Genomic DNA, 72089 nt, shown 5'->3' on the forward strand with positions numbered 1-72089 from the left:
AAACAAAAACCCAGATGAGGGTGATCTCTTCCTTTTTGTGAGTTAACACCCAGACAGACTTCCCAGGTAAACTAGGTGTCGCCAGACTGGAGACAGTTAAGAGACAGAAGTGCCACTTGAGACAAGATTCAGTTCTCCAGTGGGAGACAGGGGCTGCCAGCCCTCTTAAAACGGTGTGGGAAAGAAGGCTGAGAACCCGCTCTGTAGAGAGTGGAGAACAAAAGCTCAAATACCATCTTTTAACTTCTTATTATGAAAAAATCCAACTATACAAAAGTAGACAGAATGGTATGACAAACCCAAATACCATCTTAAGAACTGTGAAACTGTAAACCAGGAAACAGTCTGCAAGGAAAAAATCTAAGTTTCCAGTTTGTTGAGGACCCCTGAGATGTAAGTTACCAGAACCCTGGGTCTGCCCATTCCAGCCCTTTATAGTATAGTCCTTTAACACAGTCTTTCAACGTAATGCTCTTTTAATGAAAAGTCCTTAGAAGAGTGGGAGAGGCTAGCCCCTGAGCTCTGGTCTTCAAAGGGCAAGCTGGAAAAGGGAGCAGGGGTGGCTGCATGAACTCCCGGTCAGACTCAGAAAAAGAGGTCACCCATGAGGAGACACAGATAGTCCAGACTGTCGGGGAGAGAGGCAAACACACCCGTCGTGCCAGTGCCCCAAAAGCAGAGCCCTCAACTTCCTCAGCCACTGTCCCTGACCATAGCCTGAAAAAAGTTCAGTCCTGAAGACTGAGTAACCAATTTCAGCACCAAAAGGATTTGAAAGGTTGCTTAGTCTCCTGCTGGGCAGAGGCTCTTTACCTGGATGGACTACCAGAGATATCTGAACACCCAGAAAATTATATACTGATTGAATGTCCCTTATCCAAAGGGCTTGGAATCAGAAATGCTTGGATTTCAGATCTTATCAGACTTTGGAATATTTGCATTATACAGCATCCCTAATCCAAAAATCAGAAATCTGAAATGCTCCAAGGAACATTCCCTTTGATTGTTATATAGGTGCTCAAAAAGTTCCAGGTTTTGGAGAATTTCTGATTTTTTATTTTTGGGTTAGGGATATTCAACCTGTACATGGACGTTTTCCTACAGCTTTTCTATTGCCAAAGAACTTTGGGGCCACTCCTTGTCCCCTCACCTCTGCCAGAAAAAAAAAAAAAAAAGTCTAAAAAAACCACTGTAATGATACAGATAATGCTTAACCAGTCTTTCTTCTCTTATGGTCTTTTTTTTTTTTCTTTGAGAGAGAGGGTCTCACTGCTTGGCCCAGGCTGGAACACAGTGGTGCGATCTCTGCTCACTGCAACCTCTGCCTCCTAGGCTCAAGCAATCCTCCCATCTCAGCCTCCTGCATAGCTGGAACTACAGGTGTGCATCACCACACCTGGCTAATTTTTGTGATTTTGGTAGAGACAGGGTTTCACCATGTTGCCCAGGCTGGTTTTGAACTCCTGAGCTCAAGCGATCCACCCACTTAAGCATCCCAAAGTACTGGGATTACAGGTGTGAACCACTGCACCAGACCTGTATTTGAGATTTATATCTATATGACATGACTATAGAAGTTTTAGTAAAAATAAACTGTTCTTAGGTACTTTATGCTGGAAATACTTTCATGTATTAACTTCACAGCTCTGAGAAGAAACCAACAAGTAACTACAATTATTTTAAGCATTTTTAATAACAATGGTACCCAATTCATTAACAAATGAATTTAGGCAATGTGCTTTGCTCTACAATCCATCAGATACATTTTCACTGCAGATAGTTCAGAAATCATTTTGGAAATAGACACACACGTACATATTCATTTGCTGAAAATGCCACTTACAGTTTTAATATCAAATATAGTTATCATAGTTCACAGAAAAAGTATAAAGTGCAAAAGCTCCACTTCAAAAGGCCTTAAATCACTCCCAAAGCAATGGGGATTAAATTTTACCACAGCCAGTGGGCATGCCACCCTTATACAGCACATCTACATAAGGTATATAACAAGGTATATATGTGAAAATATGAGATTGCTCTGATTACATATTGTGGTTATAAAATAGTTTTAAATCTGGTTTAACATATAGAGAAAGATACAATTCAAACAATTAGTCCTATAAAGTAGGGGTCATTTTTTTTTTAAGTTTGTTAAGGGAATTATGTCTATAAAATCCATTGAGAATCCCAATCTGGCCCAAGACTTCTCTTTGGCCAGCTGGAATAACAGCACCTAGGCAAAGCCTTGGCTATGAAAGCGTTCATATTAATTTCAGTGTAAAAGGAGCTAGGAGAGGGGCCCTGACCGGGTGAGCTTCAGCATCCACCTGTCCCTCAGAGATGGTTCCATGTCTGCCCCAAGGGATAAAGAGCCAGGAAGACTCAAATCCCAGTCCTGGGGACTCGACATGGCACTGGCTCATGGAAGCACGATGAACTGGCGAGAGAAGTTTTACACACCTGAGAGATCCAGTAAGTGGAAGAGGTGGTTGTATTTTTACAAAGCCTTGTGTTTGATGACCATCAAGCTTTGTCCCTCAACAGAACATCTTTGATCTACAATTAATGTTTTAGGCACTCTTCACTGGACAAGCATAGAGTTCCCCAAAAATGCAGCCCGTCCCCAAATGGATTCAGACATCTCATCTCCACGCACCTTAAATGTGTTCACAGAAGGACTTGATTTATAATGATGTAATAAAGGGAAGAAAAGATTACTTTTTCTAATCAACAACTAAACACTGTAAAACATGAATCACTGACGGAAATGATCACTCAGAAACATGAATGGTTTTTTATAACCTAACTCCAGTTTCTGCTGGGTCTTGATCTTGGGCAAATTCTGACCAGAACAAAATCTGATTAGCCATGCCAAGTAACCACCACCACGACCTAACTCCTAAGTGTCAGCCCTACTGGAGGGAGGGAGGTTCTTGACTGCCCATCAATTAATGAAATAAGCTGTTCATTTTTTACAATCTGAACATATCAAAATCTGTACAGTCACATATTTAACAGCTATTTATGATGACTCACCAAGCCAAGTGCAGAGGCACATCAAAAAGTAGAATTCCATTCATTACTTTTTAGGGCCCATTCATGTCAGGCTTGATTAAAAAGGTAGACTCAGTAGTCAGTCTCAGAAGTCAATGATCAGCATTCAAGCATATAGCTAACTCTAGTGTATTCCAAACCCACACTTCATGAAAAAATACACAACTGGCATGTATATGCCATTCAAGCTACAGGATAAAAGTCAAATCTGAAAGACATCATTTATTTACAACTATACTGGGGGGAAAAAGAGGAGACTATACCAAAATATTAACAAGGATTATACCTGGGCAATAGAAATATGGGTTACCTTTTTTTTTCTTTGACTTTTCTGTAGTTTCCCAATTTTCTTTAAAGAGTTTGTAGTGCTGGCCGGGCGCGGTGGCTCAAGCCTGTAATCCCAGCACTTTGGGAGGCCGAGACGGGTGGATCACGAGGTCAGGAGATCGAGACCATCCTGGCTAACAGGGTGAAACCCCATCTCTACTAAAAAATACAAAAAACTAGCCGGGCGAGGTGGCGGGCGCCTGTAGTCCCAGCTACTCGGGAGGCTGAGGCAGGAGAATGGCGTGAACCCGGGAGGCGGAGCTTGCAGTGAGCCGAGATCCGGCCACTGCACTCCATCCTGGGCCACAGAGCGAGACTCCGTCTCAAATAAAAAAATAAAAAAATAAAAAAATAAAAAAATAAAACAAAAAGAGTTTGTAGTGCTTTTACATAAATGAGTGATGCCATAAATCCAACTTAAAATAAGATGGGTATATTTCTACTCTTTTGGTTTATATCCCATGCTGGCAAGCTAGAGTGATTTCTGTTCAAAAGTGAAGTAATGTTTTGTCCTCCTCAAATATACTCCATTCGACATTTCTTTCCCAGCTCATCTCTTTAAAACCGTTTCTAGAAACACATTCTGCTTCTCACATTAAAAAAAAAAAAAAAAAAAAGCTGGGCTTAAAATATACAACAAACCCCCTACCTTGGAGCATTTATACCATAAAGTAGATGAGACCAGAATCCATGCCTGATAAAGTCAATCTAAAATAAGAATGGTCTGATATTTGCCTTTAAAAAATTCTAGACTTGGCCGGGCGCGGTGGCTCAAGCCTATAATCCCTGCACTTTGGGAGGCTGAGACGGGCGGATCACGAGGTCAGGAGATCGAGACCATCCTGGCTAACATGGTGAAACCCCGTCTCTACTAAAACATACAAAAAACTAACCGGGCGCAGTGGCGGGTGCCTGTAGTCCCAGCTACTCGGGAGGCTGAGGCAGGAAAATGGCATAAACCCGGGAGGCGGAGCTTGCAGTGAGCTGAGATCTGGCCACTGCACTCCAGCCTGGGCAAAAGAGCGAGACTCCGTCTCAAAAAAAAAAAGAAAAAAAAAAATTATAGACTTGAAACCCAAAGGACTTAACAGCAGTTCTGTTCCATCAACCACATAGGTCTCAAAGAGGTACATTAGAAGTTCCACGAATATTTAATTCAAATATCGTTTTAAAAATATTTTTTAGGCCAGGCGTGATGGCTCATGCCTATTCCCAGCACTTTGGGAGGCTGAGGCGGGCAGATCTCTTGAGCCCAGGAGTTCAAGACCAGCCTAGGCAAAATGGTGAAACCCCATCTCTATGAAAAAATACAAAAATTAGCTGGGAGTGGTGGCATGCACCAGTAGTCCCAGCTCCTGGGGAGGCTGAGGTGGGAGGATCACTTGAGCCTGGGAGACAGAGGCCACAGTGAGTCATGATTGCACCACTGTACTCCAGCCTGGGTGATACAGCAAGATCCTGACTCAAAAACAAAACACACTCTCTCTATATATATAAGTATAATAAAGCAACATATACACTCATTCAACACCTAATTCTTCTACCTTGGAAATTACCAATTTGTTAATTTGCATTTTTACCACCTCATATATTATTAAGTAAATGCTAGAAATTTGACCTTAAATTTAAGTTAATAAAATACAATTTATTTCACACACTGGGGTTCCACAAAGATTTCTTACTACAAACAGGGTTCTGCTCTTGAACAAGCTACATAATTTGATAACCACAGATGTAGCATAAAGTCATTCATTTTTAAACTCTAAATTCAGTTGCTTATTGGGGTTTTCACCTTGGATCTTGTACAAATTCTAACTAGAGTAAGAGTTCCTGGATGTGCCAAAAATCATCACCTTCCCAACTCTTACATATGTAGGACAGTGACATGACTCCTGCCCACACAAGAATGCACCTGTCCTGCCCTCTCCCAACAACGGAATGTTACAAAGCAGGACATGCCTGAGTTAAAATGAGTATCCCTGAGGTTGATAATTCCCACCATGCACCTTGAAGACAGTTCTTGAATCTTGCATTCAGCCCGACGAAGAGAAGATTCATTGTAGCCAATGTCACATTAGGTGAGAAAAATTCAGAAGGCAACAGATTTGCACTGCTGCATCAGCGGCCCAAACTAGCCCGTGAGTGCATAGTTACTGCCAGCACTTGAGAAAAGTGAGCCGTTGGATACTCTGGGAAACCCAGAAAGCACCTTCTACCGCAAGAGTGAATAACATGATGCCCACAGAAAACACAACAGAAACAAGAAGTGAGATTCTTGAAGGTAATTTCCAGAATAGTACAGCATACTGGAGACTTTAAATGAGAGAAAGTTTCCAAAAACTTCATGCGTGCTCCAAATTTTGAACCAGAACCCCCACCACAATTGTGAGGAGCCCTTTGGTAAACTTATGGAGGTCAAGTCTTAAAGATGGTGGGTCTGTGGGAATGTTCATGCCATAATTCTTCTTCTCTGTGGATTTGAGGCTGCTGAGCTGGGGTGGGAGGGGGAAGCGGAAATGATGTCAGTATTTAAAAACTGTGCTCATCTTCAAGAATGGCCTACAGTGGAGTGTAGGTTTTGGCAGAGAGGGTTTTACGCGTTAGCTTCACCTTTATCTGAAGTCTCTCCATCTCTCCACAGAGGTAGTAGTAAAAGGATTCACAGATGCATGTTAGTTGAGAAATGCAAGTGAAAAACTAGCCTTTTTTAGCCACAAGTCCTGTGTGTGTTTCATCTGTTTGGTTTTGTTTAAGGACAATTACCCCAAAGGAAAATCTCTGGCATCTTCCATCAGAGAGTCAGAGGGTCTTGTCTGTCAGAGGGTCTGTCTGTCATCAGTAGAGTCCACTCCAAGGGTGCCTGGGAATGGTGGGGTCTGGAGCAGGCCAGCTTTCTCCAGGACGAGATGCATTGTACAGGGCTGGATCCCCCAAGGGACTGCTCTGCCATGGCCATTAAGGACGCAGCCCAACAAGTCACTGCATCTGGAAGCGATGCTGAGACAGATGCATCTAGTGTCCCTAAGCCCTCCATTTTCCGTCTTTGGGAAAGGAATAGACACTTTTCCCTTTGCACAGGGGAATCCTGGTGGTCCACAGACATATTAGTGAGAGCCTCAGCAAACAGATTTTTGAAAAGATAGCCCACATCCCAACTCTTCGAAATCCCTTGGCTGTCTTCCTAGCAAAGGAAGCCCACTGCATGAGGGGCGATAAGCAGAGAAGCCAGCCACCACCTTGCCATCACGTGATCTTGACTGATGATTTCTTGTTGGCACACAGAAGGGACACGTAGGGGACACCAATGAAGGCCCATTTCTCGCTGGGCCAGAACTTGATGACAGGGCCTTGCTCAGGAATCTCTGAGGCAGCATCAAAGTAGGCAAAGCATACACAGCCCAGGTAGGCAGCAAGGCAGATGAGGATGTGCCTGCAGAGGGAGACAAGAGGTGAGAACCTGATGAGCATGAAGACTCCGCTGGCCTGAGTTCAGCATGCTCCTTCTTCCAGTGTAACCACCCACCTTGCTGACTGTACTTGCAGCCCAGGGGCCTCTTCTAATTAGGAAAGGATGAAGATTACCAACAATCCCTGGAACAGCAGGATGATAAATCTTCAGCAATTTGGGACCCATTTTAGAATGTTCTAAAATATTGCTACTGGATAATAGGAACAAATGTGCAAATAAATGCCTTTGGGCCTCAAACAAGAAAACTGAGGCCCAAGGATTTACAACAGAGGTGCTAAGACGGAAGTAACTGAGCACATCTGATTAGATCCCACCTTCTCACTTTAACAACTGGTTACAGATATTTTATGTCCTTCATCAGGAATAATTTTATGTTGATTAAACCACTTTTGCAGTTTAGTGGAAATTTTAAAAAATTTATCCTCACTGGGGCCGGGCGCAGTGGCTCACGCCTCTAATCCCACTACTTTTGGAGGCCAAGGCAGGTGGATCACGAGGTCAGGAGATCGAGACCATCCTGGCTAACAAGGTGAAACCCCGTCTCTACTAAAAATAATAATTAAAAAAAATTAGCCGGGCATGGTGGTGGGCGCCTGTAGTCCCAGTTAATCGGGAGGCTGAGGCAGGAGAATGGCGTGAACCTGGAGGCAGAGCTTGCAGTGAGCTGAGATCACACCATTGCAGTCTAGCCTGGGCGACAGAGCAAGACTCTGTCTCAAAAACAAACAAACAAAAAAATTTATCCTCACTGTACCTGTAAAAAGTTTTAATTTAATATTAATCTTTATCAAACAATAGACCATTTAAAAGCATATAATCCTTTCTTTTTTTTTTTTTTAGATGTCACCCAGGCTGAAGTGCAGTAGTGCAATCTTGGCTCACTGCAACCTCTGCCTCCCAGGTTCAAGCAGTTCTCCTGCCTCAGCCTCCCAAGTAGCTGGGATTACAGGTGCCTGTCACCAGGCCCAGCTAGCTAATTTTTGTATTTTTAGTAGAGACGGGGTTTCACCACACTGGCCAGGGTGGTCTCGAACTCCTGACCTCAGGTGATCCACGTGCCTTGGCCTCCCAAAGTGCTGGGATTACAGGTGTGAGCCACTGCGCTCAGCCCAAAGACAGTATTTTTATAAATTTTGATGGTGGTAGGGAGGGGGTCTTTTTAAAAATTACACAAAATCCAGAAACTCTAAAGAAAAGATTAACAGATGTGACAACATGAAAGTTTGAAACCATTATGGTACAAAAATATTAACATACTGAAAGACAAACAGGAAACTGCGGTGGGGGGCAGGGAATATTTGCAGCACATGACAAAGTTTAAACCCTTACATACAAAGAACACTAAAGAAATTAATCAGGGTCAGGGTGGGAAGCAGGTGAGAATGGTATGAACAAGAATGGCCTCATGTTGATATTTATGGAATCTGGGTGTTGCCTATGTGGGGGCTCAATGTATTATTCTCTGCACTTGTGAAAATGTTGCAAATATGCATAAATGGCACATAGTAATGACTGTCTACTATGTGCCAAGCCTAGATGCTGGATCTAAACTTTTTTTTTTTTTTGAGACGGAGTCTCACTCTGTTGCCCAGGCTAGAGTGCAGCGGTGCAATCTTGGTTCACTGCAATCTCTGCCTCCCGGGTTCAAGCGATTCTCCTGCCTCAGCCTCCCAAGTAGCTGGGACTACAAGGAAATGCCACCACACCCAGCTAATTTTTTGTATTTTTAGTAGAGACGTGTTAGCCAGGATGGTCTCGATCTCCTGACCTTGTGATCCACCCACTTCGGCCTCCCACAGTGCTGGGATTACAGACATGAGCCACCGCATCCAGCCGATATAAACTTTTAAAAATAGAAACATTCAATAGACCAAAGAAAATTAAAAGGGGAAATACACGTCACAAATTTACATCTGAAAAGATGCCCAACAAAAATACTAATTTTGTTAAAAGACATAGTAATAAAAACAAAATATAATTTTTCTCAATCAGGTTAATGGGGATTTAAGTTTCCAGTATATGTGAAAGTGTGGGTAAAAGATGCTCTCTTACAGACTTCAGTAAACAGTGTTAATGGTACAGTTTCTCTGGATTTGGCAATATATATTATTAATTTAATATGAAAATATTCAGAAACTCAAATCAATCTAGGTGTTCATTATAAAAATGTTTGCAAAAGTGGAAAATTAGAAATAACCTCAATGTCCATTATCAGAGAGAGGCTGGTTAAATAAATTATAAAGCATCCATATTATGAAGTATTAATTAGACAAAATAATGAAGATTTTATATGTATGTATTGGTATGCAATGATGTCTGTATAGCATTAGATCTATGTAGTATAGATTTAAGTATTTGGTTGGTAAAAAAAAAAAAAGTTGGGGCCGGGCTCAATGGCTCATGCCTGTAATCCTAGCACTTTGGGAGCCCAAGGCAGGTGGACTGCTTGAGCCCAGGAGTTTCTGACAAGGCTGGGCAACATGGCAAAAACCCATCTCTACAGAAAAATTCAAAATAAATTAGCCTAGTGCAGTGGCATACACCTTTAGTTCCAGCTCCCTGCAGGGGTGAAGTGGGAGAATCACTTTCAGTCCGGGAGGCAGAGATTGCAGTGAGCCGAGATCGCCCCACTGCACTCCAGCCTGGGCAACGGAGCAAGACTTTGTCTCCAAAAAAAAAAAAAAAAAAAGGTTTGCACCATGTATAGAACTATTCTATTTTTTTTAAGTAGATATATATATATGTGTGTGTGTGTACATATAAAATCTCAATGGATATATGTCAGACTGTTAACAATTATGTTTCTTTGGGGCATAGAATTATAAGAGCCATTCTTTCTATACTTCTTTGTTGTTTAAATTTGTTATAAAAAACATATATGTCATTTTACAACTGGAAAGAAAAGATGGTTCAACTTTGAAAAAGCAGAAATAACACCAAATTCAGAAACAAATTAAGTTTGAGTCAACATTATTACATAGTTTAAATTTTGAATTTGACTTAAATCACTAGTGTGACAAGGGGACTTAGATAGATAAAAATGACCATCTTGAATGAGGTAATTTACCTAGTGTACACGTTTCTCAAAATTCACAATATACACATAAAATCTGGGTGTTTTGTTATCTGGAAATTACAATTCAACAAATATATAAAGTATATAAATTCGCTAGTATTAGTTGAGGTTGAAATCTAAAAAATGTTGAACAATGGATCCTAAGACTGTAAACTCCAACTTGTGCTGTTTGAGTTTTGTCTTTTGCAAATGCTCCTTGAAGTCCCCAAGTCTTAAATTTAGAGTAGGGTGGGTCTCATGGTAAACATATAGAAGTTCGCATGAGCAAGGGAACGTAAGTGAATTCTATCAAATTGTGTATCTTTAGCCCATCTCTGGATAGAAGTCAACCTTTTCCTGAATCTAGATCTAACAAAGTTTTTCCATTTCTTCACCACTAGAATTCCTTCCTGGGTTCCCTCTATCTATAGGGGATAATCTACAGCAGATTTCTCCTCCTCGTGATCTTTTGCAATCAGAAGTCCTGGAGGAGAGAAAGGAAAGATCACTCTGGGTTTGAGGCTGAAGCAGTTCTAGGAAGAAAGCCACTCCGATTTCCCCCAGCTTTCTCAGAATCGGATTCTGCCTGTATTTTGTAACCCACTTTTTTTTTTTTAACTTAGTGTATCCTGAGCATTCCAAAGTATAGATGCTCCAACTTGCTATTATTGAACTCCAAGGCTGTTTTCTACAGAAACAGGTGGGTGATATTAAACAATTCACTTTAGCTCTCTGGTCTTCTGTATCCACTTAGAGAAATAATGGAAGAGAATGTCCCTAAATGGCCTGTGCGGCCCCTCCTTTCACTTGGTCACTCAGGCCCTAAAGGTGGGGTTCCTACTGAGGACACTCCCAGCCCTCACATCACCTCTTTCCCCAGCTTTCCCCTACCTCTCCCCTCCCCTAACACCTAGCTAGAGCTCAGGTTACAGGTTCAGTTCTCAAGCTCCTTTAGGCTTTAATGATGGAGTTAGAGGTAAGAAACTGCAGACCTAAGCATGACAATCAGGCCTTTTGTTCCAGCTAAGCCTGCTCCCTGGAGTCAATTCAGCTTTTTACAAAGTGAACTTTCAGTGGCTTCTGAACCATCTGACAGTCCACCTGAGGAGAGAAGGAAGCCAGCAACCCCCAGGACACCTGTGCACCACCTGCAGGGTGAACAGAGCCCAACAGCAAGCGCAAACACACCTGTCCCCAGCCACCTCCCCATTAGCAGGGGCTTACCACACGCAGTGCAGGTAGGGGAAGTTGAAGGACGACAGCAGCTCGCAGAAAGCTCGGTCACTGATCCAGCAGAACAGGGCCAGGGTCCACCAGAGGCCCGAGAAGAGGCCCAGCTTAAACACACGCACGTTGTCACATCTGCATGGGGGTCCAGAAGGTCACTCACCGTCAGAACTGGTCTCTACCTCCTCGCCGGCCACCTTTCCTCTGTCTCCTTCGCTGGTTCCTCTCATGCCCACAACCCCTTGGCACTGAAGTTCTTACCCAACACACAGTCACTCCACAGTCTCATGGATGTAAATACCATATGTACACAGATGGCTTACAGACACCCTTCCCACCCAGGCTTCTCGCCTGACTCCAGACTCATACACCCAACTACGTTTTTGACATGAGCACCCTAATATGGATCTAAATTTAACAAGTCCATAACCTATTGCTCTCCCAGTCCTTCTCCTCCTCAGACAGCCCACATCCAGTCCATCAGCTCTCCCTTCAAAATATCTCAAACCTGACCTTTTTCCAACACCTCCTTCTAGATCCACGCTACCGCCATCTCATCAGTCTCCTTCCACCCTTGCCCTTACAGCCAATTTAACAGCCTCCAGCATCTTCCGGTTTAACCAGAGGGAAAGCCAAAGTATTCACAGTGGCCACAAGGCCTTGGATGCATGATCTTCCCTCTTCCCCTTCACCTCCTCTCTTAGGTACTCTTCCCTCTCACTGCCTGTACTGAAGCCACTGCGGGATTTGTGCTGTTCCGCAAATATCCCAAACATGTTCCTGCAAGACCATAGCACACACTGTGCCCTCTTGCCTGGAATGCTCTTCCCCTAGATACAAATCTTTGCTCAAATGTCACTCAGTAAGCCTTTTCCTGATGCTATTTTTAACAATTGCAACACCTGTCTCCACCTCCCAAGTGACTCTCCCTAAGGCCTCCTTCCCTCCTTTAATTTTTTCGGTAGTGATTATAACCTCCCTGACACCCGCTGTGTTTCACTTATATGTTTCCAGTGTATGTTTATCCACTGACATGGAAGCTGTTTACTGCCGTATCCCAGCACCTGGAAACATGCCAGACACAGAAGGCACACAACATGTGTTGAATGAAAGAATAAGTTATTATACACACTGGGACAAAATGGTTTTCTGAAACAAATCCTAACAGCTCAACGAAAATTTCAATTGCTGTCTTCTTTCCTTGTTAAAGTCTTGCTCATAAAGTGGATGACTTCTATCCCTGGGGAGGAATGCCTGGAGGCAGCTGGTGGCTGAGGGTCCTTCTTCCCTGAGGGGACCACTCCTGCATCAGTCAAGATCTCCTACAGGACTCAGAATACAACACAACATCTGCAATTGAGAAGCAGCTTAATTCCTATTTGTTGAACCCACAGACAGGTGTTAAAAGCCTCACTGGCTAGTGCCCTTCCCAGCTGCCTTTCAGAAACATCAGCGAAAGCATCAATAAAAGTGGGACAGGTTCAGAAAGACCTGCTCAAAAACAAACCAAAATACTCTTGTAGGAAGGCTAAAGGCATCCCTTGAAGTTTTTAGAAAGAATAGAGGCCCATGACACAGGAAGACTTACATTCCCAGTTACTAAAACAAAGAGGTAACAATTTCCATTTCTCACTTCTGCTCACCTCTCTACCTTGAAAGCCTCGCCTTTGGGCTGGTTCCCTCTCAAAAAGAGCTCATCTCCTCACCTTGACCCACCCTCTCCTTCTCTCCAGGGCTCAGTCTCCAGGCTTCTTCTGACACTCCATGCCAGCTACTCCATGCCAGACTATAGGTCTCCCCATGGTGCAAGCTTGTCCAAAGCCGTGGCCCACAGGCTGCATGCTGACCAGGACGGCTTCGAATGAGGCCCAACACAAATTCATAAACTTTCTTAAAACATTATGAGATTTTTTTCTGTGACTTTTTTTTTTTTTTTTAGCTCATCAGCTATCATTAGTATATTTTATGTGTGGCCTAAGACAATTTTTCTTCCAATATGGCACAGGGAAACCAAAAGAGCCGACACCCCTGCCTTAGTGCACTCTCAGGGCACCCCGCCATGTTCCTTCATAACTCTCATCACAAGCTGAAACTATGGATTATCTGTGTAACATCTGGTATTAAACTAGCCTAGAGGCCGGGAGCAGTGGCTCACCCCTGTAATCCCAGCACTTTGGGAGGCCAAGATGGGTGGATCACTTGAGGTCAGGAGTTGGAGACCAGCCTGGCCAACGTGGTGATATCCCATCTCTACTAAAAATACAAAAATTAGCCAGGGGTGGTGGCACGCGCCTGTAATCTCAGCTACTTGGGAGGCTGAGGCAGAAGAATTGCTTGAACCCAGGTTGCAGAGGTTGCAGAGAGCTCAGATCGCGCCACTGCTCCAGCCTGAGCTTCAAGAGTGAGACTCCATCTCAATAAATAAACAAACAAACAAACAAACCAGCCTAGAAGCCCAATGACAAGAGGAACTACCCCTGTTTTATTCACTAATGCATACTCCATGCCTGGCAACTCTGCCAGGCACTGTTAAATGCTCCCTGAATTAATGGATAAAATTATGAATAACTGGACTCTAATTTGGTAATTTGTAATTTGGGCAGAACATTATTTTTAGATTATTTAAGATTATCGGCCAGGCGCAGTGGCTCACACCTGTAATCCCAGCACTTTGGGAGGCCAAGGCCAGGGGATCACGAGGTCAGGAGATCGAGACCATCCTGGCTAACATGGTGAAACTCCGTATCTACTAAAAATACAGAAAAAAATTAGCTGGGCGTGGTGGCAGACACCTGTAGTCCTACCTACTCTGGAGGCTGAGGCAGGAGAATAGCGTGAATCCGGGAGGCAGAGCTTGCAGTGAGCCAAGATCGCGCCACTGCACTCCAGCCTGGGCGACTGAGCAAGATTCTGTCTCAAAAAAATAAATAAATAAAATAAAAAATTAAAATTAAATTAAATTTTAAAAAACACAATAAATTAGCCGGGCATGATGGCATGCATCTGTAGTCCCAGCTACTCGGGAGGCTGAGGCAAGAGAATCGCTTGAACCCAGGAGACGGAGGTTGCAGTGAGCTGAGACAGTGCCACTGCACTCCAGCCTGGGCGACAGAGCGAGACCCCATCTTGGAGAAAAAAAACAAAAGTATTGATTTGGCATCAAATTCTATGCTAGGCACTATAAAATACAAAATAAATAAGCATCTTGCCTTGAATTTAAAAAATAAAATGAAGATAGTCAAGAACAAATATCAACAAATATATAGACAATTAGTCTGGGACATGAGGATCCATGAACATCCAATGCAATTAAACCTAGAAAGTTTGGCTTAAGGAACACACCAGAACAGAGAGCAAGGTGCTGGAGATGTCCTGCATGGAGGGTATCAACTGAGAGACAGCATGTCCGGCCATTAGTCACTGCAAGCGCCAGGACAGGGCAGGCTTAGCATGTATGAGGCAGGAGCCGGGCTCTGTAGAGCCTGGTCTCAGGACAGTCTGTTACTCTTCCTTTCTCTGCTTCTAGAGGAAGCAGGTCCTGCTAAAAGCTGCTGACCAGCCTTATTTGCACTCGGGGTTTGTCCAAACCTAACCGGGGGTGGTCCGTTCAGTTTCGCTCCCATTTTTCAGGGCTTTTATCAAAATATCAATGTGAAGTGAAAAGTAGGGGACAAAAATCATATGTACAGCAAGACCTTATTCTACAATAGAAAAATCTTGAGAGGAATGTCTACCATTTCTTTTCTTCTTGACCCTTGATTGTATTCTCAAATTTTTCTTAACAATAAAATCACTCCTATAATCAGAAAAAGTATTTTTTACAATATTATAAATGTATCTGAGTTACTCAGCAATGTACTTAACACCACCAATTTCAGTGTCAGGTCATGACCCAAAATCAGCATAAACTTCTGTTTTCTCATGGTGTAAGGGAGAGGTCAGAAAAGACAATGGAAATACTTCTCAGGAAACTGATTACAAGAAATGACTAGAAACAAGCCTTAGGAAGAAAGGCTAAAGAGAAAGAGAAAGTGAGAAAACCATTCCTCCTCTATTTCCTCTGAGCAAACGAGCATGCAGTGAGAAACATTCAGCTCAGACATAACATCATCGCGGGTGATAACCAGGGAAGATTCAGGAAAGAGGTGCAAGAGCGATAAGGGCATCCTTTTGTCTGGGTATTTTATCAAAGTAGGGAAACAACCATCTTTTCTTTCTTTTCTTTTCCTGGCTGGGAACTGGTGTGGTAACTGGGACACAGCAGTGAACAAAGAGACCCCATCCCTGCCCACGTGGAGTCGATGTCCAGCAGAGGGGACAGACACCAAACAAAACAATACAAATAATCTAATTACAATCAGGATGGGTGCAATAAAGAAGTTCAGGGTCCTGGAACAGCATATAAATAGTTCAGCCCAAACTGAAGGATGAGTAGAAGTTAGCCAAGCAAGAGGGCCAAAAAAAGGGACTGCATAAATAAGGAAGGGCCTAGGGCTGACAGGTGCAGGGTCCACGGAAGACACAGAAGGTCAGAATGGCTGAGGATGGAAGGCAGAGGAGCTTCTTGTGGGAGCGATCAGCTCACAGGGGAAGGCTGGTGCATGTCAAGGATTTGGAACTTCATCTTCACTGCAACATCGACTGGTAGAAAAATGACTGTGCTCGGGGCTGGGCGCGTGGCTCATGCATGCCTGTGATCCCAGCACTTTGGGAGGCCGAGGAAGGCAGATCATGAGGTCAGGAGATCGAGACCTTCCTGGCTAACATGGTGAAGCCCCATCTCTACTAAAAATATAAAAAATTAGCCGGGCATGGTGGCGTGTGCCTGTGGTCTCAGCTACTTGAGAGGCTAAGGCAGGAGAATCGCTTGAACTCAGGAGGCAAAGATAGTAGTGAGCTGAGATCATGCCATTGCACTCCAGCCTGGGTAACAGAGTAGGAGTCTGTCCCAAAAAAAAAGAAAAATGTGCTCAAATGGCATGTGTGGGGAAGGAAGAGGATGTCAGGCTTGAGTAACTGGGTAAATGGTGCTCCCCTTTTCTGCAACTAGAAATATGATGAAGAGAACCAGAGCTAGAAAAGGCAGATCAGGAATCTGTGTTTGGACAAGTTGAATTTGAGATGCCCAAGATACATGGAATTAGGTTAGGTAGGCAGCTAGACACATAATAGTAGAGTTAAGAGGAAGGACTGGGTTGGAGACATAAGTTTAGGAGTCATCTGCATATGTAAGAGAATTAAAGCCACAGAAGTAGAAGAGATCTTTCAGGGGGACATATAAAGGGAGAAAAACAGTGTCTTAATCCATGCAGGCTGTTGTAACAAAACATTGTATACTGGGTGGCTGATGAAAACAGACATTTGTTTCTCATAGTTCTGGAGGCTGGGAAGTCTGAGATAAGGTGCCAGCAGAATCAGTGTCCGGTGAGGGCCATTCCTTATAGATCACACCTTCTAGCGCTGTATCCTCACATGGTAGAAGGGCCCAGGCAGCTCTCTGGGGCCTCTTTTATAAGAGCACTAATCCCATGTATGAGGGCTCTACCCCCACTGACTTAATCACCTTCCAAAAGGTCCACCTCCTAATATCGTCACCTTATTAATTAGTATTTCAACATATGAATTCAGGGGAGACACAAACATTCAGACCATAGCAAGCAGGGAGTTGAGGGTGCACCTTAAGGGAGTCCTACATGCAAAGCTGTGTAGAAAAGTAGCAGTCTACGCAAGAAACTGAAAAGGAGCTGCCGAGAGGTAATGGGAAATCCAGGAGGATGTGCTATCACAGGAGCCATGGCGAAGAACATTTCAACCATGGGGAGGAGAACTAATTGGGCAAGCAGCTGAGAGAATAACACATAAGATACAGGGGGGCTGAAAACTGATCACTGGGTGTATAGCCTACAGAGAGGGATTTGGGTATCGAAGTAGGGGCAGAAGCCAGATTGGCAAGAGTTGAAGAGCAAATGAGTAAATGAGAGGTGAGGAATAGAGGGAGCTTTTTTTTTTGAGATGGAGTCTTGCTGTGTTGCCCAGGCTGGAGTGCAATGGCGTGATCTCCACGCACCGCAACCTCCGCCTCCTGGATTCAAGTGATTCTCCTGCCTCAGCCTCCTGAGTAGCTGGGATTACAGGCATCTGCCACCACACCCAGCTAATTTTTTGTGTTTTTAGCAGAGATGGGGTTTCACCATGTTGGCCAGGCATGATTTCACCACGCAGAATCACCTGGGCAGGTTCTGAGGGTTTTTGTTTTGTTTATAGCTTTGTTTATAACTTTATTGGGGTACACTTCACATATCATAAAATTCCCCTATTTCAAGTGTACAGTTCAAGTCAGGTGCGGTGGCTCACGCCTGTAATCCTAGCACTTTGGGAGGCCAAGGCAGGCAGACTGCCTGAGCTCAGGAGTTCAAGACCACCCTGAGCAACATGGTGAAACCCTGTCTCTACTAAAATGCAAAAAATTGGCCAGGCATGTTAGTAGGCGCCTGTAGTCCCAGCTACTCAGGAGGCTGAGGCAGGAAAATTGCTTGAACCCAGGAGGCGGCGGTTGCAGTGAGCATTGTGCCACTGCACTCTAGCTTGGGCGACAGAGTGAGACTCCATCTTAAAAAAAAAAAAAAAAAGTACAGGTCAGTGTGTTTTGGTATCTTCAACCCATTACCACAATCTTATTTTATAATTTTTCCAACACTCAAATACGAAGCCCTTACTTATTAGTAGTCATTCCCTTTTCTGTCTCCCCTACCACCTCCCTACATCCCCGCTCTAACTCTACCCTCACCCCAACCTCAAGACCAGACTGGCCAACATGGCAAAACCCCATCTCTACTGAAAATACAAAAACGAGCTAGGTGTGGTGGCAGGCACCTGTAATCCCAGATACTTGGGAGGGTGAGGCAGGAGAATTGCTTGAACCCAGGAGGCAGAGGTTGCAGTGAGCCGAGAATGTGACACTGCACTCTAGCCTGGATGACACAGCGAGGCTCCATCTCAAAAAAAAAAAAAAAAAAAAAAAAAAGCATTTTTTAAATGGCTGGAAATAAAAAGAAGTGTTTTCAAAGAGCATTAAAATAAGGGCAGTGATTAGATGTACTTCAGTTGGGTCTAGAAGAGGACAATGATGTACCAAGAAGCGCTAAACGAAAATGTTTCTGGATATCAACCTGAACTCTGAGTACACAAGTTCCCAAAGGAAAATGCTAGTGCAAAGAGCAAAACCTTTGCCTAATAGATTGTAAATGAGACACTAAGCCTCAAAGAAAATATCATAGTCAACTGCAGTCCACCTGACGTGCATATTTTCTTATAGATACAAACTCATTTTCCCTGCCCCCTTTCTCTTTTTCCTTCTGTGTGTGAATGCAATAACCTCTCTAGGACTTTTCTTTTCTACAGAATTAAGTCTAGACAGCCTGGTCTAGGCGCTGAGATGGTCCTGGTAAGCTAGCTTGTGATCAGTAGGATGCACTGCATCTGCAAAACAGCTGCTCCCCTCTTACTAAAAATGAGATTATTAGCATTTTGAACCAAACCATCAAACCTGCTTCCATCCAACAGCCAGCAACTAACTCTTCATGAGGAATAAAACTCTTCTTCGGCTGCAGGACAGCAAAGAAGCCCTGAGCTGGTGTTTTCCTAGCACAGGGAGAGCTCAAGGGTAGGCAGGAATGACGGCACCTACCTCTTTAGCTCTGCGATGAGCAGTGCAGTGCAAGGAACTCCCAGGGTCATCAGAGAGATGTTGTTGATGGCAGGCTTGACAAATGCCAGGCACGTCGTAACTGCAGACAGGACACAGACCACCACCTTGAACCTGCCCCTGAATCCATGAAAACAAAACCAAATCCATTAGAAAAGGAATTATTGTTTGCTTGTTTAATGTTAGCAAGGTACAGGCATTGCCAGAAATGCAGGCTGAAACGAAATTCTGTGCTAAGTACCAAGGTTCAAAAAGCCACTCACACTCATTGGCTTAGGAATTCCACTTCAAGGAACTTATCCTTAGGAAATAATCAGAGATTTTCAAAATATTTAGCCATGAGAATGGTAAAATTACAGTCAACCTACATCATTGAGGGTGAGATATGGATAACTGTTTTCTTCATGCGATTTTTCTGTATTTTTTTAGATGTTCGATTTCTCTGTATTTTTTCAGATGTTCTACAGCAGGGTTTAGCAATTTTTTTCTATAAAGGATTTTTGGGTTTGGGCTAGGTATGGTGGCTCACATCTGTAATCCTAGTGCTTTGGGAGGCCAAAGTGGGAGGGTGGCCTGAGCCCAGGAGTTTGAGGTTACAGTAAGCTATAACCTAAAAATAAAATAAATTATATATATATATATTTTAAATTAAATACATGTTTTTATATATAAGTGTAGATAAAGAATATATAGTATATAGTTATATTATACATAACTATATTATACATATCTAAATACAGTGTAACTATATGGTTATATATAAGTATAAATATATAATTAAATATATGCATTAATAAATATGTGTAATCATATTAAACATCAATTATATTTAATAAATCATATATACATACACACATACACACACACACACACACACATATATATATAGGTTTTGCAGGTTCTAAGGTCTCTGCCACAGCTACTCAACTCTGTCATTACAGAGAATAAGTAAATGAATGGGCACAGCTGGGAGCCAATAAAACCTGATGTGCAAAACAGAACCCTTTTGGCCCACAGGATGTAGTTTGTCACCCTCTGTTCTACAAAGTGAACATGTATAACTTTCATAAGTAAAACACAGACCATTCACAAATCATACAGCATCCTAGTTTAAAAGAAAAATTATCCTATGTGTCTAGCACACCCAAAAAAAAGTTTTAAGAAAAAATTTCAATAGACTAAGAAAAAATAATCTATATTTACTGACAACCTACAAGTCTAGTATGCACTAGAATCTACATGGACAAGTTTTTGAAACGACAAGTCTTAGACAAATAATTGATACTATCTTCACACCCCTCAGTGGAGGTCATTTCAGTAGAAAGAGCCAGAAGTGGCGACGTGATCCTAGACATGCTTTTTTTACTCCCCGGGACCCATTTCCTTATCTGTAAAACGAAAAGGCTGGACGAGACGATTTCCAAGGCCTCATTCATGACTTAAATTTAGGAGTACATGATTTTCCTGAAGTTTCTGTTATTCCTCATTAGCACAATTTACTTTGGCCAAGAGCCCCTGGAACAGGTCACAGTTAGGAAGCCAATTTGAATGAAATTCCATTATAAAGAAATTAAAGGGCATTGAACCCTCAAAATACAAATTTATCTTTTAAATAGGAAAGCCATTCATCATCAAGGCACAGGAAATCATTGATCAAGCTGCCAACTTTCAGACTGGAATGAACAGGAATTATAGCTCTGAACTTCTACCAGAGGAAAAAATATATGTGGGAAAGGCTCCAGGCAGCTAATCCTCAGGAGAGGCATGTTTTTCTCCTGGCCTCGGCTGGTGTCCTTCATCTACTGGAGGAAAGGCCGCCCGCTCCAGCCTCAGGGTGACGGCCCACAGCCATCACGTGCAGGGCCCTTGGGGACCCACAAGAACTCTTCCACTGGGTTTGACACATGCCAAGGCAATTTGGCCTTTTCGTTAGGATAAACACATAATCAGAAATGTCCAGAGTGCATCACCTCTCTGTACCCAGTGGTTTAAGAACTAGGCACAGGTCAGAGAGGGCAACAGAGTGATTCAAGGCATAGGTGTTCCAGTGAGACCGATATGCATTCAAATCCTGCTTGCATTACTTAGCAGCTGTGAGACCTTTGGCAAGTAACTCAACTCTTTGAGCCTTTCCCACATAAAAATTAAGACGCTCTGCCTCATAGTGTTCTTGTAAGCATTAACACAGTGCCTGGTACATGTTATGTGCTAATAAAATTCATTATTACTATTATCCTTACCATCATTTTAAAAATAAATACTACTTTAAATAATATTATTGTTGTTGATATCATACTCTCAGGGAAAATGTAACTGAGCTGCTGTTGCAATCACCAAAGGCTCCACAGAGTACTGCCAAATGGTTTAAAGGCAGTAAGCTTAAAAAAAAATGGGTTTTTGTTGTTGTTGTTGTTTTGTTTTTGGTTTTTTTTTAGACAGAGTCTCACTCTGTCACCCAGGCTAGAGAGCAGTGGCACAATCTCAGCTCACTGAAACCTCCGCCTCCTGGGTTCAAGCGATTCTTCTGCCTCAGCCTCCCAAGTAGCTGGGATTACAGGCGCCCACCACCACACTAAGCTAATTTTCGTATTTTTAGTAGAGATGGGGTTTCACCATGCTGGCCAGGCTAGTCTCAAACTCCTGACCTCAGCCTCCCAAAGTGCTGAGATTACAGGCATGAGCCACTGCAGCCAGCTGCAAAACATGCTTTCTTTAGAGAGGTCATCTGCAGACGACTCCCCATGTCAGGTCCAGAAGGTGTACAGGAATGTGCAGGCCAACAAAGACATCCTGTGAACACAAACAGCTGGGAGAAGTAAACAGAGGCCATGTGGGCAGCAGAAAGACAGCCAGCCAGCCCAGCAGACCCCAGAGTCAACAGAGGCCCTGGGTACAAGAGAGCTAGAAATATCCAGGAGTAAGAGGCCCTAACAGGGTGTTTTTCTAAACTGTGATTGATGACAGCCTCTGGTCCTGTTTTCAACTTTCCAGCCCATTAGGGTCTCACACTGAAACACAAGGTCAGGAAACCCTTAGCACCACTGCTTCCTGTATTCTGTAATCCAAAATCTAATAACTCAGTACCATCATCAAAATATTTTCATAGTAAAGCTGCTACTGTTATCATTAACTACCCTTTAAAGTAGTGGTTTTCAAGCCTATATCCTGTGTCCTTTTTTACCAAAGTAAAACTTTGTTTTCAGGCTTGAAAACTACTATCATTGGCTTTTTTACCAAAGTAAAAAGGGACACAGGGTATAGGCTTGAAAACCACTATCACTGGCTACCCTTTAAAGCAGTGGTAATTTCATTTCTGAAATGAAATAAAATTTATAGATGATAAAACCTCCCATCATAATGACCACCAAAAACATGTCCACAAGATTTCTAAATGTCGCATAGGAATTGGAAATGTCCCTGGTTAAGATCTACTGCTATAAGCTACCAAAACTTAATCTATTTAGAACAGCCAGCCCTTGATAGTCACAGCACTATAGCATTTGGTCATGAAAGGGAACTCAGAGGGGTAGTCCAACCCTGTTATTTTATAACTAAAGCACTAAGGCCCAGAGAGTTTAAGATTCCAGCCTCAAGTCATCCAGCAAGAATGCTAGCAGGGCGGGCAGATCCCAGACTGCTCCCTTGCTGTTCAAGATTCGAAAAATAAAGTAGATTATAAACTGAAGGCTGTCCTGATATTTTCTAAAGATAAAATCATAAAAACTACAGAAGAATAAATTATTTAAGAAGTGGATACAAGGTTGGGCACAGTGGCTCATGCCTGTTATCCCAGCACTTTGGGAGGCCAAGGTGGGAGGATCTCTTGAGCCCAGGATTTGAGCTTGTCACGATAAAACCTTGTCTCTACAAAAAAAAAAAACAAAAATTAGCCAGGTGCAGTGACAGGCAGCTGTAGTCCCAGTCACTTGGAAGGCTGAGGTAGGAGGATCACGTGAGCACAGGAGCCAGAGGTTGCAGTGAGCTGTGATTGTGCCACTGCACTCCAGCCTGGGCAACAGAGTGAGATCCTGTCTCCAAAAAACAAAACAAAACAAAATAGATACAATTAGCCTACAATAGTTCCTTGTTCTCATTTTTTTTCTCAAAATAAAAATATCTAAAAATTATTAATAACCATCAACAATTGAGTATATGTCCTGAAGAGTCTCAGGACATTCTAGGCAAGATGAAAGAAAGTTTTTTTTTCTATAAATCCAACATTTATATCCCATTGACATAATGAACATTAATAATTTCCCTATATAAAATATGTGCAACTAGTATATATCAGTAAAAAATTCAGGCCAGGCACAGTGGCTCATGCCTGTAATCCCAGCACTTTGTGAGGCCAAGGCAAGCGGATCACTTGAGGTCAGGAGTTCGAGACCAGCCTGGCCAATCTGGTGAAACCCTGTCTCTACTAAAAATACAAAAATTAGCTGGGCGTGGTGGCAGGTGCCTGTAATTCTAGCTACTCGGGAGAATGAGGCAGGAGAATCGCTTGAACCCAGGAGGCAGAGGTTTCAGTGAGCCAAGATCATACCACTGCTCTCGCCTGGGCGACAGAGCAAGACTTCATCTCAAAAACAAACAAACAAAAAAACAAAAAACAGAAAAACAAAAAAAAAGAACCACTTGTCCATAAGCCATTCATAATAACCACCAGAACCTATTGAGTCTTTACTCTGTGTGAGCCATTGTACCTTACGCACTTTTCTCATGTATTTCTGACCACATCAGGAAGATACTTTTGTCATCTCCACTTTACGGACAAGCAAAATGGGGTCCCAGAGCCTTTTTTTTTTAAGTGAATTGTTATTCAAAGCCATGTTGCCTAATCCAAACTCACTTAGCCACCACACTCTACTGTCTCTTCTCCAAAAATCTCATATTAAAATGATTTTTAATGTGTGTTTAGAATATTCCAGCTAAGGCCAGATGTGGTGGCTCATGCCTGTAATCCCAGCACTTCGGGAGGCCAATGCGGGCAGATCACCTGAGGTGAGGAGTTTAAGACCAGCCTGACCAACATGGCAAAACTCTGTCTCTACCAAAAACACAAAAATCAGCCACATGTGGTGGCATGTGCCTCGAATCCCAACGACTCAGGAGGCTGAGGCAGGAGAATCGCTTGAACCTGGGAGGCAGAGGTTGCAGTGAGCCGAGATTGCGCTACTGCACTCCAGCCTGGGCAATAAGAGTGAAACTCTTGTCTCAAAAAAAAAAGAAAGAAATAAAAAAGAATATTCCAGCAAAGTCTAGATCAAGAAGAAAAGGAAAGAAAAAAGGAAGGAAGGGAGGGACAGAGGGAGGGAGGGGCAGGCAGGCCGGCAGACAGGAGGGAGGGAGGGAGGGAGGGAAGGAAGGGAAGGGAGAAAGAAAGAAAAGGAGATAATTTGTTTACTATTTGGTAAGTTCAGGCAGATAACCCAGAAATCCTTGATCTACAGAAATCCTGATTTTGACATGATTTTTTTGGTCTGGTCTGCCACTTCCACTGCAGAGCTGCCACCTGTCCCATGTCATGGGGAGTGAAGTACATGTAAAGGGGCTTGGCCTTTTTGCCCTCCCTGGTCACTGGAAAATTGAAGATGTGCAAATAGAGTTGAAATCTTTACTTTTTCCTTAACATGCACCTTTTATTTCTTTGCTCATTAAAATTTTCAATGTTCATTATCTTCATCAATTTATATGTATATCTCAGAAATGCCAGGCAGAACTCTCCTCTCCATGCCCCAGGCTGTCAGGAAAGCTAACTTTGACTGAGCCCTCTCTGTGTTGCTTAGTATTATGCTAAGTGCACTACAGGATCGTCTCAAAGATGAACACTATTGTTTACTTAATTTTATAGACAAGGAAATAGAAAGAGTCAAGACAAGTCATACAGTTAGCAAGTTGTAAAGCTAGGATTCAACCCGGACTGTTTCCAAAGCCAGGGATATATACACATATGGTATCCAGTGCCTCCAGAGGAGGACAGAGTGGCTATATCATCACATCTTCCCCAGAGAAATGCTGCAGGCTGCTGGTGATGAAAAACTCCCAACAGTCACAGACAACTCTGCCTCACAATGTGTTTTCATTATTTTTTCTATTTTTTTAAATGAGGTTTCACTGTGTTGCGCAGGCTGGGCTCAAGCTCCTGGGCTCAAGAAATCTTCCTGCCCCAGCTTCCTGAGTGGCTGGGACTACAGGCGTGCACCACCTCAACAGGCCCTGTTTTCATTATTAAAGTTGGTAAGCTTTAACTACCAATGTCATCACCCCATTTTCTTCTTTCCTGCTCAAACAACATTCCCCCTACCTCAAGAACCCAGAAAAGAAAAGAAAAAAAAGTTTTCTATAAGTAATACATTAAAAACTGTCCCTTGGAATTTCAACCCAGGCCTCCAGAATGCCACAAACAAATACACAAAACCTTTATTCCCATTTCTTCAATTTCTTACTCAGACTTGAAAAATAAGTTATCTGAGAAAAGCGATTCCTCAGCTCTCAATGTAACGTACACCAGGTTTAGAGAAAGCATGGCGGTGACTGGTGGGTACCTTTCAAGACAGAAGGAAAAGTCAAAGGGTAAATGGCTTATTTCTCAGGCAGAGTCAAAAGGTCCCTACCTGCAGAACCACCTCATGACCCTACCTGGTGCCCTCTACCTCCACCTGCATCCTTAACCCCTTCCTTGCCTCCCAAGGCGTCTCTTAAAGTTGAACAAGGAAACTAAACATGACTGGAAACTGGTGACAGCATAAACCAACCTGGCCACATTTGAAAGCATATTTTCCCTGCTGATTAGAAGGCCTCACCAAGATGGAGAACCACTTTTCATCTGAGATGAGGGACTTCTACTTGTAAACAGCCTTTCTCTGTCTCTCATTCCCTTGCTCTCTTTCTCTCTCTCTCTCTCCGCTCCCCACCCCCACCCCTGCCCTTTCACTCTTTCGCTTTTATTTTCTGATAAGTAACCTTCTTGAGAGTACTTCTATCTGCTAGTGGATACTCAGAGATAATACTATTCAATTCAAATCCTGCTTCCCAGAATAAGATTGTACAGTGAATCCAATTAAAGTATGTTTTCTCCCTATCTCACTTTAAAATAAATATTTAGTAATAAAATTAGGCCATGGCCAAGTGCGGAGGCTCACACCTAAAATCCCAGCACTCTGGGAGGCCAAGAGGGGAAGATCACTTGAACCCAGGAGTTTGAGACCAGCCTGGGCAACATGACGAGACCCTGTCTCTATTTAAAAAAAAAAAATTAGGCCAGGTGCAGTGGTTCACATCTGTAGTCCCAGCACTTTCGGAGGCCGATGTGGGCAGATTGCTTGAGCCCAGGAGTTCAAGACCAGCCTGGGCAACATAACGAGGCCCCTTCTCTATAAAAAAATACAAAAATTAGCCAGGCATGGTGGCGTGCACCTGTAGTCCCAGTTCCTGGGGAGGCTGAGGTGGGAGGATCAGCTGAGCCTGGGGAGGTTGAGGTGGCATTTAGCCAGGACTGCTCCACTGCACTGCAGCCTGGGCACAGAGTCAGATGAAAGAAAAGAAAGAAAAGAAGGAAGGAAGGGAGGGAGAAAGGGAGGGGGGGGGGGGGGAAAGGAAGGGGAGGGGAGGGAAAAGAAGGGAAGGGAAGGGAGGGAAAGGAAAGGGAGGGAAGGGAAGGAAGGAGGGAAAGGGAAAGAAGGGAAGGAAGGAAAAGAAGGAAAGGAAAAAAAGATAGGAAAGAAAGAGAGAAAGAAAGAGAGAAAGAGAGAGAAAGCAAGAAAGCAAGCAAGAAAGATTAATGTGTTAATTTTGTTATTTAAAAAAAAAAAAAAAAGTCAACCAGTCAGATGAAAGGTAAAAGCAGCTATTCCTCTCTGCTGCAATGCCCAAGAACAGCCAATGGCTGTAGTTAGGTGCCCTCACCTCCCAGGCACTTTTGTGCTAATACAAAAACATACTCAGAAAGAGTTTAGTTCATTCATTCTAAAATTAGGATATCACAGATACAATTATATAATGTGCCCCTTGCAGCCAGCATTTTTCATAGACGCTTCTCCATTTCAGTCCACAGATAGCAGCCTTAGTTCTCAGCAGCTGCACAGCTCCTGTTCCTTTTCAGAGTGCCAGTAAAACTGTACTGAATTATTTTCTTTTCCTGATATAACTCTTCCATGGGCACATACCGTCTGCTTCACTGAATCCATAGTTTTAGACTATTTAGCCATATATGTATATTTTGACCAAACAGTGTTCTACAGAAAATGTGGGTAATATGTTCCAGGAGCGTTTCTCATCTTTATTGGGCTGAATCTCCTCTGTGCCTCTAGATAGTAACAAACCTCACATAGCTCCTCAGAAAGACTTTCTCTGACCAAACTCTAAATCAGCAAACTAAGTCACCACTATACCCTTATCAGCTTCACTTTTTATCACAGTACCTGACATATCCTAACATTATATTATTTACTTGTTTGCTTGTTGATTTGTAATCTCCCCAACTTCAGTGTAAGCTCATTAGACTCTGCTGTTTTGTTTACTGTGATATTCCAGTGCCTAGAAAAATGCATAGTAAAATACAAGTGTTGAAAAATATTTACTGGATGAATACCTGTATAACCCTAACACAATGGCTATTAAAATGCATCCCTTCCTGAAATTCTGGGTTTCCAATTTGAACATATATACGGTATATGAGTGTGTGTGTGTGTGTGTGTGCACGTAGGTGCACAGCTCTCATCGGAAGCAAAAAGAAAAAAAAAAAGACAACTTGAAAACTACAGTTCATTGGAACTACAAGTGTAGCTCCAAGAACCAGTTCATTAGTCCGGATTCTACTTCAGATGTATAAAACTGGTAGAGTTGGATTAGTCTCAAGGAAATGTTCTAGCAGAAAATCAATGAGTATTGAATAACCATTCAGTAATGCCGCCTCCACTGAAGGTCTTTCCACTCTTGCTCATATCAAACAAGGGCACTATTTGACTTTTGTTCCTAATGTTATATCAGTTCTTCTCCAAGCATTATTAAAATTCCCTCTCTAATCTGTCAGTTTACTTATATTGTCAGATCATAAAAACAATCAACAGATATTGAACAAGAATATGATAAGCTCATCACTAGGCTGAGTTCAATCATGTGCTATTTTTCTTCATATATACATTGTTATATTGGGTACTGTACCTAGTGGTAAATGCAAAAATGTTTAGTGCAAGCTTACCGGTCATTCCGAAAGATCTTTGGTAGATACCTTCTGGGGAACCACATGGCTAAAGCACACATCAGAACCCAAAGGATTGCAAGTTCATCAAGCATCTGACCCAGGAAACTAAGGGTTGCATGGAAGTAGACGGATCCAATTCCTAGAATCAATTACAACCAATAAAAAAAGGTCACCACAGAAGAGACACAAATTCAATACACTGCTTAAGGACAGTCCTCTCACCAATAGTTATCACAGTCACCAGATCACTCTCTCCCTCTGAAAAAAGAAACTGAAGAAAGAAACTCACACCACCCAGGCATGCACGCCTCAAGTCTAGAAAGAGGATTTCAACTAGGGCTCAAATATCAGCACATCAGAACTTTAACAACTCCACAGTTAAACACATTCTGTCTTCATCCACTGAGCCTTTCTGGGAAGAGGCAGTAAATAAAATTCAACAGTCCCTCACTGTTAAGAATTCCCAGCCTGCCTGTGGGAGGAAATGGAAATGACACAAGTATTTCACAAAACAATGAGGGATCAAACATCTACATTTTCTTCTTTAATTTTAGTCCATTAGAAACCAGTCTCCCCAGAGATCAATTGTTTCATAAGACTTTCTTCAGACGTTCCGAAAATTGCACTGGCATAGCCCCAATAGCTACTACACAAATGAAGTCTCAAATGCACGCAAGTGATAGTAATGCCAAGCTTGTTATCAAGCCTGCATTCAAGAGTCCTTTTGCCATCAAGTAAGTGGGAAAAAAAGTATGCTAAGACCTCAGAGTGACTTTAGTTTACAAAACATTATGTTCAAAGGGGACAGGAAGTGTGTGGGACTCCTTCTACCCTCCCAACACCCTGTTAAGTCCGTGTTCCCAAAAGACTCCACTTACCCACTACAACTAAAAGAGTCCAGATTAAGTAGATGCCGCTGTTGAAGCATGTTGCATACTGACGAAACAAGCACATGCAGATGGGCGGTAAAATGAAAAATAAGACATTGCTGATCTGCAGGAAAAAAATGTAAAACAGAAAGATGAGAATTAAGTAAAAAAGGCAAAAAATAAAGTGGCCTCTTCCAAGTATGTCCTTGCAAACTGGGATAAACATGGTCATATATCTTGTTTAAGCTCTTGCACATTTTTTCTTTCGTTTTTCTTTGAGATGGAGTCTCACTCTGTCACCCAGGCTGGAAGGCTGAAGTGCAGCAGCACAATCTCGGCTCACTGCAACCTCTACCTCCCGAGTTCAAGCAATTCTCCTGCCTCAGCCTCCCGAGTAGCTGGGACTACAGGCACCCACCACCATGCCTGGCTAATTTTTGTATTTTTAGTAAGACAAGGTTTCACCATATTGGCCAGGCTGGTCTTGAACTCCTGACCTCAGGTGATCTGCCTGCCTCAGCCTCCCAACGTGCTGGGATTGCAGGTATGAGCCACCACACCCAGCCTCTTACACTTTTTCTGACTATAGATACACAATCAGGAGAACTTAAAACTTTTAAAATGACCATTTAAGGGGCTCCCCGCTGCTTCTTTGATCATAGGAGTAACTATAAAAGCACTGCAGTCTATGAAAGCTGCCCAAGCTCCTCTTGATTCAATGAACCAGTAATTCTCATTGCAATGTTAATTATGAATCATTCTAATTTACTTGCACTTACTTGTTTTTCACAATCTTTTTTTAAGAGACTTGGTCTAGCTATGCTGTCCAGGCTGGGCTGAAGTGATCCTCCCACCACAGCCTCCCAAGTAGCTGGGACTAGGCATATGCCACCATGCCTGGCTGCATTTATTTTTTTATTTTTTTATTTTTGAGACAGAGTTTGTTTCTTATAGCCCAGGCTGGAGTTCTCTGGTGCGATCTCAGCTCACTGCAACCTCCGCCTCCCGGGTTCAAGCAATTATTCTGCCTCAGCCTCCCGAGTAGCTGGGATTACAGGCACTCACCACCACACCCAGCTAATTTTTGTATTTTTAGTAGAGACGGGGTTTCACCATGTTGGCCAGGCTGGTCTCAAACTCCTGACCTCAGGTGATCCACTTGCTTCAGGCCTCCCAAAGCGCTGGGATTATAGGCGTGAGCCACTGTGCCCACTCACATTTGCGTTTTTAAAGATAAAGTCTGCATTAAATAAGGTAAAAAAAAAACAACAAAAAAAAGTTTAATGACGGCATCAAAAAGACTAGACATTGTCCAGCTCCCAATAATCCTCCCCAGCCAGGCTAGCCTTTTCCCCTGGGCCTACACAAAGTGAGGACTCTTTCTAGTTTCCCCCTTAGTCGCCCTTTGTCAGCTTTCTCATTCTAACCAAAACTTATTTTTAAGTAAAGATTATATTTGAAAGTTTCTTCCCAGCTTTAAAATGGTATCATTTTATCTTGCAGACTTTGGTATGGATTTAAGCCTCTCTGTTATGTCTCCATGGGCATTCAACTTTTTAAAAATTTTAATAATCTATCTTATTTAATGCAGTGTACTCAAAATATTGTCATTTGAACATGTAATCACTATTAAATATCATTAATGAGATAGTTTCCTTTTTTTTTTTTCCTTAGAGACAGGGTATTACTCTGTCAACCAAGCTAGAGTGCAGTGGCGGGATCAGCTCACTGCAGCCTCCAACTTCCAGGCTTAAGGGAGTCTCCTGTCTCAGCCTCTTGAATAGCCAGGATTACAGGCATGTACCACCATGCCTGACTTTATTTATTATTATTACTTTTTTTTTGGTAGAGATGGGGGTCTCACTATGTTGCCCAGGCTGATGTCACACTCTTGGCCTCAAGCAATTCTCCTGCCTCAGCCTCCCAAAATGCTGGGATTATAGGCACGAGTCACCACGCCCAGTTTAGTTTATCACTGCACCCAGCCTAGTTTACATTATTTTGTTCACATGAAAGCCTTGAAGATCAGTGTAAATTTCACAAGCCTCAGTTTGGGCTAGACACATTTCCTGTGCTCAACAGTCAGCTACATGTGGCCAGTGACTGTCATATTGGAACCTCCTCCCTAATTTTTTTTTTTTTTTTTTTTTGAGACGGAGTCTCGCTCTGTTGCCCAGGCTGGAGTGCAGTGGCACATCTCAGCTCACTGCAAGCTCTGCCTCCCAGGTTCACGCCATTCTCCTGCCTCAGCCTTCCGAGTAGCTGGGACTACAGGCGCCTGTCACCGCACCCAGCTAATTTTTTTTGTATTTTTAGTAGAGACGGGGTTTCACCATGTTAGCCAGGATGGTCTCGATCTCCTGACCTCGTGATCCGCCCGCCTCGGCCTCCCAAAGCGCTGGGATTACAGGCATGAGCCACCACGTCCGGCCCTCATCCCTAATTTTTGTAACTTACTTTTTGTTTGGTTGATTTTGGGGTTTTTTGTTTCACAGACTCATAGCCTTTTTTTTTTTTTTTTTCATGAACTTTAAAAAATTGAGGTGAAATTCACATACCATAAAGCTAACCATTTTAAAGTGTACAATTCAGTGGCATTTAGTACATTCATAATGGGCAACCATCACCTCTATCTAGTGCCAAAATGTTTTCATCACCCCAAAAAGAAACACTATTCACATTAAGCAGTCACTCCTCATTTCTCCCTCCCTCAGGCCCTCGCAACCACCAATCTGCCTTTTGTCTCTACGATTTTACCTGTTCTAAATATTTCACATAACATAAGTGGAATCATACAATATATGACCTTTTGTATCTAGCTTATTTTTTCACTTAGCATAATGTTTTTAAGGTTCATCCATATTACAGCATGTACCAGTACCTTATTCTTCTTTATGGTTGAATAACATTCCATTTAAAGGATATATTACATTTAGTCTATCTATTCATACATTAATGGTTGCTGGGTACTATGGTCTGAATGTGTCACCCCCACACACAAAATTCACATGTTAAAACTTAATCATCAATATGACAGTATCATTATTTGCCACATAATGACATTTCAGTCAACGATGAGCCACATATATGACAGTGGACCCATATTATAATGGAGCTTTTATGCCACATTTTTCCAGGTTTAGATAGGCTTAAATACACAAATATTTACTGTTGTGTTACAGTTGCCTACAGTGTCCAGTACAGTAACATGTTGTACAGGTTTACAGCCTATGAGCAATAGGCCATACCACATAGCCTGGGTGTGTACAAAGCTATACCATCTAGGTTTGTGTAAGTATGGTCTATAATGTTATAGAATGACAAAATCTCCTGACAATACATTTCTCAGAACGTATCCCCATCACACAACTGTACTAAGAGGTGAGGCCTTTGGAGGTGTTAAATTGGATTAGTGCTCTTCTAACAGAGGTCTGATGGAGGTATTCACCCTTCCTACCATATGAGAGTGTAGCATACACTCAGTCTTTGAAGCAGGGAGCCCTTGCCAGACCCCCAACCTGCTGGCACCTTGATCTTGGACCTTCCAGCCTCTAGAACTGTAAGAAATGAATCTTTGTTATTGTAAATTACCCAGTCTAAGATGTTTTGTTATAGCAGCATGAACGGACTAAGGCACTGGCTGGTGTACTAATTCCATTTTAACTTTTTAAGGAACGACCAAACATTTTCCCACAGCAGCATTTTTATATTCCCATCAGCAATATACAGTGTTCCAATTTCTCACATCCTTGCCAACACTTGCTATATTCTTTTGTTTTTAAATTAAGGCCGTTTTAGAAAATATGAAGTGGTAGGAACATTCAGCTTTTAAGTCTCATCTCTAATTGTGGAGTGAGGGGCTCCTTGTACAGGACTGAGCACACAAAGGAACTATGTCGAATGTGAAGATGACAGCTAAGTCTACATGAGTAACACCCATCGGGGTGGGGTGAGAGGGGTCCTGGACTAAACCCAAACAAAAACCACATTCAGAAATAGGTGGATAGGGTAGATGAACTTCTGCAAAGACAAGGGTACAGAACTTTCAGAAGAAAAGAGTGGTTACTCATGTTGGACAATATAGAATGGTCACTTAGAGGATGTCTCAAAGAACCATGATGGTGGGCACCTGAACTGAACTGAAGCGAGCAGGGCCAAAAAGTTTTCCCAGGCCTACGAAACCACAATGGTACACAACTAAATAGAATGCTTCAGCAAACCCCAGAGCTTGAGGCATAGGGCAAGTAAGGGCTGGCAACTTCAGGCACCAATGCCTGCCTCTGCCACCATCTGGGGAGGAGAGGGGGTAGGCACAACACTTTTTAGAAAGGGGAGAAAGACGGGTGGGAGAGAAATGCAAGTTACAGCAAGAGAACAAGATCCTTGGTCAGAGGCAGAATGGGAGCAGAGCTGTTGCCTTTGGTTAAAATCCAGGTCTGGGCCGGCCGCGGTGGCTCAAGCCTGTAATCCCAGCACTTTGGGAGGCCGAGACGGGTGGATCACGAGGTCAGGAGATCGAGACCATCCTGGCTAACACGGTGAAACCCCGTCTCTACTAAAAAATACAAAAAACTAGCCGGGTGAGGTGGCGGGCGCCTGTAGTCCCAGCTACTCGAGAGGCTGAGGCTGGAGAATAGCGTAAACCCGGGAGGCGGAGCTTGCTGTGAGCCGAGATCCAGCCACTGCACTCCAGCCTGGGCGACAGAGCCAGACTCTGTCTCAAAAAAAAAAAAAAAAAAAAAAAAAATCCAGGTCTGAAATACCTAAGTGGGGCTGTATCATTATGGAGAAAGGGGTACCTTTTTCTAGTTGGCTCACTGTGTTTTTGCTTTTTGTTTTGTTTTGAGACAGAGTCTTACTCTGTCACTAGTCCAGGCTGGAGTGCGATGGCGCGATCTCGGCTCACTGTAAGGTCCGCCTCCCGGCTTCACGATTCTCCTGCCTCAGCCTCCAGAGTAGCTGGGATTACAGGCGCCCGCCACGCCTGGCTAATTTTTGTATTTTTAGTAGAGATGGAGTTTCACCACGTTGGCAAGGCTGGTCTTCAACTCCTGACCTCAAGTGATCCACCCACCTCAGCCTTTAAAAGTGCCAGGATTAGAGGTGTGAGCCCCCAATGCTTGGCCTTTAGTTGGCTCACTTTGTTGCGGATCTTTCTCTCTTTCCCACATAGAAGTGCTATGTGCAACTAGTGACCTTGAACAAGTTGTCTGAGACGTCCCAAGTAGTATACAGTCTCCAGTCTGAGAAATGTGGCCAATTTTTCTTAGATTAATGAAAAGAAAAAAAGAAAAAGAAATGAATGTAGTCGATTTTCATTTACCAAGAAGCAGGTACGGAGGAATCAGGACAAAGGTCTAAGTACTATACTGTATAAGCAGTAGGTTTTGTTCTGTTGTTTTGTTTTGTTCAGATGGAGTTTCGCTCTTTTTGCCCAGGCTGGAGTGCAATGGTGCAATCTCGGCTCACTGCAACCTCCACCTCCTGGGTTCAAGCAATTCTCCTGCCTCAGCCTCCCAAGTAGCTGAGATTACAGGCATAAGCCAACATGCCCAGCTAATTTTTTCTGTTTTTTTAGTAGAGATGGGGTTTCACTATGTTAGTCAGGCTGGTCTGGAACTGCTGACCTCAGGTGATCCACCCTCCTCGGCCTCCCAAAGTGCTGGGATTACAGGCATGAGCCACCGCGCCCGGCCAGCAGTAGGCTTTTGTTCATCATTATGATCAAAGTCCTTAACTTTTTCTTTTTTTTTTAAATTACACTTTAAGTTCTGGGATATACGTGCAGAACGTGCAGGTTTGTTACATAGCTATACATGTGCCATGGTGGTTTGTTGCACCCATCAACCCATCATCTACATTAGGTATTTCTCCTAATGCTATCCCTCTCCTAGCCCCCCACCCCTTGAAAGGCCCCCGTGTATGATGTTCCCCTCCCTGTGTCCATGTGTTCTCATTGTTCAACTCCCACTTATGAGTGAGAACATATGGTGTTTGGTTTTCTGTTCCTGTGTTAGTTTGCTGAGAATAATGGTTTCCAGTTTCATCCATGTCCCTGCAAAGGACATGAGCTCATCCTTTTTTATGGCTGCATAGTATTCCATGGTGTATATGTGCCACATTTTCTTTATCCAGTCTATCACTGATGGGCATTTGGGTTGATTCCAAGTCTTCGCTATTGTGAATAGTGCTGCAATAAACATATGTGTGCATGTGTCTTTATAGTAGAATGATTTATAATCCTTTGGATATATGCCCTCTAATGGGATTGCTGGGTCAAATAGTATTTCTAGTTCTAGATCCTTGAGGAATCACCACACTGTCTTCCACAATGGTTGAACTGATTTACACTCCCACCAACAGTGTAAAAGTATTCCTATTTCTCCACATCCTCTCTAGCATCTGTTGTTTCCTTACTTTTTAATGATTGCCATTCTAACTGGCGTGAGATGGTATCTCATTGTGGTTTTGATTTGCATTTCTCTAATGACCAGTGATGATGAACTTTTTTTCATATGCTTGTTGGCCACATAAACGTCTTCTTTTGAGAAGTGTCTGTTCATATCCTTTGCCCACTTTTTGATGGGGTTGTTTTTTTTTCTTGTAAATTTGTTTAAGTTCCTTGTAGATTCTGGATATTAGCCCTTTGTCAGATGGATAGATTGCAAAAATTTTCTCCTACTCTGTAGGTTGCCTGTTCACCCTGATGATAGTTTATTTTGCTGTGCAGGAAGTCTTTAGTTTAATTAGATCTCATTTGTCAATTTTGGCTTTTGTTGCCATTGCTTTTGGTGTTTTAGTCATGAAGTCTTTGCCCATGCCTATGTCCTGAATGGTATTGCCTAGGTTTTCTTCTAGGGTTTTTACGGTTTTAGGTCTTACATTTAAGTCTTTAATTCATCTTGAGTTAATTTTTGTATAAGGTGTAAGGAAGTTTCAGTTTTCTGCATATGGCTAGCCAGTTTTCCCAACACCATTTATTAAACAGGAAATCCTTTCCCCGTTGCTTGTTTTTGTCAGGTTTGTCAAAGATTAGATGGTTGTAGATGTGTGGCGTTATTTCTGAGGCCTCTGTTCTGTTCCATTGGTCTATATATCTATTTTGATACCAGAACCATGTTGTTTTGGTTACTGTAGCCTTGTAGTATGAAGTCAGGTAGCTTTTGCTTAGGATTGTCTAGGCTATGCAGGCTTTTTGGTTCCATATGAAATTTAAAGTAGTTTCTTCTAATTCTGTGAAGAAAGGTAATGGTAGCTTGATGGGGATAGCATTGAATCTATAACTTGGTTTGGGCAGTATGGCCATTTTCATGATATTGATTCTTCCTATCCATGAGCATGGAATATTCTTCCATTTGTTTGTGTCCTCTCATTTCCTTGAGCAGTGGTTTGTAGTTCTCCTTGAAGAGGTCCTTCACATCCCTTGTCAGTTGTATTCCTAGGTATTTTATTCTCTTTGTAGCAATTGTGAATGGGAGTTCACTTGTGATTTGGCTGTTTGTCTGTTATTGGTATATAGGAATGCTTGTGATTTCTGCACACTGATTTTGTATCCTGAGACTTTGCTGAAGTTGCTTATCAGCTTAAGGAGATTTTGGGCTGAGACGATGGGATTTTCTAAATATACAATCATGTCATCTGCAAACAGAGACAACTTGACCTAACTTTCAATGGAATCATTTTAAGAATCAAAGATCCGTAAGAGGGTCTTTAAAAAAAGGATAATTTTAAGAAGGATCTTAAAAACCATCCCTTAGGCTGGGCACGGGTGGCTCACACCTGTAATCCCAGCATTTTGGGAGGCTGAAGCAGGTGGATCTCCTGAAATCAGGAGTTTGAGACCAGCCTGGCCAACATGGCAAAACCGTGTCTCTACTAAAAATACAAAAAAAAAAAAAAAATTAGCTGGGCATGGTGGCGGGTACCTGTAATCCCAGTTACTCAGGAGGCTAAGGCAGGAGAATCGCTTGAACCTGGGAGGTGGACGTCACAGTAAGCCGAGATCATGCCATTGCACTCCAGCCTGGGTGACAAGAGTCTCAAAAAAAAAATATATAATAAAATAAAAAATAAAAATAAATAAAAACCATCCCTTGTTTTACAAAGGGATATAGCTGAGGGCCCTGAAAGGCTCCAGGGCTGGATGAAGTCAGAGAGCCAATCTGCACAGAGCCGGCTCCTTCCACTGCCCCCAGGTGATTTTCAACCCCAACCCATCCAACCACATTCTGACCTTCTTGGCTTAACTCCTCCACTAGCATCTAAAAATTGTGAATCACATCACCCACTGTGCATCACACACTGTGCACATATGACCAGTTTCTTGGCTTTGATGTAAACATGGCTTTCCTCTTGTTAAACCAGAAATAAAAGGAAGAAAAGGAGATGAATGGGGAGAAGGAGGAGATGAAGGGGGATCAAGGGAGTGAAGAAAGAGGAGAAGAAAAATGGATTTGTTATACCATAGGTAACTTAAAACCTGATATTTCTCCCTTCGTATACATGAATGTGTTCTTGTAAAAAAGGAATAAAGTTTCCTTTCTAGCCTCTTCCCTGGAGATAACCACTGTCTTCATTTTCTTCACATTTACATGAATAGGTACATACATGTCACATATTGTAACATTCCCATTGTGCAGCTTCCTTTTCTCCTTCAACAATACGCCCTGCAAACCTTTTCATCCTAGATGATAAAGCTCTACCTCACTTGCTGTAAGTGAGGCAGATGGCAGCAGTTTAGCCATTTTCCAGTGGAAGGAGCACCAATTTACAGTCCCACTTATAATGTCAAGAAATATAATGCATTGTGATTTTTACCCCAGAAGATCTTTAGTGCCTCAAGTCCTCTCAATCTACCTTGCTTCTGCTGAGTGCAACTATCTACTCCCAAGCTGTCCCGTAATGGCTTTCTTGGGTTATATTTCCACTAGCAATGGACACACTAATCACTTTAAAATGTATTTATATATTATTTGCAAAGGCATGAAGTCATTTATCATACCTACAGCAAAATTATGATACGTCAAACATTTTCTTTTTTTAATTTTTAATTTTTACTTATTTATTTATTTATTTTTTGAGATGGAGTCTCACTTTATCGCCCAGGCTGGAGTACAGTAGCGAAATCTTGGCTAACTGCAACCTCTGTCTCCCAGGTTCAAGCAATTCTCCTGATTCAGCCTCCCCCAAGTAGCTGGGACTACAGGCGAGTGCCATCACGCCCATCTAATTTTTTGTATTTTTAGTAGCGAACCAGGTTTCACCATGTTGGCCAAGCTGGTCTTGAACTCCTGACCTCAAGTGATCAACCCACCTCGGCCTCCCAAAGTGCTGGGATGAAAGGCATAAGCCACCACACCTGGCCCAAACAGTTTCTTTAAATGTGCATATTAGAAGCACCATTTAGAAGCACTATGTTGCCATATGCTTCAAATAATACTGAAATTATACTATTGCTTCTGCCTAGTCCATCTACCAAGGCTGGCTGGCCCCCACTGTACCTTTTAAAGACATCAATATATGGAAAGGAAAAGAACAAATTAGTGGAAGACTTTCTCCAAGACAAAAAGATGAACACCAAAAGAAATACAAAAAAGCAAATCAGTCATGGTTTAAAAACGGGCTCATGGCTCCATCTCTACTGAGATGTATCCCTCAAAATTGTATTGGTCACTGAAATTGTAGAATAGTTCACTCAAGGGGTATATTTTAAAGCCTATTGTTAGATTATAGCATGCATAGCATGCTCACAGCTCACTGCAGCCTTGAGCTCAGCCTCCTGAGTAGCTGGGACCACAGGCATGTGCCATCATGTCCAGCTAATTTTCACATTTTTTGTAGAGACAGGGTAGGGTTTTGCCATGTGGCTCAGGCTGGTCAAGTGATCTGCCAGCCTCAGCCTGAGCTCAAGTGATCTGCCAGCCTCAGCCTCCCAAAGAACTAGGATTAGAGGTGTGAGCCACTGCGCCTAGTCCACGATTTTTAAAATGTATTATTTCCTTAGAAAGTTCTTCATTCTATGAATTTCCACATAACATTTGCAAATGTTATGTGGAAAAATAACAAATAAAAAAAATAACAACAACAACAAAAAAAAAAAATAACAAATAACAAAATAATCTCATGAACATACTGCAGTCTCATCCTGATGCATCTGAATGTGCACTTTCCAGAGAGAGGGTAAATAAAGACAAAACAACAGGCTGCACATATTCTGGACAGCAGGTTCATAAACGGCTGAGGACTTTTACCCTGGCTGATTGGATTGCCTGTCCGTCTTTATTGTGTGCTGATTCCTACCTACCCATTCCATTGTTTTACTTCTGTTCCTGGGATGACCAACTGTCGTGGTTTGCCTGGGACTGAGGGGGCTTCCCAAGGCATGGGACGTTCAGTTTTAAAATCAGAAAAGTCTCAGGCAAAAACCCAGGATGGGTTTGGTCACTCTATTCAGTAGCCTTCTTGCAAAAACCACCACTCTATCCTCACAGTACATCAATCCCATGCACACTACTAATAACACCCTCAGCGGCTTGTACACACCTCTATCATAGCCCTCACCACCCAGATGACTATTTACAGAGCTGGTCTCTGTAATAAGCACACAGTTGTTGCCCAGTAAATGCTCAGATTGATAGATCGACCGATAGATTCAGCCTAAAGAGAGTGGGATGTAGGACTTGGCATAAAACGAGAGGTCTATTTATCTTGATGACTGGGGACAGAGCAGAAAGTGACAGATCATGAGCTGATTTTATGCATGTATTTTGCTTCAAGATTCTTTTCAGCCATCAGTTGACTTCCTTCTGTCCTCAAGTCCCTGCTGAGCAACAGAGTCCCCAAAGGCCAAGCTCAGTGGGTAAAAGGCAGACCCAGCTTTTCTCCAAAGTGGCTAGGTCTATGTGACTGGGGCCTTAAATCTTTTCTTTTCTTTTTTTTTCTTAAGATGGAATCTTGCTCTCTCACCCAGACTGGAGTGCAGTGGCCTGATCTCGGCTCACTGCAACCTCCACCTCCCAGGTTCAAGCAATTCTCCTGCCTCAGCCTCCCGAGTAGCTGGGACTATAGGTACGTACCACACTTGACTAGTTTTTTGTATTTTTGGTAGAGATGGGGTTTTGCCATGTTGGCCAGGCTGGCCTCAAACTCCTGACCTCAAGTGATCCTCCCACCTCAGCCTCCCAAAGTGCTGGGATTACAGGCGTGAGCCACCGTACCCAGCCAGGGGGTCTTAAATCTTAAAACATAAAAAGGAACTCAATTCAATAAAATTTGTATTTAGAAGAAATAGTACAAAATGTGCACAAATAAAAGGCTGTGAAAGGAAATTACATGTTCATGGAAGAGATACTAGGCTTGGCTGAAGCAAAGGATGATAACATTTGAGGCAATAGAGATTTGCATAGGCCAAAGCAAAATGTTTTGTATGCCCAAACATTGTCAGTGGAAATCAGTGCACTCTCTTTAGTATGCCATTTCACACTAATTATCAGCATTTAAAGCGAATATCCTCCTTGACACAGCAATCCCCATCTAAGACTAGTACTTGCAAAAGTACATCCAGATGCATGAATGAGGATATTCACTGAATCACTGTTCAAAAACCAAAATGAAAACAATAAAACAGAAACTATATGAAATGTCCATCAATAAGGATGGATTAGATAAATAAATTATGATCAATCCATTAAAGGGAGTACTGTATAACCATTATAAACAGGAAGAGAGCACTATATGAGCTGATATGGAAATATCTCCAAGACATATTAAGTGAAAAACACAAGGTACATAAGAGTTTACACAGTACGCTCTCAAATGGGTTGGAAAAAAACTTCAAGTATTCGTGATTTTGCTATACATGCTTTTGTTGTTGTTGTTGTTGGGTTTTTTGTTTGTTTGTTTGTTTGTTTTGAGACAGAGTCTTGCTCTGTCACCCAGGCTGGAGTGTGCAGTGGTGCGATCTCAGCTCACTGCAGCCTCCACCTCCCAGGTTCAAGCAATTCTTCTGCCTCAGCCTTCTGAGTAGCTGGGATTACAGTCACGTACCACCACAACCAGCTAATTTGTTTGTATTTTTAGTAGAGATGAGGTTGCACCATGTTGGCCAGGTTGGTCTCAAACTCCTGACCTCAAATGATCTGCCTGCCTTGGCCTCCCAAAGTGCTGAGATTACAGGCGTGAGTCACTGCCCCCAGCCTTATACATGTGTATTTTATATGCACACACAGATACATGTGCTTTTTACATGCCTAGAAAATATCTAGAAAGATACAGAAGGGTATTTTTCATGCTACAACTTACATACTCTAAATTTTTTACCATGATCATATTACTTTTACAATAAACAGTAATTTTAAAAACTACTTTAAATAAACTTTTTTCCTATCAAAAACTATGAGTTTTATCCTAGAGCTAAAATGGTCCCAAGACAGGAGTTTTAAGTTATGCAATGACTAAATAATAAATATCTATTCTATGCCAAATAGATAAATCTAAGTTAGTTACAGTGGCACTTATAGCTTCAAGATAACTCTCTTGGTAGAGTCAAATGGATCAAGTTCTGAGTTCAGCTGTGCTAAGCTTTTGACGACAGCAAGTTACATAAACTCTCTAGGCCCCAATTTCCACCTTTAACAAATGGATATAATAAATAGCACCCATTGTCTAGGGTGAGTATAGAGTACCCAGCAGAGCTTCAACACATAGCAAATAAGTAATGGTAGATAGTAGTATCTGAAGGTGTAGTAGTGATGTGCTACCCCTAAGACCCATTAAGAAGGTTCTAGATCCCTCTCCCAGTCTTCTCCTGATTTAACATTGTCAATTCCTCCAACTTTTTCTCAAAACTGGTAATGATTATTAGTTTCCTATAAACTAGGTAATTAGACCTGTTGCCTTATTATGAGGATTTAAGAGGATATTTATCACCACATAACAGTTCACTGTCTTTCTCAACACAGGAGTAAGATAAGCATGGGAATGTTCTGTGATAAGCATCAAAATATAAGTAGTACGTAAGAACACAGGGGAAGAAGGCCGGGCATGGTGACTCACGCCTGTAATTCCAGCACTTTGGGAGAATTGCTTGAACCTGGGAGGCGTTGCAGTGAGCCAAGATTGCACCACGGCACTCAAGTCTGGAACAGAGCAAGACTGTCTCAAAAAAATTTTTTTAAAATAGGAACAGAGGGGAAGAAACATTTTTTGCTACATTCTTTGGACCTACACTCAACAAAGCTAGGCAATGACCTTATTATCTGACACCTTACGCTCTCTGCTTTGCCAAGGCGATTTTTGTGGTTTATGAGTATTCCAAGGAATAAAGTTTGTCAGATGGGCCAGCTGGGCTAATCAGCCAGACACTGCAGTTGAGGATCAACCGTTCATTTCTGAAAACGACTTTAGCACTCACTACGTAGAGTAATAGCTCCAATGGGACTAGATTAAAAGTGAAGACAAACTCTCCCTTTCATCCAGCCCTACGACTTTCAAGACAGACTCAGAGAAGCAATACACTAGCTTTTTTGGCCAAAATAACCAAGCTTGACCCTCCCTCTCTGTAGACCCCAGACGCCACATATAATAACCTTGCTAAGTGTGTGAGAACCTGTCATCAAGCTGTCTTTTCTTCTTGAACTCTGGTGAAATCCTTACTCTTTCACTATATTCGTTATTTACAAAAGGACAACTTGTGTTACCACTGGTGTTTCTCCTTATTGAAAGTACCCAGAACTACTCCAGCCCATCCTCTGTGTGCAGCTATTTACCCCTGACAGCATGCTCTGAGAGGTTATGCAATAGATAAGTCATGGCCACTTCCACTCACTGTCTTTCATAGTCGCTGTAGAAAGCAGAGGGCCAGGTTTTCTTTGAGACCCTGTTGCCCAGGCTAGAGTGGAGTGGCGCGATCTCGGTTCACTGCAGCCTTCAACTCCTAGCCTCAGGTGATCCTCCCACCTCAGATTCCCAAGTAACTGGGACAACAGGTGCGTGCCACATGTCCAGCTAATTTTTGTATTTTTTTGTAGAGATGAGGTTTCGCCATGTTGCCCAGGTTGGTCTCGAACTCCTGGATTCAAGCGATCCACCCAAGTGCCTTGGCCTCCCAAAGTGCTAGGAATACAGGCATGAGCCACAATGCCCAGCCTTAGGTTTTCTTAAGAAAGTAACCTAATCATAAAAAAAAAAAGCAGGAGTGTTTGTATGGAAGTCAGCATGGATTTCAGCACTGAGGGAAGGGAGAGGCCAGACTTCTGGATTGTGGCCCCCCCATGCCAGAAATGTGAGCATGACAGCTCCCTCCACAACAGCCCAGTTTTCTCATCAGATGAATAAAAGGGCAGGGACTAGATCATCTGAGATTCCTGCAGGCAGTAAACACCTGACTCCTGCCAAAGACATTCTCTCTAGCAAATCCAGAAGGAAAAGTCCTAAACAACAACCTCAAATTCACAGTGACCCAAACCAGGAGTTCCTGTTTTCCTTGTTTGGGCGGTGAAAAGATAAGCCACAGAAATGACCACGCAAAGTCTCACATTCTGTACCAGGATTCTGAGCCATGGAAATACACAAATAAGAGGCATTTCCTCTCCCAGCTGCAACCCTTCCCTACCACAAGAACTAAAAACACCCAGGATTCTGTAATGGGGAAGTTTCTGCTCACCCTTATCTAGGGACCCAGACAAGTCCAAAACCCGCACATTATCACTCCCAAACTTTCCTTTCACCCCTCAGACTTCAGAACTGGAGAAAGCACAGTCCTGGGGGAGTTGAATTAGCGGCTTGCGCAAGACAGGACACCAAAGGCAAGAAAAAAAGAACGAGTAGTAATTAACTTGGTTCTGACCAAAAATAACTCGACCATTATAGGCATGTTCTTGGGGTTGGGGCAAGTCTGCCTGGTGGGAGTGACCCCAGCCGCGGGGACCTGCCGGGGGCGTGCTCTTCCCAGCACTCCGAGAGCAGGTATTCAGGGCAAAAACGCACAATGCGACCCAAGTGCGTCACGCCACAGAGATCCCAGGGGAGGAAGAGACTTGTCCCGGCAGGTTCACCGCCCCCAACTGACCCAAACAAGGAGAATGAGCTGACATAGCCCCTGGTTCTGGACGCGTGAGGGCCAAACAAGACAATAGGACCATCACACACACAACACAAAAAATGACAGGAGGAGGAAGAGGAGCCCAGCTGTCGGGAATGGGGACAGGAGAGGAGGACAGATGGAGAACTGGAAGGAGCGTGCCGAGGAGGGGGTGTGGACTGACTCAGCCCCTGGAGAGAATGCCCCCAGATACGCGCAGGAACCCACGTCCAGCTTCCAGACGCTGCGGCGCGGGGACAGCCCCCTCCCGCCGGCCAGCCTGCCTTCCCCTCTCCCGCGCCCCGCACCGTGTTGTAGAACTCGGCGATAGCAGGCACGATGGTGTAGTTGTCCTCGCACCAGTCCACCTCCGAGCTGCCAGCCTGCAACTGGTCCCACCAGTGCGGGGCGCCCATGGCCACCCTGGAGCATTGGAGCAGCTGCTCCCGCAGCCGAGAAGAGCCCAGAGCTGCTGCAGAGGCAAACCGCGGCCACAGCCCGCGGCGACAGCGGCTTTATGAAGTACCGGGCAGCCGCCGGATGTGCGCCTCCCAGCCGGCCTCCCGCGCTCCGCCCCGCCTCGCCTTGCCTAGCCTCTGGGACGTGACTCGTTCGCAGGCCCTCCCCGGCCCCGCCCCCTGGGAGGTCACGCCCACCGTGGGGCGGGACCCGCGTGGAAGGAGGGGTCCAGGGTGGGGCACCGGGAGGCGGGGTCCGGGCTCCAGACGCTTCCAGACTACCCAGCACCCGGCAGGTGGCCAGGGACTCGATGGTGCTACCCACGCCTGCCCACGCCCATCTCCTGGCTCAGACTCGCAGGCGCCCCCGGATTGAAGGAGCGCCAGAACTCTCCCTTGCAAAAAATTTAAAATAAAAAGAAATTCAGGAGGACCTGGACCTCTCTGGACTCAGGGAGAGTTTGCAGCAATTTTGCTGCGCCGGGCGTTGGACGCCAATGCTCACACCAGAGAAGTGCCCTCAGTCCCTCCGAGGCCGGACGCCACTCGCTGCAGTCACTGTGGCAGGAAGACCTTCCTGGCTGCTGGAGCAGGCTGGGTCGCCCACTCCCTGGGGGAGCACTTCTATTTAGAGTACGTTCCTGCCCTCCCTCCCCTTGGCTCCAGCGTTAGGGCTTAATCTAGCCTTCGATATGGGGACTTAGGCAAAGGGTCAAACGTCAGCCATCCCAAACTGCAGAGGATGTAGTGTGGCACCTATGACATCTCCAAGATATCGAGGTTCAAGAGGTGATAGATAACATACATATGCCAGGGGCTATCTGAAGAGTTTCCATGTATCACTCATTTAGTGTGCCCAGCGGAGACCCTGTGAGGGACTTCTATTAGCAAGTGACAGAGCTGGAAATTCAATTCAGGCAAGATGTCCTCAGATCCAGTCATAACTAATTTCTTTTGCTTCTGTAACTGTTCTGCGGTTTCTAAATGAAAGTCAATCTGGTTCCCAGGATCCCTGGAGGAAAGCCACCCTCTGTGTGTATGTGGTGGCTCCCGTTCTCCTTCCTTGAAAGGTTGTAGGATTCTAGGTCAGGACAGGGGCAGAAGAGGCCCCGGGCAGCAGCCCATTGGTGACTGTCATTAGGACGTCTTGCTCGGACTGCAGGGTACCCTAAAGCCAGCAGCTCCCCAGGGTCTGCCCTCTCTCTGGGCCTGAGTGTCCAGCAGGACCCTGGGTGGTGCTTCAGTGTCCTATGCACCAAGTGTTTGTCTGCCTACCGGTACCCACAGAGCCATGTACAAGTCCCCAGAGATCTCCATCACTGACAGAAACTGCAAGCCCCGCCGCCTCTCCTAGTCTCTAGAAAATCCAGGTTTGCCCCCCAGGGGCCAAACCACACTCCTCCTTTCATCTTTGTCCCAACTTCTATCCCTTCCTCCTGCTTTACAGGCAATTCCACTGCCCTCCGGAGCCCAAGTAGAAGATACACTCTTACCTTCCCTTAGGGTCGATTTACTCAGACCTACAGGATACCCCGTGTGAGCTGGCCACCTAAGAAGGGCGGTTGGGGGCCAGGCGCAGTGGCTCACGCCTGTGATCCCAGTACTTTGGAAGGCTGAGACGGGCGGATCACGAGGTCAGGAGATCGAGACCATCCTGGCTAACACGGTGAAACCCCGTCTCTACTAAAAAATACAACAAATTAGCCGGGCATAGTGGTGGGCGCCTGTAGTCCCAGCTATTCGGGAGGCTGAAGCAGGAGAATGGCGGAAACCCGGGAGATAGCGCCACTGCACTCCAGCCTGGGAGACAGAGCGAGACTCCGTCTCAAAAAAAAAAAAAAAGGGCGGTTGGGGGTGGATGTTTCCCACAGCCACAGAAGAAAGATACATCAGTTAATTTCTGTGTCTCAAAATGCTACACCAACTGTTCAGCAATAGAATTTTCTATGTAGTCAATATTTTACTTCTTCCAACAACAGTTTACTTGGAAATATATCCATATTCATCAAAATATAATAGTATTTTTTTAAAAACCATTATTTTATATGCCAGGGATTCTCAAAGTGTGGTTCCTCCCTTTCTTTTCATATTCATTCTCTTACCAGTGTACATTGGAGTTTCCCAGAGGATACATGATGTGTGATGTCATTACCTCTCTGACAGCTAATGGAACACGTGCTTGTGATTCTTTGGTATTAAAAGTCTGTTTAAATCTCTAATATGGTCACTATTGATATTACCATATAAACCACAAGTTCTCCAGTGTTCTCAATATTTTTTAAGAGTGTAAAGGAGTCCTCAGACTAAAAAGATTGAAAGTTGCTGTTAAAAAGAAAGATATTCCTGGCCGGGTGCAGTGGCTCATGCCTGTAATCCCAGCACTTTGGGAGGCCAAAGCAGGCAGATCACCTGAGGTCTGGAGTTCGGGACCAGCCTGGCGAACTTGGCAAAACCCCGTCTCTACTAAAAATACAAAAATTAGTAGGGCATGATGGTGGGTGCCTCCAGCTACACAGGAGGCTGAGGCAGAAGAATCACTTGAACCCAGGGGGCAGAGGTTGCAGTGAGCCAAGATCACGCCACTGCACTCAGCTTGGGCAACAGAGCAAGACTCCATCTCAAAAAAAAAAAAGGAAATATTCCCAATTAAACTATTTGTAATACTTTTTCATTGTTTAGAATTTTTAGTGAACAAGCACAGACTTAGACCTACATTGTTATCATACATCTCTTGTGCATACATAAGAAGGAAGGTATAAGCAAAAGTAAATTCATTAAAGAATTCCTGTAATTTCTTTACATTCAGAATCTCTATTATTCTTCTGAGTCATTTTTGAGCTTATAGTCATTGGAGTCTGTGTCGTTCATACAGAAATGTCCTCTGTGTCCTTAATTACTATGTGCTAATAATGCAGCATTTCTTAAAACTATTCCACTACTGTTTTCTTGCAAACTACTGACACCTGTTTTACAAATTTTGATGCTGGGACTCTCCTGATCTTACCTGAAGGTGTCAATGGAAGGTTTCCAGACAACAGGGAGCATGTTTCTTTTCCAGATGGTCCTTATATAATCTGTTGAGAGAAACATGGAGATTACAGTTGACAAGTCATCCCACCAGGAATAACCACCAAGTTTGTACACATGCAGGCAGTGACACCACATCACAACCATGACCTAGCCAACCATAATCATAAAATGCCATCCATGGTAAAATGCATCAGGATTTCAGAGATTTAACAATGCAAAACAATGTGAGTTTTAGCACCAGTGAAATATTAAATTTGCTGAATGTCATTCATCCTTCTTTGCAAGTCTTGCTGAGGGAATGATGGGAGTTTTTCATCCTCCACAGTAACTCTTATTGTCAGTGACAATTGTAGTTCAAAATCAGTCAGCCACCTTGGTTCCTTCTAATTACAACTGCACAGAGACCGTACTTGAGCCACACTGTCTCTAAAATTTTGTTTTCATAGCTCTCTCCCTTGTTAACATTTTTTTTTTAGGCAAGGTATCCCTCTGTTACCCAGGTTGGAGTGCAATGGTGCAATTTCAGCTCACTGCAACCTTGACCCCCACCCCCGGGACTCAAGCGATCCTCCCACCTCAGCCTCATGAGTAGCTAGGATCACAGGGGTGCACCACAATGCCCAGCTAAATTTTGTATGTTTTGTAGAGACAAGGTTTCATAATGTTGCCCAGGCTGGTCTCGAACTCCCGGGTTCAAGTGATCCCTTGAGCCTCCCAAAATGTTAGGATTATAGGAGTGAGCCACTGCATCCAGCCAACATTTTTAAAATAAATACAATATTAGTAATTTAACAAGAGGGCCTATCAGGAGGTTATAAATTTTAAAATTGATTTATATTAATTGCATGATGCCTTAGAAACTACTGCTAGTAGTTGAATACAAAATTCTGATGTCTACTGTAAACTAAGTTTGTTGAGGGAAGGATGCAGTGACAGCAAGGAACAGAACTCCTGAGTTCCAACGATTTGGCTTACAATGCTTTTGGCCTACATGACTCAGTGATACAGATCCATAAGGGAGCAGGTTTGAAGGAACAGCCCTTGCAAGGAATTCAGAATGCCAGCACCTTCTATTTTTACATAGTGTATAACAATGTTTATTTGGTATAAGTAAATATCTGATAATAAATATCCAGTTCAACTGGTTCCACAAGTGGAAATTATCAAGTCACAAAGTCTTCCCTGGGGTAAAAAATGCAGGCACCTGTGTAAATGAAGCAAGAAGTGCCTGATCAAGGATGAAATTGTATGTATCTTCCTGTTTGACTGGAGTTTTTCACTGTGGTCCTGCCTGTGGCCCATTGTTAGGCCAGTGGTTAAGGCCAGCCCAGCAGCAGCAACATCCCCTGGGAATCTTTTACAAATGTGAGTTCCAGTCCCCACCCTAGATCTATTGGATCAGAAACTCCGGATGGAGCCCAGCAACCTCTGGCTTCACAAGCCCTCAGGTGATTCTGACTCACGCTCAGGCTCATGATGAGGAAACCAGGGGCTCTGTGTCTGCCCGGGACCCCTTCAGCTCAGAGGAAAACAGAAGAAGCCAGCAAGACTGTGCTTGTTTTGCTAAAATCTGAGGCAGTTTTCAGGCTCAGACTTGTAGATGAGAGTTGTAGGAACCAAGTCCTCACTAGAGAAACACTGCTGCAGTCACTGTAGAAGGTGCTTGTGTTAACTGGGACAGGTGCCGCTCCTTTACTGACAGGCCATCAGTGGTAAATTCTGCTGTTGTCAGTAGGCCTCTATTTAGAAATGCCACTCTTGTGTGTGTGTGTGTGTTTGTTTTTGTTTTCCTTTTTATGGAGACGTGTCTTGCTATGTTGCCCAGGCTGGTCTCAAGTGATCCTCCCACAATGCTGGGATTACAGATGTGAGCTGCCACACCCAGCCAAGATCACAAAGCTAGCAGAGGATGGTTTCCATCCATCAACCTCTGCCTTATGGGTCCAGCACGCTTCCACTGCACCACTCTGCTGTTCCCTCTCTCCTTTTTCTAATCTGCACTGGAAAACCACAATGTTAACCTCTCTCCTATCGGGGGAACCGGCCCCCAGTATTTCAACGTAGGTTCTTTCTTTTTTCCCTAAGTGTCAGCTGGTCTGAGAAATAAAGAGAACGAGTACAAAGAGTGGAATTTTACAGCTGGGCCGCTGGGGGTGACATCACATATCGGTAGGCCCGTGATGCCACCTGAGCCGCAAAACCAGCAAGTTTTATTAAGGATTTCAAAAGGGGAGGGGGTGTACAAGCAGGGAGTAGGTCACAAGGCTCATATGCTTCAAAGCGCAAAAAGGAGAACAAAGATCACACGCTTCTGAGGCCAATAAAGATCACAAGGCAAAGGGCAAAGCAAAGATCACAAGGCAAAGGGCAAAATCAAAAACTCCTGATAAGGGTCTATGTTCAGCTGTGCACGTATTGTCTTGATAAACATCTTAAACAACAGAAAACAGGGTTTGAGAGCAGAGAACTGGTCTGACCTCAAATTTACCAGGGAGCGGTTTTTTCCCCACCCTAATAAGCCTGAGGGTACTGCAGGTGACCAGGGTGTATTTCAGTCCTTATCATAACTGCATCAGACAGACACTCCCAGAGCGGCCGGCCGTTTACAACTCCCCCAAGGAATGCAATTCTTTTCCTAGGGTCTTAATATTCCTTGCTAGGAAAAGAATTTAGCTATATCTCTCCTACTTGCATGTCCATTTATAGGCTCTCTGTAAGAAGAAAAATGTGGCTCTTTCTGCCTGACCCCACAGGGAATCAGACTTTATGGTTGTCTTCCCTTGTTCCCTAAAATCGCTGTTATTCTGTTCATTTTCAAGGTGCACTGATTTCATATTGTTCAAACACACATTTTATAATCAATTTGTACAGTTAACACAATTATCACAGGGTCCCGAGGTGACATACATCCTCAGCTTATGGAGATAATGGGATTAAGAGATTAAAGTAAGACAGGCATAAGAAATTATAAGAGTATTATTAGGGAAGTGATAAATGTCCATGAAATCTTCACAATTTATGTTTCTTCTGCCGAAGCTCCAGCTGGTCCCTCCATTCGGGGTCCCTGACCTCCCACAACACTCCCCTTTTTCTAATCTGCACTGGAAAACCAGAATGTTGGGTTTAGAATGAAACATGATAATTGCTAAAACAGAGGTACACATGTGCAAGCAGAAGGGCAGGGCCCCAGTCTGCAATGAGAGTCATCGGAGGTTTCACAGAGGAGGTAGCCTCAGAACTGAGCTTTATAAGATGAAAAGGATTTTACCAGGCAGAGCACTAGGGGGAGAAATGGAATCCTACAGAAGGAACAGCCCATACAAATGGATAGAGGTCTGAGAAAGCATACACGTTCAGGAAACTTCAGAAGCACAACCTGACCTAGAAAACCAATAAATGATATGAAGAGTAAGTCTTTTTGTTTTGTTTTGTTTTTCAGATGGATTCTCACTGTCACCCAGGCTGGAGTCAAGTGGCACTATCTTGCTTCACTGCAACCTCCACCTCCTAGGTTCAAGTGATCCTCCCCCTCAGCCTCCCAAGTAGCTGGGATTACAGGTGCACACCACCACACCCAGCTAATTTTTGTACTTTTAGTAGAGATGAGGTTCCACCATGTTGGCCAGGCTAGTCTCAAACTCCCGACCTAAAATGATCTGCCTGCCTCAGCCTCCCAAAGTTCTGAGATTACATCTGTGAGCCACCACACCTGGCCAAGAGTAAGTCTTTAAGAAAGAAAATCCTGATGGCAGAAAAATAAATTAGATTTCCAAAACTACTGGTAAGGTCTTTCAGTAAACCAGGTAAAGGATGATATGGGCATGACTAAGGCAATCATTCATTCCTTTACATGCTGCACTATGCCAGACACTTTTCTAGGTGCCAAGGGTTAAACAGTAAGCAAAACAGACACCGTCTCTGCCCTCACAGAGCTTTCGGTCTAGGGGCTGTCAGAAATTAAATAAGTTCATAAATAATTACAGTTGTCTCACAAGTGTCACGAAGGAGAAGTATAAATTCCACAACAGCTAATAGCAGTAGATGTGGCCTAGTCTCAGGGCATCAGAGAAGGCTTCCATGAGGAAGCTGAGAGAAGTGAAGTTTAAGGCAGGGGTAAACAGAATCAAAATAAAAGATGCAATTGAAATACAAAATGGCAATTGTGATAGATTATACTATTGATTCCAAATATTTGAACATACTTTCTCAGTCCATGAATATGAGACTTGGCTTTGTCATTTGCTATGATCATTGTATTGGTCCATTTTCATGCTGCTGATAGACATACCTGAGACTGGGCAATTTGCAAAAGAAAAAGGTTTATTGGACCCACAGTTCCACATGGCTGGTGAGGCCTCACAATCATGGCAGAAGGCAAGGAGCAGCAAGTCATGTCTTACGTGGATGGCAGCCGGCAAAAAAGGGAGCTTGTGCAGGAAAACTCCAACTTATAATAACCATCAGATCTCATGAGACTTACTCACTATCACAACAGCAGCATGGAAAAGACCTGTCCTGATGATTCAATTACCTCCCACTAGGTCCCTCCCACAACACATGGGAATTCAAGATGAGATTATGGTGAGGAGACAGCCAAACCATATCAGCCATGGAACTGATTTACACAATGACTGAACTTTGAAAGCTATTCCTAGTTTTACCATTCCTTTTTATTCCCTCTGCTGTATCCCAAATTGGAGCTTCTCTTCAGCCTAGATCCTGGAATGAAAAAGACCAGAGCTTCAGTCAACCTACAGCCAACATATAACTTGAAGAAAAAATAAAACAGTGTTGTTGGCCAGGTGTGGTGGCTCACGCCTATAATCCCAGCACTTTGGGAGGCCAAGGTGGGCGGATCACAAGGTCAGGAGATCGAGACCATCCTGGCTAACACGGTGAAAACCCGTCTCTACTAAAAATAGAAAAAATTAGCCAGGCGTGGTGGCGGGCACCTGTAGTCTCAGCTACTCTGGAGTCTGAAGCAGGAGAATGTCGTGAACCCGGGAGGCAGAGCTTGCAGTGAGCCAAGATCGCGTCACTGTACTCCAGCCTGGGTGACAGAGTGAGACTCCATCTCAAACAAACAAACAAACAAACTTTGCGTTGCAAACCACTGAGATTTGGAGGGATTTTCTCTTACCCCAGCATAACATAATGAGGGCTGACAAATACAGGAGAATTAATAAAACTAAACTACTGATTAGAGATCAGACATGAAACAGTGGAAAAAATAGAAGACAACTTCAAATAGTCTAGGCTGAGTGATCAGAAAATAAGTTACTAATCCAAAATGGAAAATAGAAGGGAAAGCAGTGATTCAGGTTTTGACTTGTTGAATTAAAGGCGCAGGCTAGTGAGAATTAGTATTAGCAACAAGAATATCTGGGAAGAGATATTCTCTTGGCAACTGAAAAGGCAAGTTAAGATACCATAGACAGGTCACGATTAGAGAGATTTGTTAAACAGGAGGACAGATGAGATACTTGAAAGCCATAGCAGACAAAGAGAATGGAGGTCTGGGGCTACTATGTGGGACGTATCTCCTTGGACACACTTACATTTACAGAGGCCTGAGTTATGAGGAGACACAGGTCCTGGCTGATGAGGAGCAGGAGCAGTCAGAGAGACCTAGAGAGGACCAGGTGGGCGGGGCTGATAAATAAGGGGTGCAATGCCACCCATAGGCTTGCCAAAAAAAAAAAAAAAAAAATCCACAAACAAACCAACCTAAACCAGATCAACACACTAGGTCTCAGAGCCATTTTACAGGGACAGAATCAGGTGGAGATTTTTTTTTTTTTTTTTTTTTGGAGACGGATTCTTGTTCTGTCGCCCAGGCTGGAGTGCAATGGCACGATCTTGGCTCACTGCAACCTCCGTGCCCCAGGTTCAAGGGATTCTCCTGCCTCAGCTTCCTGAGTAGCTGGGACTACAGGCATGCACCACACTCAACTAATTTTTGTATTTTTAGTAGAGACGGGGTTTCACCATGTTGGCCAGGCTGGTCTCAAACTCCTGAACTCAAATGAACCCGCCTCAGCCTCCCAAAGTGCTGGAATTACAGGCGTGAGCCACCGCGCCCAGTCAGAGATCTTGTTGAATCTTAAAAATGCAGATTCTGATTCAATAGGTCTTGAGTGGGGTCCAAGATTATGCTTTTCTAACAAACTCCCAGGTGATGCAGATGCTGCTAATCCATGGACCACATTTTAGTAGCAAGACTATAGAGAACAGAAGAAATGACAACATGCAGATACAATTGATAAAAATCCAGATTACGAGAAACTGTGACAGCCCAATTTCTTAAACAAAACAAAAGATGGAGAGAAAACCTATAGATTAAGAGACCTGAGAGACAAAACAACCAATTGCAATGTGTAGACCTTATGTAGATCCTAAATCAGTTTGTGAAAACATACTTCTTAGGACAGTGGTGGGAATGTGATATCTGATATTAGAGAATTATTGATTGGGGGTGATGTGATCACAGTTTGATGGTTCTGTTTTTTAAAGTGACATTTCAAAGGGCTACACATTGTAGGATGTTCTATTTTTAACGACATTTTGAAAAATATAAAACTATAGGAACAGAAAATAGATGTGTAGTTGCATGGAGGTTGGGCAGAATTCACTGCAAAGGGATATAGGGGAATTTGGGGAGGGGACAGAACTGTTCTATATCCTGATTGTGATGGTTTTATGACCGAATAAGCTTATAAAACCTCAAAATTAGCCTAAAAAGGGCAACTTACAACATGTAAATTATACCTCAATAATAAACTTGAGCAAAGCCAAAAAGACACAAAAAAGGAAGGTTGTTGTTTAGAGACACATACTGAAATATTTACCCATAAAGTATATGATCTAGGATTTGCTTTGAAATAAAGGAGGAGAGTGTCACTATGGGGGTGTAGACGGAGCAACATTGGCCTCAAATGGATAATTGTGAAAAGTGGGTGGTAAACACATTAAACTAATCTCTCTACCTGTACCTGTTTTAAATTTTTCATAATAAAAGAGTTTTATTTTGGCCGGGCATTGGGCTCACGCCTGTAATCCCAACACTTTGGGAGGCCGAGGCGGGCAGATCACCTGAGGTTGGAAGTTTGAGACCAGCCTGACTAACAGGGAGAAACCCGTTTCTACTAAAAATACAAAAATTAGCTGGGTGTGGGGGCACAAGACTGTAATCCCAGCTACTCGGGAGGCTGAGGCAGGAGAATCACTTGAACCCGGGAGGCAGAGGTTGCAGTGAGCCAAGATTGCACCACTGCACTCTAGCCTGGGCAAGAAGAGCAAAATTGTATCTCAAAAAAAAAAAAGAGAGAGAGAGAGAGAGAGTTTTTTTTTTTTTTTTTTTTTTTAACCAAAGAGGCAAAGGGCTTCATGTGGCTTCACAAGCACCACAAGCACCAACATAGCCGAGAACTGCAAGAACACAAGTTGGTGAGTGAGGGCGAGGGCCCACACCTGTAATCCAAGCACTTTGGGAGGCTGAGGTGGGTGGATCACTTGACATCAGGAGTTCAAGACCAGCCTGGCCAACATGGTGAAATCCCGTCTCTACTAAAAATACAAAAATTAGCCACACGTGGTGGCATGTGCCTGGAATCCCAGCGACTCAGGAGGCTGAGGCAGGAGAATGCTTGAACCTGTGAGGCAGAGGTTGCAGTGAGCCGAGATCACACCACTGCACTTCAGCCTGGGCAACACAGCAAGACTCTGTCTCAAAAAAATAAAGCAGTTCTGGTCCAGCCTGTGGTTATTACCTTTCCTCTTCATTCCAGAGAGCATAGGACTGGCAATGGGAGGCTACACCTGTGAGGGAGCAAATAGCAAACAGCCTCTCCAAGAGGGCCCCCACCCTTTTTCTTCATGAGACGGTCCTTGTACCCAGTGAAACTTTGGTAAATAAGCTGATTATCAGCTGTCTGGGTGGGGTCCAGGTGATACTGTGGCCACAGACTCTCTGGAACCAGGAAGATAGAAAGGTAGATACTGGTCAGTGTTATGCTCTACAATCCAACGGGCCTCTTGGGGCCGGGCTGTGAGGGAGTGGGCAGTGGCACATCAGAGACTACCTGTCACACCTGCTGGAAGGGCTGCATCACAATGGCCTGTAGATTTCATCCTTCCCTCACTCTGCCTGTGTTCAGCCTTTCAAAAACCAAAAAAACACTCTGGGAAAATGGAGGTGGTGTCAAAGAAGGAAATGAAGAGGGAGGAGGCCAGATTGGGGTAAAGTGTGATATGGGGCAGATGACATTTACATGACAGAAAAAAAAAAAGGTACAGAGATTGGGCAGGAACTTGAAGACAGGTTATGGGATGCTCCTTTGGTGTAAGAGAATCTTGAGCAAATGTAAGCCTAAAGAAAAGGAGCTTGAGTAGAAATATTCAAAATGCAAAAAGAAAAAAGGGTAATTTATTGCAGTATAATCTAGTGTTAAAAATATATATATATATAAAAGGGTAATTAATTAAACTAAATCCTGAAGAAGATGAGAAGAGATAGAATTAAAAATTCAAGATCTTTCCATTTGCCTGAAGACAAGGGATGGCATGGAGTAGCCAAGTATTGTTGTGTCTCTCCTGGCATCCCTTCTTTTTCCAAGACCTTCTGCTCCCTCTTATTCAATGAAGACTGCCCACCTTCCACCTCCCACCTTCCCCCAACCCCCAACTCCATTCAGATGGCTACCATAAGAACAACCATGGTATACACTGTGACCTGACTCTGTGGCTAACATTCATTGGTCCAGGAGTGAGTGGTGATCTAAGCTGGCTAATCAGAATGCATTTGTGGGAATTTGAAATCAGAATTGAGCTCTTCCAGTTCCACATGGTTGACTGACGAAATGGAGATATAAACCTGGGCACTATTGGTGGCCTGTTCCACCAGATGGCTGGGCAAGCAGAAATAGTTAACAGTAGAGAGAATAATGATGCTGCCCCAAATAAGGCTGTATAGAAAGAGCTAGTAAGGAGTCCCTGGCTCCAGCTATATGCCCAGGATCCAGCCACAAACAGTTTCCCAAGATACCCCAGAAACTTTATAGTAAAGTCACATTTTTGTTTAAGCTAGTTGGAGTTGGGTTTATGCCACTTAAAATCAAATGTCCTAACAGAACCCTATGCTAAGAAAGAGGGGAATGTAGAGAGTAGATATGAATACCTTGACACGTTTTGAGGATGAGAGAAGATAAAGCAGTTCATATTTCTGAAAGAAGTGGGAGAAAACATTGTCTACTGAAAAGGAGGGGGTAAAGTATGTCAGGGCCTTAAAGGCAGTGGAAAAGATTAGGACCAGTGAGCTCACCCTTTATTCTCTAATCATAACAGATAAAGGTAAGGATCTGAAATGTAGTATATTCAGTAGGAGGCAGTCATTGCCAGGAAAGTTGCAGACCAGCCACCAAGAAGCCATGAAAAAGATCTTTAATCTTTCTCATTAACAATGCAGTGGCCGGGCGCGGTGGCTCACGCCTGTAATCTCAGCACTTTGGGAGGCCGACGTGGGCAGATCATGAGGTCAGGAGATTGAGACCATCCTGGCTAACACAGTAAAACTCCACCTCTACTAAAAATAGAAAAAATTAGCCAGGCATGGTGGCGGGCACCTGTAGTCCCAGCTACTCGGGAGGCTGAGGCAGAAGAATGGTGTGAACCCAGGAGGTGGAGCTTGCAGTGAGCCGAGACTGCGCCACTGCACTCCAGCCTGGGCAACAGAGTGAGACTCCGTCTCCAAAAAAAAAAAAAAAAAAAAGCAGCTTGGGAAACAAATGATACAGTAGTTAGGAGACACTTGACCCTCCTCTGAAGTGAAAAAATTCAAAGAAATTTCACCCTAGAAATATTTGATGGTTCTCAAAATGAACATACCACAAGCACTTAGATCTGTCATCACATACAAAAAGTTAGTGTATTTTAGGACAAGCATTTCAAATGAACCTTTCACAGGATTAGTGACATTTTTAGAAAATAATATGTGTAGCCAGGTGCAGTGGCTCACGCCTGTAATCCTAGCACTTTGGGAGGCCGAGGTGGGCGGATTACCTGAGGTCAAGAGTTCGAGACCAACCTGGCCAACATGATGAAACCCTGTCTCTACTAAAAATACAAAAATTAGCTGGGCATAGTGGTGTGTTCCTGTAATCCCAGCTACTAAGGAGGCTGAAGCAGGAAAATCACTTGAACCCAGGAGATGGAGGTTGCAGTGAGCTGAGATTGTGCCATTGCACTCCAGCCTGGGTGACAAAAGCAAGATTCCATAAGAAAGAAAGAAAAAGAAAGAAAAAGAAGGAAGGAAGGAAGGAAGGAGGGAGGGAGGGAGGGAAAGGAGGGAGGGAGGGAGGGAAGGAAGGGAGAAAGAGGGAGGGAGCGAGGGAGTCTAAATAATACGTCATCTCCTTGCATACTTCAACTAACTATAAATGAATCATGAATTTTTAGTGTCCACCTTTCCAGCCAGTCAATGAGGAACAGGAAGAGGATGGGGCCCCAGTATCTCTGAGCCACACAGCTCCCCCTGCCATCTTGGTGGTGCTCCTGGGTTCTGTGTGGTTTCCTACCAGAAGATGAACTCAACCAGATTAAATCCCACACTCAACTTCCACCTGTGGACCGGCTGAAACCCCAGGGCCAATTGTTGCCAGAATTGTTATCTGTGCTTGTCAGGCCCAGAAGGGTCTTCTTCCAGCCTCTAGGTAGATATGGCCTTAGTTCTCCTAAGGGAATCAGTCCATTTGCATGATCCGGGTGTCTATAATGTTGTCATTTTGAAAATGCTGTATTAAGGGAATCACATGGAACGTAATCTTGCAAATTTTTTTTTTTTTCACTAAGCATAATTCTATGGATATTTATTCAGGTCACTGCATATATCAATAGCTCTTGCTGTGTATTGCTAAGTAGTATTCCACGGTATGGATATACCAATTTGTTTAACCATCATCAGCCATTAAAGGACATCTGGGTTTTTTTTCCTTTTCTCACATTTTGCTATTACAGATAGTAGCTGATATCAACATTCATTATAGGTTTTGGTGTAAATACAAGTCATCATTTCCCTAAGGTAAATGTCCAGGTATGAAATTGCTGGGTCTTATGGTAATTCCATGTTTATTGTTTGAGGATACTGACAAACTGTTTTCCAGAGTGAGAATCCTATTTTACATTCCCACCAGCAACGTATGATTTCCTAGTTTATCCACATCCCCACATTTGGTGTTGTCACTGTTTTTTATCTCAGCCATTCTGATAGTTGTGTAATAATATCTCATTATGGTTTTAATATACATTTCCCCAATAGCTAATGATGTTGAATATCTTTGCATGTGCTTAGTAGCCTTCTGCATAACTCCTTCAGTGAAAATCTCTGCATATCATTTGCTCATGTTCTAATTGGATTGCTTGTTTTATTTTGGCTTCATTTATTCCTTCTGTAGCACTTTCTTTATTTACATATGAGTTTCTGACCTATATAATTTTCCTTCTCTCTGAAGAACTTCTTTGAACATCTCTTGCAAGGCAGGTATACTCCATTTTTTTAACGCATAGGAAATTTTCATTACTCCTTCACTTTTTTTTTTTTTTTTTTTTGAGATGGAGTCTTGCTCTGTCACCCAGGCTGGAGTGCAGTGGCACAATCTTGGTTCACTGCAAGCTCTGCCTCCCAGGTTCACACCATTCTCCTGCCTCAGCCTCCCGAGTAGCTGGGACTACAGGCACCCGCCACCATGCCCGACCAATTTTTTGTATTTTTTTTTTTTTAGTATAGACGGGGTTTCACCTTGTTAGCCAGGATGGTCTCGATCTCCTGACCTCGTGATCCACCCACCTCAGCCTCCCAAAGTGCTGGGATTACGTGGGATTACAGGTGTGAGCTACTGCACCGGTTTTTTTTTTTTTTTTTTTGAGACAGGGTCTCACTCTGCCACCCAGGCTGGAGTGCAATGGTGAGATCTCAGTTCACTGCAAACTCCGCCTCCCCACTTCAAGGGATTCATCTGTCTCAACCTCCCGAGTAGCTGGGAGTACAGGCGCACCATCACGCCGGGCTAAGTTTTATATTTTTACTACAGACAGGATTTCACCATATTGACCAGGCTGGTCTCAAACTCCTGACCTCAGGTGATTCACCCACCACGGCCTCCAAAAGTGTTGGGATTACAGGTGTGAGCCACCGTGCCCGGCCTATTGCTCCTTCACTTTTAAAAGGATAATTTTGCTAGGCACAGAATTCTAGGTTCGTAGGTTTTTCTTTCAACAATTTAAATATTTTAGAATATTCTTTTCTTGCTTGCATACTTTCTGAAGAAAAGTTTGATATAATTCTTACCAAGTAAGGTTACTGTTGAGTTTTATGAGTTTTTCTGTATATTCTAGATACTAGCCCTTTGTCAGCTATGGGCTTTGCAAATAATTTCTCCCACTCTGTAGTTTGTCTTTGTATTCTCTTAACAGGATCTTTTAAGAGTAAAAGTTGACTGGGCATGGTAGTTCACACTTGTAATTCCAGCACCTTGGGAGGTTGAGGCAGGAGGATTGTTTGCATCCAGGAATTTGTGACCAGCCTGGGCAATGTAGTGAGACTCCGTACCTACGGAAAAAAAAAATCAGCTGGATGTGGTGGTGCGCATCAGTAGTCCCAGCTACTCAGGATGCTGAAGTGGGAGGACCACTTGAACCTGAGAGGTCAAGGCTGCAGTGAGCCATGATCCTACCACTGTATTCAGCCTGGATGACAGGGTGAAACCCTGTATCCAAAAAAAAAAAAAAAAAAATTATTAATTTTGATGAAGTCCAATTTACCAGTTTCTCCTTTTTTTTATGACTCAAGTTTTGGCCAATGTGGTGAAACCTGGTCTCTACTAAAAATACAAAAATTATCCAGGCGTGGTGGTGGGTGCCTGTATTCCCAGCTACCCAGGAGGCCGAGGCAGGAGAATCACTTGAACCCAGGAGGCGGAGGTTGCAGTCAGCTGAGATCGTGCCACTGCACCCCAGCCTGGGTGACAGAGTGAAATTCTATCTCAAAAAAAAAAAAAAAGAAAGTTTTATAGTTTTACATTTTACAGCTAAGTGTGTAATCCATTTTGGTTTAATTTTTGTATAATGTGTGACACTTAGGTCAAGGTTCTTTTTTTTTTTTTGTCTATGGCTGTCTCATTGCTTCAGCATCATTTGTTGAAAGATTATCTTTCCTCCATTGAACTGTTTTTCCAACTTTGTCAAAAATCAGGTGGGCATATTTGTGAGGATCTACTTCTGGGTTCTCTATCATGTATCATATATCTATGTATCTGTCCCACTTACCAGTAACATATAGTCTTGATAACTGCAGCTATAATAAAGTCTTAAAATCAGGTTGACTGCTCTCACTTCATTCTTTTTTTTTTTTTGAGACAGTCTTGCTCTGCCGCCCAGGCTGGAGTGCAGTGGCGCCATCTAGGCTCACTGCAAGCTCTGCCTCCCAGGTTCACGACATTCTCCTGCCTCAGCCTCCTGAGTAGCTGGGACTACAGGTGCCCGCCACCACACCCGGCTAATTTTTTGTATTTATAGTAGAGATGAGATTTCACCATGTTAGCCAGGATGGTCTCGATCTCCTGACCTTGTGATCCGCCCACCTTGGCCTACCAAAGTGCTGGGATTACAGGCGTGAGCCACTGCACCCGGCCCTTTTTAAACATTGTTTTTAGCTATTTTAGTTCCTTTGCCTTTCCATATACATTTTAGAATAATCTTGTCTACATCCATATAGAATTTTCCTGAGATTTTGATGGGAATTGCATTAAACATATATATCAGTTTGAAAAGAAACGGTATCTTTACTGTGTTGAAACTTCCACCCCATGAGTACAGTTTGTCTCTTCATTAATTTAGATCTTTTGATGTCTTTCATTAACATTGTGTACTTTTCATCATTTAAATAATGTATGTTTTATTAGATTTCATTTCCTTGATTGTATTGCATTTTTAATTAGTGATCACATGTTCATAGCTAGTACATACAAATATGATTGATTTTCGTATTTTAGCTTGTATTTTGTAATCTTCCTGAACTCACTTGTTACTTATAAGAATTTGTAGATTCCTTGGAATTTCCTTAGTAGATAATCATGAGTGGTGACAAAAGACATCTTCACCTTGTTCCTGAGCTTAGGTGGAAAGCATTCAATCTTTTATCACTAAGTATAATATCAACTATGGGATTTTTTGCAGATACTCCTCTTCAAGTTGAGGATTTTTTTTCTTTTCCTGTTTCCTGAAAGTTTTTATCATGAGTGAATATTGAATTCTGTGAAATGCTTTTTTTTTTTTTTTTTTTTTGAGACGGAGTCTTGCTCTGTTGCCCAGGCTGGAGTGCAGTGGCGCAATCTCGGCTCACTGCAAGCTCCACCTCCCTGGCCATTCTCCTGCCTCAGCCTCCCGAGTAGCTGGGACTACAGGCGCCCGCCGCTGCGCCCGGCTAATTTTTTCTATTTTTAGTAGAGACGGGGTTTCACCATGGTCTCGATCTCCTGACCTTGTGATCCACCCGCCTCGGCCTCCCAAAGTGCTGGGATTACAGGCGTGAGCCACCGCGCCCGGCCGTGAAATGCTTTTTTTACATTTAGTGATATGATTTTTATTCTTTACTATGTTCATATGGCAGATTACATTGATTGAGATTTTATTAAAAAAGCCTTGCATCCCTGGAATAAAACCCACGTGGTCACGGCATATAATTCTTTATATATATTGCTGAATTATATATGCTAATGTTTTGTTAAAGATTTCTGTGTCTATATTCACGAAGCATATTAGCTTACAGTTTTCTTTTTTGTACTGTTTTTGTCTGGCTTTGACATCAAGATGATAATACTAGCTTCATAAAATTAGTTTTATGTGTTCACTGAGTGTTCCTTCCTCTTCTATTTGCTGAAAGAGAGTGTATGGAATTGCTCTTAATTCCTCTTCAAATATTTGGTAGAATTATCCAGGAAAATCATCTGGGCCTGAAGATTTCTGACAGCTTTTAACTTATGAATTAAATTTCCTTAATAGTTATAAGGCTATTCAAATTACTTATTTTATATTGGGTGAGGTTGTGGTCATTTGCAGTTTTCAAGGAATTCATCCATTTCCATAGCTATATACCCATCTACACACATCATTTACCTGCGTAGAGTTAGTAGTGTTCCTTTACAATCCCTTTGATGTCTGCAGGATCCGTAATGGCATTCTGTTTCATTTTTGATACTGACAATTTGTGTCTTTTTATCAGTCTTGCTAGATGTTTGTGAATTTTATTGATCTTTTCAAAGAATCAGCTCTTTATTTTATTGATTTTTTTTTCTATATTTTCCATTCCATTCTATTGTGCTTTTAACCTTATTATCTCCTTCCATCTTCTTGGTTTTGGTTGATTTTACTCTTCTTTTTCTAGGTTCTTGAGGTGGGAGGTTAGCTTATTGATTTGAGGTTTTTTCCTCTTCTCTAATATATACATTTAGTATTGTAAGTTTCCCTTTCAGTGGTGCTTTAGCCGCGACCCACAAATTTTGATTTTATTTTTATTTTCATTCAGTTCAATTGATTTTTAAATGTCCTTTGCAACTTCTTCTTTGATGCACAGATTATGCACAAGTATGTGGTTTAGTTTTCAAGTGTTTGTTGATTTTTATTTTAACTTTTATTTTGGGTTCAAGAATACATCTGCATGTTTGTTACATAGGTAAACTTGTGTCATGGGAGTTTGTTGTACAGATTATTTCATCACCCAGGTATTAAGACTCGTACTCATTAGTTAGTTTTCCTGATCCTCTCTCTCCTTCCAACCTCCACTTTCCAATTGACCCCCAGTGTGTGTTGTTCCCCTCTTATGTTTCCATATGTTCTCATCGTTCAGCTACCACTTATAAGTGAGAACATGCGGTATTTAGTTTTCTGTTTCTGTGTTCGTTGGATAAGGATATTCATATTCCAGCTCCATTCATATTCCTGCAAAAGACATGATCTCATTGTTTTTTATGACTGCATAGTATTCCATGGAGTATACGTACTACATTTTCTTTATCCAGCTACCATTGATGGGGGTTTAGGTTGATTCACTGTCTTTGCTATTGTGAATAGTGCTGCAACGAACATATGTGTGCATGTGTCTTTATGATAGAATGATTTATATTCCTTTGGGTACACACCCAATAATGGGATTGCTGGGTTGAATGGTAGTTCTGTTTTTAAGTCTTTGAGGAATCGCCACACTGTTTTCTACAATGGTTGAACTAATTTACACCCCCCACCAACAGTATATAAGCGTTCCTTTTCCTGTGCAACTTTGCCAGTAACTTTTATCGTTTTTTCACTTTTTAATAATAGCCATTCTGACTAGTGTGAGATGGTATCTCACTGTGATTTGGATTTCTCTAATGATCAGTGATATTAAGCTTTTTTCTCATATGCTTGTTGGCTGTGTGTATGTCTTCTTTTGAGAAGTGTTAAAGTTCTTTGCCCACTTTTTAATGAGGTTTTTTTTCTTGTAAAATTTAAGTTCTTTATAGATGCTGGATATTAGACCTTTGTCAGATGCATTGCTTGCAAAAATTTTCTCCCATTCTGTAGGTTGTTTACTCTGTGGATAGTTTCTCATACTGTGCAAAAGCTCTTTAGTTTAATTAAATCCCATTTGTCAATATTTGCTTTTGTTGTGATTCCTTTTGGCATCGTTGTCGTGAAATTTTTGCCCATTCCTATGTCCAGAATGGTATTCCCTAGGTTGTCTTTCAGGATTTTTATAGTTTTGGGTTTTACATTTAAGTCTTTAATCCATGTTGAGTTGATTTTTATATACGGTGTAAGGAAGGGGTCCAGTTTCAATTATCAGCATATGGCTAGCCAGCTATCTCAGCACCATTTATTGAACATGGTGTCCTTTCCCCACTGATTGTTTTTGTCAAGTTTGTCAAAGATCAGATGGTTGTGGGTGTGCAGCCTTATTTTTGTGTTCTCTATTCTGTTCCACTGGTCTATGTGTCTGTTTTTGTACCAATAGTACCAGGCTCTTTTGGTTACTGTAGCCCTGTAACATAGTGTGAAGTCGGGTAGCGTGATGGCTCATATTGGCATCTACTGATTGTCTTTTTTCACTTAGGTTTTTTTGTTTTGTTTTGTTTGCGAGACGGAGTCTCGCTCTGCCACCAGGCTGGAATGCAGTGGCATGATCTTGGCTCACTGCGACCTCTGACTCCCTGGTTCAAGCAATTCTCCTGCCTCAGCCTCCCAAGTAGCTGGGATTACAGGCACGCGCCACCACGCCCAGCTAATTTTCGTATTTTTAGTAGAGATGGGGTTTCACCATGTTAGCCAGGATGGTCTTGATCTCCTGACCTCGTGATCCGCCTGCCTCACCTCCCAAAGTGCTGGGATTACAGGTGTAAGCCACTGCACTCGGCCTTTTTTTCACTTAGTTTGAGACCTTCTTGGATATTGGCATGACAAGTGATTTTTAATTGAAGCCTAAACATTTATTTATTGTTATGCAACTCCAGATCTTATTTAAACTTTCTATTTTAGCTGGCTTTCTCTGACACCACTGTGCTAGGGGCAAAATGGGGCATCACCTCATTACTGCCCAGTGCAGATAGACATCCAAGTTGCCTACTGACATCTGAGAGAACACTGCTCTTTAACAATGGGTGGGAATAAAAGTCCAGGGTTCAGGCTAGGCACGGTGACTCAAGTCTGTAATCCTAGCACTTTCAGAGGCTGAGGCGGGCAGGTCACCTGAGGTCAGGAGTTCAAGACCAGCCTGGTCAATATGGGGAAACCTCATCTCTACTAAAAATACAAAAATTAGCCAGGCAAGGTGCCACACATCTGTAATTCCAGCTACTCGGGAGGCTGAGGCAGGAGAATCACTTGAACCCAGGAGGTAGAGGTTGCAGTGAGCCAAGATCACACCACTGCACTCCAGCCAACAGAGCAAGGCTCCGTCTCAAAAAAAAAAAAAAAAAAAAAAAAGTCCAGGGTCTCCCTGTTGTCTCCACTGACCTCAAAGGGCAGGAAGAGGCTCATTACTGACAATCTGGGATAAAATTCCAGTTCCCTACTTTGTTTTCTCTGATGCCACCCTGGTGGGATTGAGATACCTTGTTAGGGTCTCATAAGAATGGAAGTGTAGGTTCCCACTTAGCCTTTGCTTCTTATAGTTGGGGTTGGGGACCATAGTTTTTTCTGTGGTGTTTGGCTGGAGTAGATTGTTATTGTCTAAAAGTTTTCCGTCTGGGTAGGCTGCCCCTTTCCTGGTCCTTTGATTAGAGAAAGCAGGCTTTGTTGGGGATGTTGTAGTCTAGGCCTGCTGGCACTTGTGTTGATGGATTCTTCAGTTCCAAGTCCTCTGGGTACCTTTTAGATGATTGTTTTATATGTTAATATAATGCCTAGGTTTTTTAGTTGTAACATTTTAGCAGGAATGTGCACCCCTCCAAATCTCATGTTGAAATGTGATCCCCAGTGTTGGAGGTGGGGCTTAGCTGGAGGTGTTTAGGTTACGGAGGCAGATCCCTCATGAAAGCTTGGTGTCCCCTCACAATAATGAGTTCTCACTCTATTATTTGACATGGCAACTATTAGTTGACATGAAAGCTAGTTACTTATTATTTATTTATTATTATTATTATTTATCTAGATGGGGTCTTGCTCTGTTGCCCAGGCTGGAGTGCAGTGGCTGATCTCAGCTCACTGCAACCTCCACCTCCTGGGTTCAAGTGATTCTTCCACCTTAATCTCCTGAGTAGCTGGGACTACAGGTGGATGACACCACATCCTGCTAATTTTTATACTTCTAGTAGAGATGGCTTTCACCATGTTGGCCGGGCTGATTTCGAATTCCTGACCTCAAGTGATCTACCAGCCTCAGCCTCCCAAAGTGCTGGGATTACAGGGGTGAGCCATGGCTCCCAGCCGAGAGCTGGTTGTTTAAAATAGCACGCATCTCGCTTGTTCCTTCTCTCACCATGTGATACATCCACTCCCTCTTTATCTCCTCCAATGAGTAAAAGCTTCCTGAGGCCTCTCTAGAAGCACACGCTGGCACCAGGCTTCTTGTACAGCCTGCAGAACTGTGAGCCAAATAAACCTTCTTTCTTTATAAATTACCCAGCCTCAGGTACTCCTTTATAGCGACACAAAATGGACTAATATAAGGAAGAACAAGAAAAGTATGTCTATTATATATTGTTGGAAGCATAATTCTACAGCAGACTTTTAGAGAAAGCTAATAGTCTCTCCAACACCAAGAAACTACATGAGGTGCAGACAGAAAAGAGGAGCAAGGACTGTCCAGGAGACTCCCATGTCAAGAGGAAAGAGGAAGAGGAACTAGCAGGAAGATTGAGACGGTACAGCTAGTGAGATAGGAGGAAAAGCAAAAGAATGCAAGATACATAGTAAATGACTTTTTAAGGAATCGTTTCAGTGGGACAGAATTCTAACTAGAAGAGATTTAAGAAATAACCAGAACAAAGAGAAAGAAATGAGTTACCAAAGACCATATATTATGTGATTCCATTTACATGAAATGTCCAGAATGGACCAACCTTTTTTCTTTCTTTTTTTTTTTTTTTGACACGTAGTCTCACTTTGTTGCCTAGGCTGGAGTGCAGTGGTGCGATCTTGGCTCACCACAACCTCCACCTCCCAGGTTCAAGCAATTCTCCTGCCTCAGCCTCCCAAGTAACTGGGACTACAGGTGCGCGCCACCATGCCCAGCTAAGTTTTGCATTATTAGTAGAGACAGGGTTTCACTATATTGGCCAGGCTGATCTTGAACTCCTGACCTCGTGATCCATCCACCTTGGCCTCCCAAAGTGCTGAGATTACAGGCGTAAGCCACTGCACCCGGCCTCAGAATGGGCCAACCTGTAGAGGTAGAATTAGTGGTTACTTAGGGCTGGGATTGGGCAGATGAGTTGGAGTGGGGAGAGGGGTTGTTGAGGAAATAGAGATGGAAAGTGACTACTAATGGGCACAGGGTTTCTTTATGGGGTGAGGAAAATATTCTAAAGTTAGATTGTAGTGATAGTTGCACAACTCTGAGATATTATTTTACAACATTGAATTTTACACTCTAAGTAGGTGAATTGTATGGTATGTGAATTATATTTTAATACAATTATGAAGGAAAGAAGGAAGGGACATATTGGGGAAAATGTGGAATTTTTATGCAGGGCTAATCTGTCTTACATACAGAGTGCTAACAATCCAATAGAAAAAAAATGGGTAAAAAACAGAAACAGAAAAATATATGACAAGATGCTTAATTCACAATAATAAAACTATAAACTAAATTATATTGAAATAATATGTATTTCCTCTGACTGACAAAATTCCAAAGTTTGGCAGCACTTAGCAAGACTTTAGGATATCAGGCACTCTCATACATTGTTAGTAAGGGTATAAATTGGAACAATCCTATGGAGAGAAATGTAGCAGTATTTATCAAAATTACAAACGCAGGCTGGGCACGGTGGCTCACGCCTGTAATCCCAACACTTTGCGAGGCTGAGGCAGGCAGGTCACTTGAGGTCAGGAGTTTGAGACCAGCCTGGCCAACATGGTGAAACTCCGTCTCTACTAAAAATACAAAATCAGCAGGGTGTGGTGGCAGGTGCCTGTAATCCTAGCTACTTGGGAGGCGGAGGTTGCAGTGAGCCAAGATCACGCCACTGCAGTCCAGCCTGGGCAACACAGTGAGACTCCATCAAAAAAAAAAAAGAAAATAGTCCAGCATATTTTTAGGCTGATGGAGGATGATACAGACATTTAGATTATTTCCGCCTTTTACTGTATTACAGTGCCTTTTAAATACCTCTGTTATATCTCTTTATCTGTTTGTATGTTTCTTTTTCCATTAGATAAAAAAAATTCCTTGGAAGCAAAGGCCATCACTCCTCATCTCTGTATCTCCTGCTGCTAGCCTAGTGCTGACATAAAGCAGTGTTCAGCATATATTTGTTCAAGGATGTTGTTGAGGGCTCTCCCCAAGACTTGTCCACCATTTGAATGAATAACGAACACCTCAGCACCAACTTCAGGATTCCGTCCTGCAGCAAGGTTCACTTGTGTTGGGATTCTCAGGAAAAACTCCCAGAAGCAGCATGACTGAAACCAGGCAGATGGCACTGCTCAAAGTGAGAACCACCTGAGCAAAGTCAGAGATGCTGGCATAATGACGATGATGAGGATGGCGGTGGTGGTGATGATGAGGATAGTTAACATTTATTGAGAGTCTACTATGTACCAAGAACTGTTTAACTTTTATCATGTATTAGTTAATTCCTGACAAGAAGTCTATGAATAAGGTATCATCTTCATCTTACAGATGGGGAAACTAAGACAGGAATAAGTTGCCCAACATCACATAACTACGAAGAAATACAAATACATGAGACCAAAAGAATGTATATAGTGCCTTGATACAGAGACTTGATCTCACACAAAAAATAGGTTTACTCTTGCACTTTTTCTGACCTCCCCTCTTCTTCCTATCTACCAAGTCTTTAATAAATATATGCCAGATTTTGTTTTCTGCAACTTTGCAAAAATATTCGTTCGTCCCTGACCCCAAGGGGTGAGAAATCTATTGTAATTCTTGCTACTAGATATAGCTGCAGACATAATGCCAAGAAATTTTCCTAGATTCAGTTCTTTGATTTAACTTCCTTTCCCAAACACAGCTTGGCATGTTCAAAATTAGTTTCTTCCTTACCAGTAGGAATTGTCCTTGAAATTTAGTTTTTTTGTGTCTAAAATGACCTTTTTTTTCTTCCTGTTTCCTTGATTTGGGCCAGAAAGGAGACAGCTTACTAAAATGCATGAACTTACTTCCTCCCATACTACTCTTAGTTTCTGTATTTCTACCTCCCTTTGGAAAATATTCCTGTTCCCCGAAACACTTGAAAGAAAAACTCATATAATTACCAGTGAGTTAGCAGTAAATTTACCTATACTGATTGCTCTTAGGATTACTCTATTTTTATTTTTTGAGACAGGGTCTAGCTGTGTGGCCCAGGCTGGAGTGTAGTGGTGTGATCATGACTCACTGCAGTCTCAACCTCCTGGGCTCACACGATCCTCCCACCTCAGCCTTTCCAGAAGCTGGGACCCAAGCAGCTGAGGCGATAAGTGAGCACCATCATGCCCGGCTAATTTTAAAAAAAATTTTTTCTGCAGAGACAAGGTCTCACTATGTTGTCTAGACTGGTCTTGAACTCCTGGCCTCAAGCAATCCTCCCACATCAGCCTCCCAAAGTGCTGGGATTACAGGCATGAGCCACGGTAACCGGCATGGGATCACTAATTTAATGCTATTGAATACAGAGAGGTAATTCTGTTTAGTCAGTATCTTCGTGGCTGAAAGACTCCGCCTTCAGGCCCTGTTACGGGCTGAACTGTGTCCCCCTAAAAATGCATATGGTGAAGTCCTAACCCTCAGAACCTCAGAATGTGACTGTATTTGGAGATAGGGTTTTTAAAGAAGTAATTAAGTTAAAATGAGGTCATCAGGGTGGGCGCTAATCCAATGACTGGTGTCCTTATAAGAAGAGATTAGGACAGACACAGAGGAAAGACACAGAGAGCAGATGGCAGCCTATAAACCAAGGGGAGAACCTCAGAAGAAAGCAATCCTGCTGACATCTTGATCTCAGACCTCTGGCCTCCAGAATTGTAAGAAAATTAATTTCTGGCCGGGCAAGGGGGCTCATGTCTGTAATCCCAGCACTTTGGGAGGCCGAGGGGGTGCAGATCACTTGAGGTCAGGAGTTCAAGAGCAGCCTGGCCAACATGGTGAAGGTGAAACCCCGTCTCCACTAAAAAAATATAAAAATTAGATGGGCATAGTGGCACCTGCCTGTAGTCCCAGCTACTTGGGATGCTGAAGCAGGAGAATTGCTTAAGCCCAGGAGGCAGAGGATGCAGTGAGCCGAGACTGCGCCAATGCATTCCAGTCTGGGTGACAGAGTGAGACTCTATCTCAAAAATAAATAAATAAATTTCTGTTGGTTAACCCACCCAGTCTGTGGTATGTTGTTATGGCAACCCTTGCACACTAATACAGGCCCTTACTCAGAGCCCACCTTTCTCAACGTGTCAACACTGAGCTTTCAAATCTATATACCCGGGGGGACACGGTGGCTCACCCTTGTAATCCCAGCACTTTGGGAGGCCAAGGCGGGCAGATCACCTGAGGTCGGGAGTTCAAGACTAACCTGACCAACACGGCGAAAACCCATCTCTACTAAATATACAAAAATTAGCCAGGCGCGGTGGTGGGTGCCTATAATCCCAGCTACTCAGGAGGCTGAGACATAAGAATAGCTTGAACCCGGGAGGCGGAGGTTGCAGTGAGCCGAGATCGTACCATTGCACTCCAGCCTGGGCAACAGAGTGAGACTCCATCTCAAAAAACAAAACAAAACAAATCAAATCTATATACCCAAGAGTCTACTGAACATCTCCACTTATCACATCAACACTTCACATTCAGTGTGTCCAAAGCAACACTCTCATCGCTCTCTGCATGCCTCTCTTCCTTATGTCACTGACAGCATCCCCATGACAAGCCAGAAATCCAGTTGTTATTCTGAATTTTGCATTCTCCCTCCATTCCTACTTCCTATTAGTTAAAAAGTTCTATCCAGACCACCTCTTAAATCTTTACTTCTTAGTTTTTTACTTTCAAAAATTTCAGATCCAAAGAAAAGTTGAAAGAATAATACAATGAACAGCTTATAACCTTCACAAAATTCACAATTCATTAACGTTTTTTCTATTTGCTTTTTTTTTTTTTTTTTTTTTTGAGAGGAAGTTTTGCTCTCGTTGCCCAGGCTGCAGTGCAATGGCGTGATCTCAGCTCACTCCAACCTCTGCCTCCTGGGTTCAAGCGATTCTCCTGCCTCAGTCTCCCCATTATCTGGGATTACAGGCATGCGCCACCACGCCAGGCTAATTTTGTATTTTTAGTAGAGACAGGGTTTCTCCATGTTGGTCAGGCTGGTCTCCAACTCGACCTCAGGTGATCCGCCTCCCTTGGCCTCCCAAAGTGCTGGGATTACAGGTGTGAGCCACCACGCCCAGCCCACTATTTGCTTTCACATTCTCTTTCCGCATATACTTTTTCTGTGGAATCATCTGAAAATAAATCACAGACCAGCCGCAGTGGCTCACATCTGTAATCTCAGCATTTGGGGAGGCTGAGGCAGGAGAATCACCTTAGGTCGGGAGTTCAAGACCAGCCTGACCAACATGGAAAAACCGCATCTCTACTACAAATACAAAATTAGCCGGACGTGGTGGTGTGCACCTGTAATCCCAGCTACTGGGGAGGCTGAGGCAGGAGAATTGCTTGAACCCAGGAGGCAGAGGTTGCAGTGAGCCAAGATCGTGCCATTGCACTCCAGTCTGGGAAACAAGAGCGAAACTCTGTCTCAAAAAAAAAAAAAAAAGTTAAAAAAAGAAAGAAGATAAATCATGGCTGGGCTCAGCAGCTTACGCCTGTAATCCCAGCACTTTGGGAGGCCAAGGCAGGCAGATCACCTTAGGTCAGGAGTTCAAGACCAGCCTGGCCA

General features: G+C 43.1%; 1 protein-coding gene across 1 annotated transcript; it reads right to left on the reverse strand.

The window, feature by feature from the left end:
• Window positions 1–6624: 6624 nt before the first annotated feature.
• Window positions 6625–44561, reverse strand: ACER2 (alkaline ceramidase 2). Its single transcript, XM_025360010.1, has 6 exons — window positions 44296–44561; window positions 28918–29032; window positions 28037–28178; window positions 18820–18957; window positions 11130–11267; window positions 6625–6811 (listed from the first exon to the last, which is right to left on the reverse strand). Exons 1-6 carry the CDS (start codon window positions 44401–44403, stop codon window positions 6625–6627), a joined length of 828 nt encoding a protein of 275 aa, XP_025215795.1. The 5' UTR covers window positions 44404–44561.
• Window positions 44562–72089: the final 27528 nt, after the last annotated feature.

This window comes from Theropithecus gelada, chromosome 15 (genome assembly GCF_003255815.1).
Source record: "Theropithecus gelada isolate Dixy chromosome 15, Tgel_1.0, whole genome shotgun sequence".
Lineage (NCBI taxonomy): Eukaryota > Metazoa > Chordata > Mammalia > Primates > Cercopithecidae > Theropithecus > Theropithecus gelada.

What these genes read in the sequence shown, in the direction of transcription:
- ACER2 (XM_025360010.1), bottom strand. Translation starts at nt 44,403, where the DNA reads ATGGGCGCCCCGCACTGGTGGGACCAGTTGCAGGCTGGCAGCTCGGAG. An exon ending in AAGATCTTTCGGAATGACCG is followed by an intron (nt 18,958 to 28,036) that starts GTAAGCTTGCAC and finishes TCATGGATTCAG; the next exon opens with GGGCAGGTTCAAGGTGGTGG. An exon ending in CTCATCGCAGAGCTAAAGAG is followed by an intron (nt 11,268 to 18,819) that starts GTAGGTGCCGTC and finishes ACCCCCATGCAG; the next exon opens with ATGTGACAACGTGCGTGTGT.